Genomic DNA, 72,089 nt, shown 5'->3' on the forward strand with positions numbered 1-72,089 from the left:
GGTTTGAAATTAGCCACTTAGCTACTTTTTCGATAATGGTTTAATCCAGCCTTCTCATTCTCTCGCGAAAGAGGAAGTCAAATTGACCGAAAAGAATTAAGTTAATTGTATGACAAGGAAGTAAGGAAAATATAATAAAGTACTGTAGAATTTCAAGCTTTTATTACAAATAATGGACCATAATCCAGAAATAATTTCAGGCGATTTAGTATATATTTCATAGCATTCATTTTTTTAGGTATTTTAATCACTCAGCTCACAACCAGACTACAACCTTGAAATTTTCGATCAAGTGAGTTCCATTTGGAACTTTGCAATATAGATCAGCAATTTAGCCTTAAAGGGACCCGAGGTCGACCTGCGACTGGCAGAATGTGTGAGTGGATTTCAGCGACTGGATTTGCTGGATTTACTGGACCTAAATAGTGTAGTTGCCACCAATTTCCAGCAGTCTTTCATGTTCAAAAATTGGATCCGAAACAGATTCACGATTGTCAAGATGATCACAAAGTATTAGGTGGGATAGACGCACCTGTGCTTGAGATCTCAGGGTAAATTAGATACAGGTCCCTATACTCTCAAAGTGTATTGAATTTCACCATAAAGATACCAAAACAAGATTCCCCGATTGAAATCTGTGGTTAATTTGTTGTTAATTATGTATCACGTAATGCATAGAATGTCTATTAGAACTCTCTAATAATGAAGGCGATTAAAACCAGGTGATAATATTTCCCGCAATTAGCTATTGTAAATCGTGAGGTTATTTTGTTTTATGTTTCGTGGATTGAAGAACATTTCCGTTTTGAGAAAGTAGAGAATAAAACACATTGCTTCTTACAATCGTAGTCTACCCTCAGATTTGAGGCTGGCTGGAAAAGGTATGTTGCCTGCAGGTCGACAGATTCATTTCTTCTGTCGTTTCAAGACTAGGCTATATAAGTCACGAAAAGCCGTCTTTTCCCATTCCTCGGATTTAATATACGGATGGAATATAGGATATTGGATATCTAACTTTCCGATCTGACCCTCAAGGTATCGATATCCCATTTTTTTATACGTCCGTGCTAGTTCAAGGTGGCATTTCACAAGGTCTACAACACCTGAACAAGAGAAATACTTGACATTGTTAAGAGATGCTGGAACTACTCTTCTTCAATCATAAACTTTAACTCAAGATTTTCTTTAAAACGGTGCCAGATCCTGATTGAAGCTGCAGCTTTCATTGAAATATTACATAAATTACAAATTCAAATTGACAGCGGAATTCCATTGAAACTGCAATTAGGCACGTGCGCTCTTCGAATGTGATGCTAATATAAAACGTGATATAATTTGTGTTACATCATTAGAATTTTAATTTAATTTTAATGGTTTGCCAAGTTTTCAACTTAAGAAGATGGTGGAACGCCTTATCTTTTAACACTCATCACGAACGTATCTTTTCGAATTACAGGTATTTGCAATTTTGGCTCATAGACCATGATATCAATTATCTCACCCCAATCTTATTCAGGTGCAATTCTGGTTACTCCATATTTTTTTTTCTTCAAGTGACTCCATCACTTGCCATCCATGATCTGACAAAATTGTTATGCATCTCTTGTTCTGGATATTCAATATTCAACCAATCCGATGGTCTGTTCAATAAAACATGTTCTTACTATACGCAAGGAATTTCAGGGATATTGAGCTTTAACTGTGTTTTCAGTATGTTAGCATTGGTTATGAAAACTATTGATGCCATTGGTTCGAAATTCCCCAGAAAACGATTCAGAACCTTGTCAATAATATGAGATCATGGATAGCCTAATAAGATAAAAAAAAACATGAAACGGAATATTCAGATTCACAGTTTAATCAGATTGATCCCATCTTTGTTTACAATAAGACTGGATGATGGTTGAAATTATTGTCCTGCTGTGAGGGATATTTTTAACATGTTTGAACAATCTCAATTTATATGGACGTTGAAGCGAAACTGTCGCATGTCTTAGTGATTGTAATTGGTCAAGTAATGTAGGTTAAGCCAAATTGATAGTTAATACTTCCATTTTAAGATTACTGGTCACGATCTTTAGTCCTGTAATTCAAGTCTGTCTGACAACCTGATTGATAATTCCTAGCTTGTATTTACAGAAATATTCGAACCTGACTGTGTAATGCAAACTTTACAAGAGTTCGTCATCTGTTCGAGACTAGAAAGGGCATCTGATCGAAAATAAGCAATCATCAACGATCTTGCCATCTGAATTGGTACGGAATAACTTTTCTAATTACAACGAGTTTAACAAGTCATTATATTCGGAAATGAATAAGTTATCTGTTCGACATTAAACATGTAATGTTTGGTACTCAATAATCATCTGTTTGCTACTGAATATGTCATCCTGTTCACAAAGGAAAAGTCAACTGTTCGGCACTGAACATGTCATTTGTTTCATACTGAACATGTCACCCTATTTGGCACTGAAGAAGTCAGACTGTTCAGTACTGAGTAAGTCGTCCTGTTCGGCACTGAACAATTCGCCCTGTTCAGCGCTGGGCAAGTCAGCTTCCCTGCGTAGAACAAGACAGATTAACCACACAGAACAAGTCATCTGTTCGGGACTGAACAAGTCATCTGTTCGGCAATGAACAAGTCATTCTGTTCGGCACTGAATATGTAATCTATTTCGCACTGAACAAGCCATTTCTTCAACACTAGAAGTAAATAAGTCCTCTGTTTGAAATGACATGTTTCCTGAAAATATCAATACAAGAATATGTGCGCGGCAGTAGATTGCATTTCACTGTCATTGAAGAGCGGAGGTAATTTTTATCTTCTAGCATGTAATAAGACAAACGACGTGGAAGGAAATTGTAATTTATATACAAGATATAAAGAGCAATCTGTTTAAATAGTATACGGTTTTATATTTATAATGATATATCCAATATAAACATTGTAAATACCAGAGAAATGTTAAAGGTCGATAAACCAAACATAAACCGTTTTCTCTGATTTATTTTGACTGAAAACAACCACCAGCAGGTGCGTTAAGATTATTTGTTATTGTATAGACAACGTAATGGACGATTAATGATATCTTATCTTGAGGGTAGATCTATAGGATGTCGTTTGGTCAAGACTGGATTGTGTAGGATTCAATAAGCTGTCTTTTAATTGCCTCGTAGTTTTTTCGACTGTAGACCCTATGGGGTTCACTTTCTCAGTACACAATCGGACAAAATTAATGAGGTAGCCATTTCTGCGTAGTTAACTGCATCTGCCATGGGGTCCAGCAGAAAAGATTCGTTGCCTCATGAAAATGTCTATATGAGCGTTCAAACAAATGTTTTAGAAAGATTTTATAATGAAGTGAAGCCTAATAAAGAATAGCAGTGATACTCTGATTTTAATCAATCACGATTCTTCGTCATTAAAACCAGGCGTCAATCTTTATTAACCCAGTACCATGAAATCCAGCAATTAGTTTGTCACAAAACAAATCAGCATAGCGAAATTGATAATGCCTATAATCTACATTACATCTCTACAAACCATACTCTATTCTTTATGATAATTTTCTATCAAGATAAACAGCTGTGAAAATGTTAAAATGAAAACGATTAGCATTAAATTTAGATACTGTATCAGTATAAAAAGAGTTTAAACTGTTGTGGGATGTTGAGTAGTATGAAAAATTCATATATTTTCTCAATGATGAAGATACGGGGGTCTGGCAAAGAAAAGTGCAAGTTATTCTAGTCTCTGGCGCCCAGACTTCTGTCTACGTCGAGGCATCATATCACTAAGACCGCTACACTTCGTTTTGTGGCCGTGGAAATGAGATTGGTGGCATTTAAATCTGACCAATCAGATCGGTAGAACGGAAACGAGGTGATTTAAACAAAACACAACATCGCTTTGCCGCCGCTCGTTTGAAGAGATACATGATGTCATTTTGTTAATGGGTATGTTAGTTAGGCATCCTTTTCGAAAAGTTCGTACATATAGCCTAGCTTAAAGTGTCCATTTGCAAAACAAAACATTAAAATAGCTGCATGCAAGCATGTTGGTTGGCGGGTTGAAAATCACGTGACAACATGAATATTTATTATTCGATGATGAATATGAGATTTACCTGGAAAAAGGAAACACAGAGGATATCTGTAATGTTGAACATACGTTAATAAATAACAAATCTGAACTGATATTGAAGAATTTTTAAAACTGTATGAATGTATCGCTGGTGTTTCTCTACTACAAATTAGAAAAAAAATTATGTAACAAAATATAGTATGAATCGTTTTAAGAAAGATTGCACGCAGACTGCGTGATATATATTATCATGAATGAATATTTAAATTTTAGCAGCATGTTTACAGTAGTTTATGTTCACGATAACCTACAGAATGAATAATATTGATAAATGCCTGGAACAGTGCCATAATTCCTGCAGAATTATCAGATGATAAGACTCGTTTACTGACAGACACAATCTATAATACACTGTTAAATAGCTTCTCCACAACATATTATATTGTAAGGTGTATTTTATTCAAATTAAATCGCCTAATGTCGTTATGTATGCGTCTTTTAGTGTTGACAGCTCTGTTGTTGTTGTTGTTGACGATGGTGATACATCGAAACCACTAACACAAGCAATGACAACATCGATGAGCTTTCAGATGATAGAATGCAGAATATTCGGACATGTTTTTGGCGTTCTTAAAAGTTCTCAATCTGTTTACTTTTTATGTCCACACAGCTAACCATCAGAAAACTTTCAAATGCAAGGGAAGTAAGTTTCGAAGATTTCAGTTCGAGTAAAACTAGACTTCCGATGTGGGTTCAAAGAGGTTTTTAAACGTTTTATGTATATTGGGAACAAAGATAGCACCGAATTGCACTTTTCCAAGTTTTTGTTAGATGTCTATGATACTTATAAATGCTTAACATGACGTCACTATCAAAGCGATGGTTACATCAGAAAACGCTTGGTTTTAGTAGATTTGTAAGCATCTGACTGGTTCAAATTGATGATATCAGTGTTCCCGACCAGACACATATAAGAGGTTTCGAAAACCTCTCTACCATCCCTATAAGACCACGACAGATAACTGTTCTAAGTACTGCCTCCTTGTAAAATGTAGTGGTTGTCAAACGGAAGTAATATGATTATATCTTCTCGTGATATGATTGGAAAGACGAGTTAGAAATTGATAAGTTATAGAAATATCACCCAAGTCATTGGAAGTTGGAAATTATTTCAAGTATTTATGATAGACACATAGGGAAATGAATTTAATTGGATTTTATTTTCTGTGCCTCGCGGGTTTTTAGCAGTTGAGAAGGTCATGGAAAGCAATTGCAATCACTGAGTGCACAAAATATAGGGGGAAACGCACTTTGAAAAGAAGAAAGAAACAAGTAATGACATATTTTTTATACAAGGAAAGAACATGGGTTCACGAGAACTCTATCTACTAGCTGATCCATGTCCAAACCTCATGGCATTGATCTCTTCAGAATTTGACAGTAACAACGAGGGAAAATGCCATTAGAACGTTGGAACGTCCAGTTATTCGACGTAACGTCAAGATTCCACCTCTCTTATCAGGTGTAGGCCTACTACTGTCCGTCTTTGGCCTATTGAAATCTTAGCCATGTCGACTCTTTCAACGTATGCCGGATTGCCAAACCACATCATAGGGATGCTTTAAATTTCCGGAAGTGTGAAAATGCCCTCTCGAGACCGCAAAGGTCTTTCTTAGTGAAGTCTTTGGACTTGGATTCAAGAGCTTCAAAATAATAGGTTCAGAATGATCTCGGAGGACCATCTTCAGCAGAGTCATCGTCCTCATGATGTGTAATATGTGAACTTTTATAAGAGATGAAAGGTGATTGAACTAAAGGTTGTCATGTAAATGTAATACCATCGCGAGATGCAACAAACCGGAAGCGATCCAAATCTACTAATGTCACCGCACTGTTAACTTTCTACACAAAAAGCCTTCACCACCGGAAACAATGACATTTAAATTCAACTTTTTAATGATTTAATTTCATTTAACTGGCATAAAACTAATAAATCTGGCTTTAACAGGGTTAATAGAGATTCTTATTTAATAAGAGATTTTTTCATAAGACGTTTTTTATTATTAAAAGGTAACAGAAGAGTAATGTACAAAGTATTTTATTCAAAATTCACAGTTCGACAGGAAGAACTTCAGCCATGTCTTAACAATTTGAATACCACTCGACTGATCACTTAATGAATCTTTGACAATTATTCCTTTACAGACAAGCAAACTCAGTTTTTTCCCAGCGTTATCATTAAATTTTTATGTCTATTGTATGTAAGTAACTTTATTTTAGAGTTGGTGACGTCACAAAATCGGTGTCGTATGGTGAGAAAAATGGTGAAAAAATATCCAATATTTCCATGAGTATCCATGAGTTATGGAGGTTATCTGTACGAAAATATGTTAATAACGACCTAAAAGTGACGACGGCGAAATAGACGCCAGCTACTCACTCTAAAAGTTAAGGTGGGAAAAGTCGATGTACGGTGTCCGGTGCGGTGTATGGGTGTTGTATGATCGATATAGTAGAACAAGTGAGTTCACGAGGTACTGGTCCGGACACGATTAGCTTCTACTATTTTCTACTGTATCGATTATCCCGCACCGTACACCGTACCGGACACCGTACATCGTCTACTCCCACCTTAATATTTAGAGTGAGAAGCTGGCGTCTATTTCGCCGTCGTCACTTCCAGATCGTTATTAACATATGTACATTGTGTATTCGCACCTTAATACGGAAAGCTAAAATTGAGTTCTCTTAGTTGTTAATACAAATATTTAGACGACTACATCCCTTTAAGTCAATCTGTTTGTCATACATCAGCTTGAATGTTTTCTTGATGTATGGCGAAACACGAAACATGAAAAGTTCACTAAAAACATCAGAAATAATGAAAGTGTGTGAAGTCTTGATTAGATTCGTTTACTGGTTGGTTTCTGGTATTTGAAATGACCACAACTACAAGGTACCCTGGGGTGTTTCTTCTTCATTAGTTCTATTATATTTTAATACGATCGAGACTTCTTATACTACGACAAGGAAAAGTTGACAGTGTGTATAACTTTTGTACTGAAATCTTTCAGATATTGCTAACCATAGGAAAATACATCCTCTTCTCTTCCATGTGATTGCTTTCTTGCCAGCCTAAAATCTGTCTCACCTATTATGTCTAGTCCAACTGTTTTTAACTTTTATATGTGAGTTTTACCAACAATACATCGACTATAATGTCCATCTTAGACCCCCATTTCGCAAAAATACGGAGCAAAGATTAAGCGGCGGTTTTACTGGCGATACGTGATGTATCACATGGGTCTTATTTTTTAAATTGGCCAAATACTATAAGCACCTGCGATCAACGGGATGTACGCAGATTTAGACCGATTTTAGTCGTTGTTGCGCTCCGATTGACTTAATCCAGCTGATTCAGTACTGCGAATAGCTCTAGTATCCAATGATGTGTGGCTTAATAAAGATGTTAGGTGACGAAAGCAAATAATTCACAGATGCGGAATCGGGTTCACTGTGACACTTATTGTCTGTTTATGGATTTTATATCCTTGAATAATGATTTTTAGAAGCACATTGTCGATTGTAATCAGACAAATAGACTTTATATTGTCCCTAATGTATTTCTTATCATAACGCAAATAAAGCTCTTGTGCACCAGATTCCAATCAGTTATGACTGATGTGTATAAAAGTAGGTTTTTCTGTCTCGTCCTTGGTAATTATTGGCACTAGACAACAACTTGTTTATGTGTCGACAAAACCTCCAGGTGCCATTTTTATTAGCTTAATTACGCACTGATTACGATGTCAATATTTCCTGTTGCGTGCACAGTTAGTACTCGACGTTTGTCTTAGTTGCCTCGACAAGTCATTGTCGACATATATAGCTTCAAGTTACTGTGAGCTGAAAATAAAATGCATAAAATACACAATATTTTAGGTATGTGGACTCTCCGTGAAGAGGTGTCAAGGTGGCAAAGCAAGCATAAAAATATCGTCAGGTGTTAAAGAAGAACATCCTAGAACATCTCTGAATATTCTTTTCAGTCGCGTTTTCTGTGTTTTCAGATTAACTGAAATTACTACACAAAAAGCCCAGTTAGAATATGATAATATAAGAGAGGTTTTTGTAATGTTTTGATGGCACAATATGATATGATAAAACCATAGTTATAATACCATCTACTCTATTTATTTTTCTTAGATAACTTTCTGAAAATTCTTTTTAACATTATATTATAAACATAATACACTGATTTCACAGTAATGTTGAATACACATGAACATTGCACTTGATGCCTTCAGATTTTTCAACTCGGTTTCTCCTTGATGATGAATGATGAATTTCGGAGGGGCTGACATGCGTCTAGTTAGTCGGATGGGACAATACACCGGGACCCCGTGTACTACATGCTGTGCACGTTAACGATCCCACGGCAGTTGGAAATCGAAAAGGAGAAGGCAAAATCTCCCTCATTGCACACTGCATGGCGTTCATAGTGCATAGTCTTCAGTAGCCCAATTAGGTACAGAAGAGTAGGACGTAAAACTCCATCCATTTCATTTTTTTATTTCTTCAAGCTATGGCGACAGATGATCTAGATGTTACCATAAATTGTTATCTTGTCGTTTTTTATTTTTCTTACATAACACTTCTTGCACTTGATGTAATGCCTGCATGAGTTTCATGTGTATCATTTTCAACAACGTTCGTAATAGTGAATTTGATTTAGTTAATCAGGATTCTATTTTTTGTTTCACGTTAGCTTTAATATTTTCAGATTGTACATACATATTAATAAAAAATGATCTGTCATAAAATAAGACTGGTTGTTAATCTCTGTTAGGAGAATTGCCACATCAGTTATCATAATACTAAATCAACCTGGAAGCAATACTGTTTACAGGCTGCAATCATTGATAATGCCTTAACTTGCACAGTGCAGTACATTTGCGAAATGCCCCTCTGCATGTCGCTATCTGTCTTTATACAGATCCCCCCCCCCCCTCTCTCACCAACAAAACAAACAAATCACATACGCCCAACTTTTTCACTTTAAAACCATGACCATTTCTGCCTGGACAAAATTTGACCTTGATCAGATTACTCGAGCATTTAATGTCATTAGGCCTTCGAATAGCATTAGGCCTTATAGGTCTATCATTCTAAGACATCATACGCGTGTATTGCATGACGTCAGAAGACGTAAACGCAAATCCCAATCGAATGAACTACATTTCTCTCCCTGCCACAATACATTGCCTTAGACTACCAGTGCATGTGTATTCAATGAATGATTTCACAGAATTTAAATGGCATTCTTGAAATTTATAGACACTGCTACCTGGATGTATGCCATTTCACAGAAGTTAACTCTACAGGCAATACTGTCTGTTATTCTTTAACGTACAATGTTTTAAAGAGATATCAAGCTGACAATCCCAGTTGCAGAGTGACATTCGGTGATCCGGAAAATATATATGTCGCGTTAGTGGCACCCACAGTAAAGGGAGTAATACAAAGTTCGACATTCGAAAGCAGTTTCTTTCTTGCGATTATAGAAGAAACAGACACGAACATTATTAACCGACATTGATATCACTACGTAAAACAATATCTGTCGATTTTTTTTTATAAACATAAAAAAATAAAATATAAATAAATATTTCCACGTCAAGGGGACAAATTAAGCTACATGGTGGCATCAGGAGTTCAGGTGCATCACTTTTTAGCATGCAATACCACTGTTTTTAGTAACACACCCCCCAATGGACAGTCATTCTTCATGACAGAATGCAATTGATTTACAGACTTCGATCAAGTCGTAACTTAAACTGTAAAATAAAGCCAGATTTATATAAATCGACTTCATTGCCTATCTAAATGTTACAAAAACCCGTAGGCTAAAATACCAAAATGAGTGACAGATGCGTCAGCGACTTAATTTTTTGATGACTTTCACCATTAGTATCATGGAGTTATTGTTGATTCTATATCTCATTATTCTCAACCATAGACACTGATCAAAATATCATTAATGTTGTGTCTAGGTTCGAACGTATGTGACGCCGAAACAGTATATACGCTTCTGGTTGCTTGCTTTGCACGAGGTCACATGACGTCATTCACTTTGTAGTAGGTCGGCGGGCTGACCGCCATTGTTGTAAGAATTTCATGTATAATAAATTTAAGTTTTAATCAACTATGCATCTTTATGGCCATCGCAAACACAACAATTAACAACTAGCTGACTTCTACTAAGCCGAGAAATTAAAACCTGTCTGTATGGATAATTGTATCGACAAAGTTGGATTAAGTTTAAGTCGAAGCTAGGGTGCTAATTAAGCAGTGTCGGGTTAATTGATTTGATGCCACCATGTTTTACAATATAGATTAGTCCCTGACATGTGAAGGAACCATGAAATACATGTACACCAAACGAACAAACACTGTACAGAATTCAGTCAAAATCGTTCACACATCGAATCGTGATTACACTGATTAGTACAAGCAGGATGCTTCCAGATTAGCAATTCCAGATGATAGGTAGATCTATTTGAATGACCGCCGGAGTTTTGGGGTACGTAATTCTAATATGAGAGACATTTTGTCAATTTGTTGGCGAACGGATTGGGCTAAGGGTTTGTTTTAACAATACGCCATGTAGTGTGCAGGCTAAAAAGAGGGCCAATTCTTCTGGCAATATTTTAAATATTCAAGGGTTGTTGTGATGCGCAACAATTAGTAGTTAGTATGCTCAACTTTCGGTTATGAATAGCTGCAAAACTGATCTGAATGCTCTTAATGAGTGCTCTACGATGGATCTCACACCCAGATTTCTCTTTTTTCAGCTGTGTGCAGGAACTGGATGAGTGAGCCGATTAACGATTATATTTCTAGTTTTTACTTAGGCAGTGTTGGCATAAAATATCAAGCAATAATCATGTACAGACATAAGTAATGTAAAAACCATTATTTGTACGTAATGAACTATCTCTCAATGAACGTTCGGAATTTCATTATAAAAAAGATTCCAAAACAACAGTTTACCGATTTCCCTTTTGAGACAGAAAACATCTAATAATAGACTTTTCTTAACTCTTTATAATGAATAAAGAATATTCCAGATGGAGAAAGAAATCAAATGTATGTAAATGAGTTTACAAAACATTTACACTGCGAATCATTTTCTGTAAAAAATTACGGCCAATAGGCTGGCAGCTAGATTGCCAGAGGTAAGGCCGTTCAAACTATACATAATATTCTATTTCTAAATGTCACCAGATCGTCAACATTTCAGTACCAAAAGATGCCCAGTTGGCACTGACTCGGGGCTCGACCTGGTCAGATCTGGCCAAGTACAGAAAGCGAGTTGTCTGATCAAGTTGCCAGGTGTCGCATGCAGTACCTGTAAAAGGATAAAAGGGAACACTGATAGCATCCATTTGCTCCATTCCAATTTTCAATCAGACGTCTGTGACTCTTGCAATTCCACTAAAACTAAGTCCACATTTTAAGTGCAATTACATGAACAACAGATTGGAAATTGGAATGCTATAACTGTCCCCAATACAAATAGAAGTTGGAAAACCTCTTTGTAATCCCTTTTAAGCACTAAATTCCAGAAATATCAATACATGTATGTATGATAAAAAAAAAACTTTGAAACACATTTTGTGCGTAGAACTATGTGCTGGAGCAGATGAAAATAATTGCCAACTGCAGTCAAATTATCAGTTTATTTTTGTAACACAACATTTTGGTCATATTACGTATTATTATAGTGACAATAATGACATAATAAGATCATATAATACGGGGATCAAATTCGGTCATTTTATAATTGCAAATAGTTTCCGTTTTTTCATTTCCAAATACAACAACAATGTGCAGGAATGAGTAAGAATTTTTAACATTCCCCTCCTATATCGTATTATGTTATCATGGCAAGGCGACATTTTGGACATCGTAACGCAAATGAACAAAATTCCATATCATGAGCCACGCGGACCCTTCACAATAACGACCTCATGGTACGACTTTCTAGGTTTCAGTAGAGATTAGAAATTCTGAAGTATTAGAAAAAGAGATGTTAATAACTGCATTTTAACCAGATTGGCATCATAACCAATTGTCAAGGAATGTAACAGGCATAGTGTAGCGAGGTTAACAATGCCAATCAACAACAGAAGCGGTTAATCATGAAAAAACGATAAAATAAGGAGGATGATTTATCATACAAATTGTGTCATTAAACAAGTTGTTTTTTGGTTTTACGATCATTCTCTAACCAATATGTCATTCACTGGTAATGTCATTAAGGAAGAAAACATATGAAAGAAAATAGAAATGCAAATAGATGAGTTCATGTCTTGAGAGTTCTCGAAAACAGATTAATTAAAGTTTAAAGGGATTGTATCTGTAAAGAGAACCTCTATCGTTTTTCTCTGCTCATCCGGAACACCTGATGTCACTAGTCATCGCCGTTTAATTAAATTGACCAGACTTTCGTTTCGTATTTTTCTATTAGCTTTTATTTCAAATATTGCCACTTAGTTGGGTCTAACGACAGCCCTTTTAAACGTTCGTCAAATTAACCTTATGACCTAATAAACACCGCGTCACAAAATGCTAGCGCTGGAGTGAAATTTGATATTTATTTAAAATTTGGTTAAAGCAGACATCATCGAATTACGTCAAAATGTTAATTTGACGAACGTTTAAGAGTGCCGTCGTTAGACCCTACCTGAAGTGGTTATATTAAACATAAAGATAATTAAAACGGAACGAAAGCTTGGTCTAATTTTAATTAGACTGTGAACCTCGATTACGAAAGATTATCATTTTAGCATATCCTCCTTGAACTAAAGGATATGATTATAATTCCAGTTCTACAAATCAAAACATCTCATTTATTGTTATTCGAAGAAACGAAATCTAGCTATGATAGAAAAACGTTCAAGGCCATCATATTATTAACGTCACTGGGTTTCTACAAATAAAGCTTTGGTCATTGCCTTTATTGCACAACTAATGGCTTCTTACTTTGAGCTATTTGCTTCCTGGTGATGATTTCTTTTATTCATGTTGTGAAAACAAAGCTGTTGCCCTTTGATATTGGTGACTTTTCATCTTTCCAATTCAAACCATTTCACTCATTATTTAATCAGAATTTCGCAATTTGTAAAAGGTATATTTTTACAACATATTATTGGATTTTTTTAAAATCATAATTCCTCATACACAAAGTCAGCTTGTGACGGCGCCAGCCTAACGAGACAAGGGGTACAGATAGGGGGCGAGCTGACTCAATGGGGGACAACTGTCAAAGCTAAATTCAAGCCTCTCATGGAGCGCCTGCGAGGGTTATCCCTAGAAAAACCTAAACATATTTTGGGGCAAAAACGTATAAAAATCATATTTTTCAATGTTTGAAAAATAAGGTAGAGGTGTAATTGGGAGAGGAAATCATTTTTCTGTTGTTCAACATCTGAACATATGAATCGGTTTATATCGATATATTGCCGTCCTCTTTACATTGAGATGCATGTCGCGTCGCCATGTGTATATCGATTTTCCCTTGTACCAGATGTATAAAGAAATATATTTACATGTGTATATCACGATACGTTATAGGCATATACCGATATGCGCATTGTATCCCATGTGTATATCAAGATGCAACTGCATCAATAATATCATATCCTCAGATGAATATCGTGATAGGATATTACCCTTCACCACAATTATGCACTATCTGTTATATGCACCAATTGAATTCATCGTAATTTTCTATTTCCAGGAACATTTTTCGCCTCATGGACAGCATTATGTGGTTGTGATACCAGAATGGGTAAACCTGTAAAAGCTTGGGCATTCAATCTACTAGCAGCACTTCTTCAAATGATCTCGTTTATTGTTATTGTTGGATGGGTATGGAGTATCATTTGGGGAATGAATTTCGTCCAACTAGCATGTAAGTTAATTATATCATGAGCAGTGCCGTTTCTAGGAAATACTTGTTGAGGGGGGCCACAAAATTTTCTACGGGCCACCGGCTATTCTTTCACTGTGTCAATTGTTAAAAATTCCTTTCTTCTCTCTGTAGAAACGCAACTGATTATGAGTCCAATAGACTAGTTTTTTTTATTTCAATTTAAAAAAGTATTGTGTTTCGTTTGGATTTAAAGGCAGGCTATGTTCAACCTTATTTAAACCACTCGAAAAGCTTCTCTTGATAGGGGATATAGTCGTCTAAATATTTGGTTCGGTGGTTCAAGGAACATAATTTCAGTTGTAGCGCTATAATTTTTCAAAATGACTGCATAAGGCCAAAAGTATCTATATTAAATTCGAATAGTAGGTAGTAGGTATACAAAATCAAATGTTAAAACAAATTTGATTTCTATTGATAGTATCAGCAGGAGAGCCTCAGAGAACACCGTATTATGTCAGAAGACAGAGCAGTGTTGAAGGGCGGTGATTGTGTTCTGGAATTTATAATGGTGGTGTGTCTCTGGAACATGTGCTTTAAAACACATCGTATTGGTGGATGGATGAATGTGTCAGACAAATGGAATTGTGCTCTTTGTGAACTTGTGTCTTGAATCATATCAATAATGGATCAAATGGTCTTCCATATTGAACGTGGGTATTCAAGAAAAATATTACAGATATCTGATGAAAGATTAAGACAAATTCGCCTTCGTACAATATATTTTGCAAAGGTTAGACAGGGGTTATTTAACGTCCCTACTTATATTGACGGAGTTCCTTACAATGTGTTTCGTTAAACGGACTGTAATAATCGCGGAATTTTGATTTTCATGTGTATTATGTTTTGTGTTATCATGGAATTTGGAGTTATATAACTGTTTAGCATCATATGGGAATCATCATACTGTGTATTCGGTGGTGAATTCAGGTTTTGCTTACAAATTATTGTTCACTTAAATTTTGTGTATGTGGAACTCGAAGTAATTAAAGAAGGCTATTATTTGCCTTGCCCCAATCTTTGTCTATACTTTTATCGAGTCGAGACTGGTTATCACTGTTCTTGTTGCTCACATGCAATGAAAATCCAAAAAAACTAAGGCATTTAAGGATTTTTAGCCGATTTCCATTTGAGTATGGAATGGAATCAGACAGAAGAGTTAAATCGCCGTTAGAAGGTTTCGTGTTGAAACCTGAAAATATCACTAACTGCTAATATCCAGGCACTGTGTCAAGAGTATTTAACTATGAGTTTCCTAATGGCAGTATTTAATGTTGACATTTAGCATACTGGTGGTGTTGTTTTGTGTTCAAGGATAATGATGGGTTTTTAATAGTCGAGGCAGAATCGTTTATCATCATCCAGCTTTTGTACTAGAACAATTGTCCATTGATAAGAGAACATTCACACCAAAACCATGACACGATGTGCATTTATATGGGAAATTACTTCTACCGATTAGTAGGAATGTTGCTTTATTATAATGAATCTAAAAACTGTATTTATGATTTTATTGTGCCCATTATCAATGCATCATTACTATTCTTTAAATATTTTTTTCGAACAATTATGTGAAATTAATAAAAATCACATGATCGAAAGTGTTAATCTTTATAGGATTTGACTTATAGCTCAAAATGTAGCTTATTTTTCATTTGATTCATACACACATAAGACAAGTACAGTCAGTTAGAGGAAGAGAATGAAAATCAACAGGTGCTATCAAAGACCTGCTGGAGTTCAATTTTAACTGTGCGTAAGACTGTTCGGAATTGAATCCAAAGTCATGCTCTATTACAATTTAACAAAAGTGCATTTGTTTAGGCTTTCGTCACCTCTAGGCCATATTTAACATTTTCACAGACCATTTATGATCTACGTCGACCAATTGTGGCCTGGAAGTGACAACATTCGACTCTAACCTTTCATGCAAGGGATGTAGACAAATTTTGAAAAGGAACACAAATAGTTGAAATTGAGCTCAGTGGATAAAGCAATTGCATAGACTATAGCTCTACAAAATGAAACTATAACTGATTCGTATAAGTTCAGTTCACAATTTGAAACAAAGGACGAGCTACCAAGTATAAATTATATCAATGTATATCTGTGGGTGTAAATAATTATCTAATGTTTATTATTTATTCATGTACTGTGGTCCTTTGTCAATTCAAATAAAACAAAGTGTGTGATCATAATCCCTTTTGTTCGTCACTACTTGATTATTGGTGTAATGTATTTTTCAAAAAATGTTTTTATCTTTAGACATTACTTGATGGATGGAAGAAAAAAGGAATGAAAATTTAAGCCTTTTATGCATCTGATTGGACTAACAGACTGACAATGCCATGATGTATGCAATGGGGGGAATTTTTTCAGATCAATAGTATTGAAGATCTTTAATTTGCATATAACAGAGACAAAAGTTTATTTTTGATGTAAAATGTATTAAATTATCAGATCTATTTACATAGTAAAACAAAACAAAACAAACACTGAAACATGCTTCAAAATTTTGTCAGTATTCAGTCCAAATCACTTCATATCTTGCCAATTCATTGAATTAAGTTTTTTTTTGTAAAACTTTCCCTCAGACACAGATTTCATAATTCATAATAAATTAGGTCTAAAATAGAATTTGGATAAAGGCATTTTGAAAAAGAAAGTGCCTCTTATACAATATATCACAATTAAAACCGATATTGGCCTTTCTTTCAGTTTTAACCATATGACTCTATATGTTATATTTGGTTGACTGCCTGTGAAGCCCTTCATTCCAAGAATATTCAAGTGAAAAGCGAAAATGAAATCTTAAAAAATTGCCAATGAAAATGAAATATTAAATATGAAATATTGAAAATGATCAGATATTTAATCTTCATTCTCTTCTTCTTCTCTAATAACTGGAACACCTGAAAATACAATTTTAAGCTTCAGTTAGCTTCCGAGACAGTATATAAGTGACTTCAGATATATTTTTTTAATATTGGTATAGGCAACCAAAATCTCAAATACATGTATTGATTTTTTTTTTAATTTTTCACGGCAAGAGTTTTTCCTTTTTTGATATATCACAAATTCTGACAAAGGATTGATTTATAAAAAATGAAATGGTGTTTTATATCTTACTTTTCTACACCTTATTTTGCTAATGAAGACTGGCAATACTAGCATTGCTATGCAGTGTGCCTTGCAGGAAATTTTGCCAGAGCAGCATCATTTGCCTACTTATATTTCTTTCCACTTGTCAAGGGATCTTTAACGTGCAAACTGCAAAGTCTGAAGCAGGGACTTGATCTATTACCTATTCCAAAAGCTTGACACATTTTTCATGTCATCCCCTCTGAACTGCATCTGAAGATATATCTTGGCCTATGAACCCTGGACCTTAAGGTAAACTAGTAAGTAACCAAAATCACTGAACCATGCAGTCCCTGTATTAATAAAAGCAAGTGGGAAAACTTCATGAACAAGGATTTACAATGGTTACTTACCATCTAATTTCTTCAATTTGGGAAGTTTTTTTGCTGCCAGATCTCTCCAGTCTCCATCGGCTGAATGTTTCTCTTCCAATGGATTACCTTTAAAACGATATTAAATACTGTATAAAATAATACAACCTTTGAACATTTTGAAATTTCGCCGATATTTAGAAATAGATTAGAAAATGCCATTATTTTTTTTCTAGCGACTGTAAACAATGTGCATTATCTTATTTTTTTTTTTGATTTCACTCCTCAAAATACATTAGAAAGTCATTACTGCTGAGTAAAAGACATTTTAATTGTTTTATAACACAGTAACAATTACACTTATTCTGTAGTTGAATTCTACTTACCAACAAACAATAAATCAATTAAACAGGGTAAATCTGCCTAGAATTATAATAAAAAGATGATAAAAAAAAAAATTGAAGTTTGTGGGCTAGAATTTGATAAAGTTTTGATGCAGGAGAAGGAACTACTTTTTTAAAACACAGTAATGAGTGGTTTTCTTTTAACTTGAACATTCATTCTAATATGTAAATATTTCTTGTTTTATCTTCTTTGATTTTTGTTCTGCGCATGTCCATAGCCAAATGGGCAGTCCTATAAAGAGATTTGGGTAGTAAAAACCGGGTTTGCCTGTTCACATATCAACAAAGAGTGTAAGTTGGTTTTAGATGCTCAGGAGACAAGCTTAAACGATGCCTAGGAAAAACCCTTCACCATTTGACATATGAGCTGAAATTTGGAAAAAAAAACTTACTAATTTCTGGAACTCTCCCCAATCTTTCACAGCATTGTTAGACATGTATAAAATCTGAAATAGAAATGAAATAAATATTTTGTCTATCTGGATTCTTAGAGTAAGATGTTTGCTGGAGATTTCTAGCTCTTGTGATTATTAATCAGTTTAATTAAAATTAGAACAAACTTTCGTCCAGTTATTTATTAGCTATTAATTTTAATTTTGCCACTTCAGTTAGGGTCTAACAACGGCCCTCTTGAACATTCATCAAATTTTTGCCCTTTCCAACGCTGGGATTTTGTGTCGCGAACAAATGGTGCATTCCGAGAAGCATTTGACACTGAATGCACCTTTTGTCTGCATTACAATGACAAGAAATTTGATTGGGCGGCGGTGTCATCAAACTGACAAAAGCTCAAGAGGGCTGTCGTTAGACTTTTACTGAAGTGACTATATAAAAAATAATAGTTAATAAAAAAAAAAACAAAACGAAAGTTTGGTTTAATTTTAATCAATTTTTAACAAAGTCACACTTTAAAACAATTAATAACAATAAAATTTAATCAGGTTTTTGTATCTAATTATTATATAATGATAAAAAAAACATATCAGTTGAAACCTACCTTAATTTTCTTTAATACATTAATGCCCTTTAATTTTTCTATCAAGTTGTAAGAAATCCATAATTCTTCTAATGTATCACCTACTGCTTCCTGAAAATAACATAATGTGTAACATAATATACAATATATAAATATTCTATTGGGACATCACTGAATTATAACAATATTCTATTGGGACATCACTGAATTATTACAATATTCTATTGGGACATCACTGAATTATTACAATATTCTATTGGGACATCACTGAATTATTACAATATTCTATTGGGACATCACTGAATTATAACAATATTCTATTGGGACATCACTGAATTATTACAATATTCTATTGGGACATCACTGAATTATTACAATATTCTATTGGGACATCACTGAATTATTACAATATTTTATTGTGACATCACTGAATTATTACAATATTCTATTGGGACATCACTGAATTATTACAATATTTTAATGTGACATCACTGAATTATTACAATATTCAATTACGACATCACTGAATTATTACAATATTCTAATGTGACATCACTGAATTATTACAACATTCAATTACGACATCACTGAATTATTACAATATTCAATTACGACATCACTGAATTATTACAATATTTTATTGTGACATCACTGAATTATTACAATATTTTATTGTGACATCACTGAATTATTACAATATTCTAATGTGACATCTTTGAATTATTACAACATTCAATTACGACATCACTGAATTATTACAATATTTTATTGTGACATCACTGAATTATTACAATATTTTATTGTGACATCACTGAATTATTACAATATTTTATTGTGACATCACTGAATTATTATAATATTCAATTGCGACATCACTGATTAATTACAATGTGCAATGGTCACTTTTATTGACTTTTAACAATACCTAATTGTGACATTACTAAATTATAACAACATTCAACATTCCTGCATTTTCACGTGTTAGACCAACAGTTTTATTTATATCTTAAAAAATAACTTACCAAACCTGTTAAACTTTTGATGTTATTTCTGCCAAGGGACAAAACTCGTAAATGTTCTGCAAATAAGAATAAGAATAATACATACATGTCGTTTTTAGCCCACAAATATTTAGGTTTGACTCGATCCTTATTTTTAGATAATTATGTTAATGTAAACTATGATAATGACAATTTCAATATAAAATCAAACAAAAACAATTCCTAGTGAATATTAACAAAATATAAAAAATTAATGAAAATAACAAAATATTCCCATTGTTAGTGCTCAATACATCAATTGTAGAGCCATAAAGAAATATTAAAACAGAATTTTCTAAGAAATTAATTAAATTCATTCAAAATTAAATTTTAAAAAACAAGTCTAATACTTACTCAAGCCATTTAAATTGGCAATTTTTTCTATGGAATTGGTAGATAAAGACAACACCCTACAAAACATAAAGACTCATTAACAAAATTCCTGCATTCAGCATTCAAAAAAGGAAAAAATACATAGTTTTCAAGATGTCACAACCTGTCAATTCTGGATTTTCAGAGTTATATCCAAGTTTTCTATATTTTATCTTGGTTTCAAAGTAGAAGTTTGAGATGTATATTTACTTTAAATAAATAATAAATAAATATAGTCTACTTACTCGCACTGTGCTAAAGTAGATAGGGATGCGTCCATTTTTTCAACAGGTGGAATCTGACCAAATAATTTGACTTCTTTTGATTCTGAAGCTTTAGCTCCATTTTTCTCTTCCTATAAAAAAACAACATCAAAACTCTTCTGCCTATAATCTGATTAGTGTGTTATAAAACTTAAAATTGGATTAAAATACAAAAGTTATTAATGGTTGTTTACAATTTAAAAAATAAAATCAAGATCTTGAGATAATCATACTATGTTGTACACAAAACTTACCCATTTAGCAAGGGCTTCTTTAATTGTGGTTCCTTTAGACTAAAATGATAAAAAGATAGTTACAACACATCATTTATAAATCATTCACTCCAATAATAAACCTACTACTACTAGACTGAAGTGTAGCAGCACATCAGTTTTGGTGAATATGCCAACAAGATTAACAAATTCTAAAACACCTTCCAACTAGGCTACTCTCTGACAAACCATAAACGTACTCGGAACGAATTTATATTTTCTCAAATCACAGACTCAATGAGTCAAATAGGCCTAGGTCTAAATCAGATCAATTCAAACAGGCCTACAATTTCAAGAAATGTAGGCTAAGGTTTGGAAAATGTGATCCAGTAACGTAGCCATCATGGTAGGAGAGCAACACATTTTCGTTCAGACAGCAGCTTACAGTCACAGATTTTCTAGGGATAGCCTAATAGCCTAATATTTAATATAAGTAAGTAGGCCAAATATACCAAAAAAAAAATCTCATTCAAATAAAAATGACAGTTAACAAGCCATATATTACCATTTTCAACTAGGTCGAATGCAATATTACTTCCAAGTACGCAGACAATAGAAATATTTGGGTCATCAATTATTAGCAGAATGTCACGTTTCAGTAAATGCAGAAGAAAAAATATCAATATTTACCAACCATTTTGACGCTGTAATCTCGTTACCTAGTAACGTAAACTGCGGAACAAAAATGAAGTCTCAACTTTCCAGTCGAAAGAAATGAATCATGAAAATATACAACTTGACAATCGAAACGAAATACATTCATTAATACATTCGCGCATGAAATATTAAAAAAAAATTAATCTGTCAGATAATTTTTTTTTATGAAATCAGAAGATTCTTATTACTAAAGGTAATATAAACAATAAAGCAAATTATTGTCATTTTTTTAAAACCAAATAATCTGAGCCGTAGTAGTCCCGCAGGAACTCAATAGGAACATCATGGCTTCCAAAATTTTTAGTTTTTCTCTTACTCTCCGGCAAATCGGCTTGAGAAAGGTAATTTAATATTAAAAGTAATGCAAATGCCATCCGTTATCGATAATAAACTAATTGATTACTTTTCAAAAGCATGGTTAACAAATTGCAAATATTTTATTAGGGTTAGGCTGAAACAAGGTCACAAGGAGACTAGGCCTAAGGAGCAAGTAAAAAAAAAAAAAAAAAAAAAAAAAAAATTGGCACTGTATTCCTAATTTTTGAATTTCCCTTTCAGATTGTAAATAGTCAGTCATTGGTACAATGTGCTAAATGTTTGAACTCAAGATTGTTATTCTCTCCAGTTTATTCTTCTGCAAAGCAAGTACTCCTATTCTCGTTTTCTTCTTTCTAGCCAAAATTGTTTCTTGATTACATTGTTTAGACAAGATTAATGTGCGTTGAAATTGATCAAATATGCACTTCAAGCACAGAACAACATATTCATATTAAAGTCCATCAATGTCAACACCCAAGTTTTGTTTATGCCATTTTCCTGAAGGCCATCAGCGATTTGATTGCCTGTTAAGTTGTCATAGTCAAAGTAATGAACTTTCAACACGATTGACATCCAGTAGCTCTTTGCGTAAGACTTGAGTTTATCTATAGTTATTTTTGTTTCCTTTTAGTAGTTGTTCATGAAGAAAAGTTCTCATCTTCATATCTTTCTTTCATTTCAGTAACTTTAGTACTACAGTTAACAGATATAGAGCACAATCATTAACCAAGAATACAAATGATTATGTAAGACAAATTATTTAATTACAGAAAATTCTTTAGTTCAGCACAATGCACACATGTTTGCTAATAGTGCTGGCACACAAAGATACAAAAATCTCCAGTCGATTGTTTTCCATTATGTCGATAATCATGTGGGGATCATGCAATTGAAAGTAAACTGAATCTGAATCTGATCGGATGATGACACTCTGTCTTGCAGGCGATAAAACAATCAGTGACAAATTTCAAACTGGTTTGATATTATAAATCCTGTCTTGTTATGGATGCCCAGACACATGTGAAATTTTACTCAAGATTTGATTCAGGGACGAAAATCAGTGACAAGGACTGTTTTTTGTGCCTATACCATAACCTTGTAGAACATAAATTGCAATTTTATTTCAATCATCATTCATGTAAAAGGTCTGTATTTCATTGAATGAAGCCATTTCTTTTAGGACACTTTTGGAATGCTTAAGGCATAGCTATGACATGCTTGTAAGAAAGGAAAATATCTAGGGCTGTGTTTTCTTTATCACACTGGATCTTCTGGAAAAAAACGATTTCTCTTCATGTCTTCGTAAAAGGTAATTAGTTGATTTAAATTGATAACTTATTTTATTCCAGGAAATACAAAATCCAGACCAATTAGATATTTTATATAAGAGTATTTTACTGGAATTAAAATGTCATGATACTGGAGTTATAAGAAGTTATCAGAAATTCACAGAGATGGTTGCCAAAGAATTAGACATTGAAATTTCTAAGATGTGAGTTTTATTCCAGAACATTTTGATTGATTATGTTGAGCAAATAGGGACTGGGTTCCAATCTTGCAAGTCTGTGACTGTAAATGGGTACGGATAATCAGGGAATGATCAATGCCAAGGGTTTGGCCAAGGACCTGCTGGTAGAAAGGATCCTTAATTGTGAACTTAAGTTGTAAGATGTATAATTGTTTGTTTCTTTTCTTTTCTTTTTTCTTAAGAAATTTCTCAGCAGGATGATTTAACCTTAAAGACAAGTTTTGGCTTAAAACTGACATAATTACCATCACTTAATTACAATTAATGAGGTTGATCCAATTTTTTCCTGTTAGTGATGCATATTGGATGTACTGACCTGACAAAGGGTCTAATCATTTAGATTGGACAATAAATAGTACAAGGACTGTGCACATAAAAAAGCAATTTCTAACATTGTTTACCCCATATCTTTCAGATATACACCTAAAAGGGACATAACCCGCTATGCTGTTTTAAAATCAGTTCATGTTTTTAAGAAACACAAAGTTCTGTATGAAGCTCGAACCCATTATAAAATGATAGAGGTAGGCCTTCCTTACATTGTTTGAAAATATTTGGCAATTTATCAAGGTGTTTGTGATACATTCAGACCAGAAGTGGGTGTGGTTGGTCAGACAGAAGAGTTTGTCAGATATCCATATCAGAAGTGTTAGAATTGTTATTGAGTCTGTCAGATATGATACTTCCATGATAGTCAGATGTCTGACGCTTCTAAGTGATTGTCAGACATCTGTATCGTCAATGTGATTGTCAGTTATCTAAAAGGCTACTGTAATGTTGTCAGACATATGTTCCTAGAAGTGCTTGTCAGATATCAACAATGATTGGTTCAATAGGAGGCACTGACACAGAATTAAAGTTATGAACTTAGTGCATAAGTCATATTTAGTCATTTAAGTCTATATGCAGCCTAATTAATCAGAAAATTTCGAAAGTTTGGACACAAACTATAAAGATTTTGCTTAGTGTTGGCTCTGTCTTTATCACCTAACCCTTTGTTACTATGCCATTTCTGTACATTTTGAATTCACTGAAATATTCAACCATGGTTACTTAAAATCTTTTCAGTTGAAACACCTGACTGAATCAACAGCTGAAACTTTCCTAGAATATTTACAGAGAAATTTACCAGAAGGAGTAGCTATGAAAATTACTAAAGTATGTCATTATATTTTTATTAGTATTTATCAGGCAGGAACAATAATTTGTTGTAATGGAAACAAAATAATGTTTTGGTCCCTCCAATAACTGTCATTACTTGAATTAAATATTTAAAGATTGATTCTAAAACCTTGAAATGTTTGGTTGTCTCTTCCATAAATAAGGTGCACAGCCTTTGAAAATTTTTTTTTGCTGATTTTGAATTCTGTTATTTTTTCAGACCAGATTAGAGAGAATGCCAGAACATATTTTACAAGATCAATTGAAACGAGAATCTGAATCTAGAAAAGATCACATGGTGTTAGAGAATGTTGCAAGAACTGTTGAAGCAAGTCATGGAAATGACGATTTGACTCGATCAAGTCTGGATTCAGATCAGACTTCTGAGTCAGAAAGTGCAGAAAATGAAAGTGAAAAGACATTGGAAAGTGCTCCGGAGAGCGACATAGAAACTGCTAATGAAAGTAACGTAGATGATGAAAAGGAGAAAACTGAGTCTGTGGAATCAGACAAAGATGATTCTGATTCAGACTCTGATTCAGATTCCGACTCAAGCTCTAGCTCGGACTCTGACTCAGACTCAAGCTCAGATTCAGATAGTGACTCAGAGACAACAGAAAAGAAAGAAGAAGGAGATCATTCTGCAGATGATAAAACCTCCTGATCGAGTTTGACTCTGTGTGACTCATTGTTATAGTTAGTTTTTGTTAATGATTTGTAAGTTCAGCTGTTCAAATTCATTTTATTCTATCATTCATTTTGTTATTGTTTGTTATAAAAAATATTGAAGAAATAAAACATAAAACACCCATATATCATGTTTTGAATTTTCTTGTCACTTCACTTGTAATGATGAGTAACACTGCCTTGAGTTAGTGCTTTCCGTTTTAAACAAATGGTGGTTGTTGGTTCTAATCTCAGTCAGTTTTTGCTGACTTTGCTTTTTATTCCAGTCTACTCAGTTATAAATGTGTAGGCCTGCTAATAATCATAGAGGTCAACACCAAAAGGTTTGGCCAAACATACGCTGCTAGTCTTTGTAGACCACTGTAAAATGGTTGTCTCTTATATTTGGGTTTTTATGTCTAAACATTCACCTATCATCTAACTCTTGACCTAGCGACATAAGTTCCCCATTTAAGGATTTTGTTATTGCTTGACAAAAAGTTTACAGCATTTAACAGTTGTCTGAAATGTAGTAGCTCCCCTTATTCTATTTGTCGCTAGTAGGTGTCACTTACAGTCTTTTTGATTCGATTAGCCAGACTGATCGATACTATTAAAAATTATATTCATTACGTTAACTGGATAATCAAGACAACTTACATGGTAAGATGAAGTCATTTCTTTGTATTTTTTCAACTTTTATGGTATTTATTAAGATAAATAGATTTTTAGTAGACTGTTAAATAACAACAAAATGCATGAATATTTCGTTCAAGTATTTCCTCAGAAGGAACATTGGTTTTGAATCCAGTTAAACAGATTTCTTCTGTAATAGAAAGTCTATTGCTCTCGAGATTCTATCTGTACTTAATCTGCTCAAATCTTTTTGCTATTTTTTTGCAATTTTTTTGCATGTATTGGGAGCTTTGTCAATTGGCTGTATTATTTGATATAATAAATCGCATTTCTCCCCGGCTGACTGTAACCAAATTGAGAACTTGCAGAAGTGCCCAGACAAGAACAGAATGACTGTCCAGGAGATTACCGATTATAACACTAACAGTCTGAAACAGATCAGGTCAACATCACTGTCATCAGGAAGCATTTTCTAAGCTAATATTAATGTTACCCTCTTACTACCATTTTTACTGAATGAATTTTGGCAATGATATGCATTGAAATATCAATTAAAAAATACTTAGAGAGTCTTGGATTGCCTTTGGGTTGATGAAAAGTGTGTATTTCAAATTTAAAATCACTGAACCCTATATTTCTATGAACCCGAATAAAGTGATAGACGTGTTAGCCAACTTTTTAAGTCGATGAGATGACATGTTGAGAGAGAAGTCTTAAGCCAAAAGCCTAAGATCCTCCGAATGAGATACCGTTAATAATACTTATGTTTGAATTTTAGCAGTCCATTAGAATACATCAAAGTAAAAATTCCACAAGAAATACAACAATGTTATTTATTTTTATTTTGTCTGCAGAGATATTAAGATGTCGGTGACTAAGTTATTTGTTGGAAACCTGCCTGAAACAGTGAGAAAGGGTGATTTAACAGCTCTGTTTGAGAAGGAAGGACAAGTTGTAGAATGTGATGTGGTCAAAGATTATGGGTTTGTTGTGAGTAGTTCAATATTATGCTTAAACTTAATAATTGGTATTGACATATATAAATGTTGATGGAATATAATAGGTCTATTTATCTTAAAATTTACTTCAACTGCATAATGGTACTGAAAAAATTTAAACTTGCACTGCATTGTATTGTTGGTTTAATAGCAGAAGAACCATCAGTTTGATTCAAATCCTGAAAAGTGATACAGTATAAAAAGGTTATATTCTATATTTTTAATTTCAGCACTATGCAACTGAAGAAGAGGCCCATAGTGCAGTAGAAAATTTAAATGGTTTTCTTTTCTGTGGTTCCAAGTTACGTGTGGAGGTATCTAAAAGTAGAGTGCGGCCCAAGCCTGGTATGGGTGGTAAAGGAGAGTGTTTTAGATGTGGTAGAGAAGGTCATTGGTAGGTTGAATTGTAGGAGAAGCATAAGTATTTAGTTAAGCACCAGATTAGATTTGTTATTCGCTTTAATTAACGAATTAACTTTGTTCAGAGCTTTGAATTGTGATTGGATCTTTGACATTTTGACCAATATCTACATGTTATGGATCAAGCAATTCTTTTATGTAAATCATAAAAAGGTAAGACTACTTATGGATTATACTAATAAATTGATTTTTGTTTTTCAGGTCTAAAGATTGTCCCAAGGGATCGTAAGTATTGATTATAATTCATGAAATTACATTTTGAAACTAGAGCAAATATTGAAATAGTGAATAGCCCTTCATAAAAATTAAATTCTGCATAATAATAATTAGTACCCGATGTAAATTTGTTTGCGTCTGTGTCTCTTGGACATGAATATTACTCAACATGGCTGTTAGGATAAGGCAGAAAAGTCCGGACCAAAAATTAAAGTGGATTAAATTTTGACCATACTTGAGGTCAAATTATGTAGATTGTGAATCTTAACATCAATGGCAGAATAAGATCAGCTATTAAGAAATATTTGAGTGAAAGAAATTGTATTTTTAGATCCAGACCAAGGCCAAGACAACCGGAGTACAGAGATTCATATAGAGAAGATATGTATGACCCTTATTACAGAGACCCTTATTATCGTCCACCCCCACCCCCAGAGAGATACAGACCCTATGGTGATCCATACGACAGACGACCACTCCCTCCCCCAAGAGACTTGTACAGAGAAAGAGATCCCTATGTAAGACCATTACCAGAATATTATGCTTCGAGAAGAGCAGCTGCAGTAGCACCACCACCAAGGTTAGTGTACTAATCGATTTTATTGTCCCTATATAAACATAAAAGTTTTAGAAAAAGCAACCTTACACTTCCTTTAAAGAAGCTACATGGTCAAAGGTTATAGTATTTATTAGGTGCAATATGCCTGAATAAGTATATTTGTTTAAATGTTGTTAGGTTATTGATAAAATAATCGGTGATAATTGTGGACTATCTTGATTTCAGAGATCCATATTATGATCCCTATTATGACAGAAGAGGGTAAGTCGTAAAAAATATGTCTCTTGTGTAACAATTTGTTTGATAACTGAATGTATATTATTACCACGCTTCATTGATATGAGATGCGCGACCGCTGTCGCTTCATCAGTATGGTGTTTGTTTGATATTCGCTTCATTTTATACGCTATACGATTTGTCGTCTGATATTTAACCTCAATGTCCAGAGATACAAAAGGAAGACTTTCATCATTTGTAGCTTTTTCTAATATATTGAAATGTGTTAATAATGAACGCTGTATTTTTTTTTTCTGCGTATAGTTATGGAGCACCTCCTGCTCGTGAAGCCGATCTTCGAGGGCGCGGAGCACCGTACTGATGAAAAACGCTGAAACAGATAGTTGAACGCTTCCGCGAAATGAGAGTATTTTGAAAGATGACGCTTCACCAGAAAAAAATGGAATCATGTGAACTTTTTAAAAACTTGTGTAGAAAATGAACTCGCTTTTTATTCTGATATTCGTGGGATCATGGTGTTCAATTATTTATAAGAAAGAATTTTTCATTTTTATCATGTTATATTCCTATTAGATCATTAAATTATGATACTCAAATCATCTAAATACAGTGTTTTATTTGAGTTTCCCTGCTTCTTAAAAAGTAATCATCTTGGTCCTTATTCTTGAATTAAATTAGATATAACACAATCATCTGATTGGTTTGCGAAACAAGATTTAAAATAAATTTCTAGAACTGACCAATCAGAAAAAGAAATACTAAGAATAATTTTCCATGGGTTTCTGTGAGAAAGGGCCCAAATTTTTTTAAGTCTAAAATGTGCCATAGATGACTGAAATCATGATCTATCAGATTGTTGATAAAACGGGCTAAACAGAGTAACATTGCACTTGATCCTAATAATTTTACTCTTCTGATATGTAAATTTTGTTTAAGCTGGTGAAAAATAATACAAAAGGTAGGGTTGGAGTTTCCTTAGACCACTGTAATTTGTATATGTCCACAAAACAATGGGTTGAATTGTGAGAACATATGTTGAATTGGTAATTTTGCAATCAATATTATTGATTGGAATAGCTGAGATTTGGAACTGCTTTCTACTTTGGGTAGGGCTAGAGATTCTCGGAACCTTTGATCTTCCAACTCTGTAAATGGATGTTTGATTTGAGCTCTTCGACCTTTTTTCAGGTTGTAGAATTTTTAAGTCCAGTAGGCTACTCTATTAAACATTTTGATCCATATAAAAATTTTTATTGAAATATTGTTATGTATGTGATTTCATTATTTCAGTTCCGTTACATGATAAATGAAAGATCAATGTAATGGTTCTTAATGGAATTACCTCCAGAAAGATGATGATACTAGTTTCTTCTGAAAACTGGTACCAGCTAGTACTTCTATAAGCTCATCACTATGGGAAGTGGTTGATGGAACGCATCTTGAAGTTCACAAGAGAAATGCAATTTCTGAAATAAACTGTAATCTTATTTTTTAGTTATTACCATTGTCTTTGCCCAACAACTCTGACAGAGTCTGTATCTTCCTACAGTGGAAATTTTACACCATATATCATGTCTGAAGAATTGGGTATGACCACAGTTATCAGGCTACCCTGATGATATATAATATTTTCTGAATCCATGTCTTGTATCAAGGGACTGTGTTAACTCAGTGAGACTCCAAAATTTCCCTCATTGCATACTGTATGACATTAACTACATTTACTTCAAAAGCCATATTGGGTACAAAAAACGTAAAACTCATTTCCAATTCTATTCAAATTCTAAGGGAGATTAACAATATGCAATAATAGCAGATTAATGGAAAATTTCAGACACGATATGCAATATGCATAAGTTGTCGGTACGGGAGATTTCATAGGTTTCATGCTGCAGAACATTCTTCTCAGGAAATAAAACAATATAACATTAATTCTGCATGTTGGGATTCATAAGATTAGTCTTGCAAGGAATAAATTCAATAAAAAAAAAACAACCAGTTAGTTCTGATATATATATAATATATTAATATACAAAATATGTACAACATTATTTAAAATAAGCCTTCAGTAACAATAACAAATTTTATTTCAAGTGTAAAATATAGAATATGAAATGAAAGTATGCTTTATACATTGCTGTTGGTTCATATCTCTTCAGAAATACCATATTTCAATATGATTTCTTACCATGAATTCTCAGATTGTTAACTTGGTACACACAGAAAATTGCCTCAAAATATGAGTAAAAAGCAACGCCAAAATCAGATATCAACTAATTCTGAAACAGTACACAGTTCTAGCAAATGAATGTTCCGAGATTCTTTACCTAAATCAGTGGACCTTAAAATCAGATGTCACTAAACTAAATCACTATTGCAATGGTCCTTGTTTACCAATAGTAGCTTTTGAGATTGTGTCACCATAAAATACTTATATAGTGTCACCTACTGAAGAAATATGAACCAATCATATGAAAGGACATCCTTACAATGTCAAGCTACTACAACCTTGGCATATACCTTGACTCCAATAGCCAACTTAACTTTCTTGTATCACTGAAGTTATTTGATTAGATAGTACCATAGCAAATACAAAGAGTCTGTCAATACCAAGCTATAATGTTTAGTGTTTTTGTCAATGGCTGACCTACGATCCAATCATATCACTGGATTTATTGATTCAAAATAAACTGCTATTGAAGTCCAGGTAGCTTAAGGTTGCAACAGCTCGACATTGTGAAGAAGATGAAAGGATGAGGTGGGAATTTGACAAATATAAAATAGATCCTAAAAGTTAAAATACAAAGAGTGAGCTTGATAAAAGAAAATTATGCACCTCTGAATTAATAAAATATATACTATACAGAAAACAAATACTACAAATATTTCTTTAATAATAATCAAAAGGCAGGCTTGTAACCATTAACATTCCTTTTGAAGATATTCTCAAACTGGCAGTCTGCACCATTGTACTTTGTACCGTTTGAAATATTTATATAATCATTTAAAACTGAATATTGTTAAAATTTTGAAAATCAGTTTTATAAAACAAGAATTACTTCTGGTGCACACTCCCCCTTTAATTATAACTTAAAGAGATTGTAAAAAGGTTTTCAAAATTTTTTTATTGAGGACAGTGATAGCATCAATTTGCACCATTCCAATTTTCAATCAGACATCTGTGGTTCCTGCAATTCCACAAAAACTAACCTCGAAGGGTCTTACGTGATACAAGCATATTTTACGATTAGTGATGTCATCAAGCACATATTTTTATACCCAATACCCAAACGTCTGATTGAAAATTTGAATAGTGAAAATCTATGCTATCAGTGTCCAATACATATAAAAAATTTTGAAAACCTCTCTAAAATCCCTTTTAGTTATTTTGTTCTAATGATAACTTAGAAAATCACACAGAATGAAAATTCAGACTTGCACAACAAAAACAACTGTTGAAGAAACTATCAATACTAATTTTTTTTAAGAGTTACGAATTACGTCAATTTTCATGATCACAGCACCATCTTCTTAAAAAAGATATTTTTTAAAATTTTGTAGGCAGATAATGCAAGATAATTCCATTTTTAAAACCATGATTAATGCCTAAAATCAAATTTCAAATTGTAAACATGGCACGAGATAAAAGACAATAGACAAAATTACACATTAAAAATTTTAAAAGTTGAATAAAGAAACAATTTTAATAACTAACAAAACTAGTTACTGTGTATTGTCTACAGTTGGACTGATAGTCACAAAAATTTCCTGCAGACTTAAAGTATAAACCAGACATTTTGACATGATAATGACAAGGAAGAACTGAATATTGCAAATATAAGAGGAAGTTTGAAACAAATTTAAAAGTATGTTAGTCCCTACTGAAAATTAGCAATGGCACACAGCTTGCAGAGAAGGAAATTTTACCATGATAGCTGCACCAATTTGTTGATTCTCAAACAAAAGGTTAAAGCGCTCGAAAAAATTTGGAAAAAAAATGTTAGTTTTGTGTCCTATTGGAAGTATCTCTTGAAAATCATGAAATCTAGAAACAAGGGTTCAGTTGCACAAAAAATACTATGGTTGTAAGCTTGATATACCTCAATATCAAATTCCACAATTTTACAAATTCTTATTGTAGGAATTTTTGAGAAACTTGGCCACAGGGTCTCAGGCTGCCAAGCGGCACAAGCTGCTTGCAGGTCTGGTGCCATTTTATGTTTTAAGTCAAAAGCAATGGCACATATCAAATAACAAGGACGGAGGGAAAGGCTAGCTAAAATATGAGCATCAACAAAAATCATAACAAACAAACAATGTTATTCTTAACAATTCAGACTTCTCACATCTAAAGTGCACCAAAAACTAATATCTACTTACTAACAAGGCTTGTTGAAAAGTGCAACTCTATGCTACTAAGCCACTGTTATAAATTTGTCTATCATGACTTTTCTAATATGGATATATCACAATATAAATTAGAATCTTTATGAATATGTTTTTAGTTTTTACTGCCTAAAATTAAAGCTTGAAGCATTTTATATATGACATTTTAACTTCAGCTTTTAGCTTTAAATCTTCAATAAAAAATTGTAAGCTACAACACAAATATTGAAAAAATATCACCCAATAAAGAATGATTGAAAAATGAAATGATTTTATAAATGATGATTTGAATGATGATTTCATTAGTAATGAATGATGATTTAAATAATTGAATCCCAATGATTATTTCATTAATTCATTAAATGATGTATGATAATTTTCAAGGAGTCGCCACTAAAATCGTCTATTTCTATAGCTGCCTTAATAAAAAAAAATATTACACATCTTACAAATAGTTGTCTGTCTTATTCTCCACAGGAAAAGAATAGAAATGGTTTATTTGAGCACACTTTTTGAACTAAGTACATTATGTCATAGGTCACTTTTTTCCTAAATTCTGTAGAGCAATTTCACAAGAACACATATCCATTTTCGTTTGCTCAAAAACTGATGGCACAAGTGTCTTTTTTTTTTGTTAGATGTTACTGAACATTACACATGACATCTCAGTAGCTCAGAGCTTTGTTGAGCTTCCTTGGCTTTTCATGAACTAACAGGCACTTTCCAAGTAAATACACAAGACACAATCAAACCTTTCATCTTGGGACGCACATTGTGTTCCCTTTATAGAACAGTCCTCAAGCTAATTTATCCCACTTTGGAAAAACACGCACTGCTGGTATAATTATTCCGTCTGAACATTGTGCTTTCCTTTTCCCTAGCATAATTTGCCTTAGTGCACTGAATTTTGATTAGGAAGCCTTAGATAGGCGAAAAATTTGGCCAACACAGCAGTTAAGGACTTAATCCAACAAAAGCATCTGAAAATGCACAATAGTTCCTGATTTTCTTGAAAAATGTCATATCAAGGAAATTTGTCAGGTTCTACCATTGCTGCCACTTTTATCATTTCAACAGTTTTTGATTTAGTTTTTTCAGTTTCAGCTACTTTATGACTTTTCATGTGTGCGCTTCTGCTTTTCACTTTACTAAATATTCTACAAAATAAAAACAAAATACTCTAATTACATTCGCCAGAAATACTTGCCAAATGGTCATGTAATCCAAATATTTTACTTCATGATATACTTTGATTTCAGACAACAATTGGTTAGATAAACTGTGACACAGAATAATTATGAGGGGTCTTTACTTCATGTCAAACAAATTGTGGTTGTGGGTTCTACTTCCCTTGTGTAGTATGAAAGAAACATCGAGAAAGGGTCAATGCCTAGAGGTGTGTCTGAAAACAAGCTCTGGTAGAAAGAATTGTTTGAATATGGTTGCTTATTTATTTTTCGAACTTACCTGTCACATAATTTACAAGGGAATATTTCTTCACCAAGATCATTTAAAACTGGAGATGGTTTACCGGGTGATGATCTGGGTTTAGGACGTGGTTGTCTGGGTTTCACAGGTTTAGTAGCACCACCAACTGAGTTAGAATCACCTGATTTATTAACACTGGAACTATGCATTCTTCGATGACCACTTAAAGCTGGCTTGGAGTTAAATGTCTAAAAATTAAAATAAAGAATGTTTTCAAAACAATTTAGGAATTTTTAAAGGATTCAAAAAAATGTCTCAACACAAAGGATAATTGTTGAAAAATAAAGTTGATGTTAAGGAAAAGAACATTTTTCAGTGCTGGCAGCAGGAACCTTTGGAATTCTGCATCCTGGAAAATTCATTTAAAAGATCTAGTGTGTAGGGTCTACAGAATAATCAAGGTTGAGCTCGCAGGCATTTCTTTCTCTGTGAAGAGTAAAAGGAAATCGAGAGATCTGAGATGAAAGGTTTCAACCCTGGCCACCTGTATTAACGCCACTCAAGTAGTCAATAAAGGTACCTGATCAATTTACACTCAAACAATGGTATATTTAGAACATGATACTTACAGCACGACAGTTAGGATGATCACATGTAAATGTGGTAGGTTGTGGTGATGGTACCGTTAATATAGGTATATTACCAGGACTGGTACTGGATGTATAGTTAGTATTATTAACTACACTTTCTATAGTACTGGTGTAGGTACTGAATGTACTAGCAACACTACTATTTTCAATACCTGTATCACTATTTCTAGATACCTCCTAAAATAATAACAGAAACACTTGATGTCACTTAACAACCATGTTTGTCAACAAAGCTTCCATTTTGGAGAGTCCACATAACTATGGTAGACTTATATTTTGCTTGTTACTTCTTTAACTACCTCAAAATAATGTAGAATGCTCGATTTATGGACACAAATATCCTTGCTCATCTATAATGATAATATATTTTTTGAGGTATGCAATTAAGAGTCAATTTTTCAAGAATAACAGTTGTAATAACCCGTCACTGAACACACTACTAAGCCACTATCTATATGCGTTTCTAAAAATCCTTTCTTACCATAGGTTCTTCTGTTTTATCAGAAACACTACTCTCAGATCCTGATTCACCAGTTAAATTTGAAGTGGATGAAACAGTGTTTTGATTATCAGTTGGTCTTGATCGTAAGTTATACAAATCTTCTTGTTCTCTTTTACGTCTAATAATACGTAGTCGTTTATAATCTTCGGGACAAACTTTCTTCCATAAATAATAAAACTGAACACACTGTTTAACATTCTTACTTCCCACCTAGAGTGAAAATCGGAATTAATACGAGAGTATCAAAATTATCCTGTCCAACTAGCTAATGGAATTCAGACATTTCATATCAAATTTTACTTATTGGCTAATTAATTTATAGTTTGATTAACTTTTTGAGTTTTGACAGTGACTTCTAAAAACAGTAGAATATATATAATCCTGTGGGATATTGAACCTTGTTCACCCAATTCCAACCCACCAATAAACATCTTGTGAATGATAAAAATTTCCAACCTGTTTCGAAACATTAAAGAAATCTTTATCAAATTTATTTAATCCTTTATGGAAATTTTCTATTTCTTCTGTTGACCAACTATCTGATTCTGTAAATAAGATTGATGTAGTGATTAAGGTCATTTTGTCAAAACAGAATAGCCTGGCATTTTGCACCTGAACAGATTGACAAATGGTTTGACATAACAAAATGAATGGCCTTGCTCTTTTCTGATGAATACTTAGGTTTCAATAGCATATTAGAAAATAAGACAATTTTATGGATAGATTTAATACTTTCAACATCGCCCCTTTATTTCACTAACATGACTTCACCCTTGCCTTTCTTCTTCTTGTTATTATTATATATAGTTATGTTTAATTTATTGTTTGTATCATTATATTCCTGATGACAGTGTGAGATTCACATTGAAACGTTGAAAGTAATAAATATTATAGAGGTATCTATCCATAAAATTGTCTTGGGGTATGTCTTTAAGTGTCAAACATTTTAGATTTCAATAACACCTTTTAATAATGTACATGAATACCTATAGATATATATACTGTCTTCAGATTAACAGTGTAGTCAGTCTTACCTTGATAATTATAAGTTAATAAGGTGTGGTAACTGGGTAACTTTGGTGGTTCTTCCATCAGCATCAATATTGCATTCTATAAATAAACATTAGGTTCAAGGCAAAATATGTGGATCTTAAGTAATTAATCACAAATCATACACATAATTACTGTTACTAAATAAGTCAAACATCTTGGTTTTCGTTTCAAGAGCTACTTACTGATTTCGTCTCTTTTGTACGACAGAAGTGATGTCATCGAATCTCATAGTATGGGCTCTGGCATCAGAATTTTCAAATCCATAGCACCTATTAAATCACCTATTAGCAACTCCACTTCAATTATGCCTAATTACACTTCTGATTGTACAAAGATCTCATATTTTGATCACCCAGGACAACACATGGTCTAAAGTCCAAAGATTCTTTTCTTTTCTCTGAACAATCAACCTTAAATGTCAGAAAATAAAGTAAACACCAACCTGTATATTGCCCTTGGCCATATATAATAGATGTAAAGCATATTCTACATTAAAACCATTTCCTTTTACTGCAGCACAACACGCGAAATCTTGGTAATATTGCACTATAAATGTGAAAATAATTTCTTTATAAAATCATCATGAAATACACCCTGCAATTTGCAGAAAAGTTAAGAAATATGAGGGGTAGTATATTATGAGAATAATATGATTCTACATTGCTAACATAAAAGACTGTAAAATTTTTAATAATGACAGAAATAATAGGCCATGATTTCCATTGTTTACAGATATTGACTATGATAAGTTCAAGGACCAACCTTCATCGTCAGTATTGTCTGCCATAGCAAATGGTTCCCACATCACATCTTCTCTAGATATAGATCTCAAAGCATTTTTCATATTTGCTGAAATAAAGATAGCAACAAAATAAAGTTCCATTTAGCTGTAAATTATTGTAGTCTGAAGTATGTACTTGGAGTTGTCTCCCTTGGAAGAATAGTACAAAAACCTGAGGTAACCAGTTGCAGATTGAAAACATGGACATCATTCTTTTGCAACAGAGGTTTAGTAGGGCTTTGAGTCACATCTTTTAGCAATGGAAAGAAAGAAAGCAAAGAAATTTTGCTCAGAAAAAATCCAAAATTGTTTCATGAGTTGATACTTACGGTTAAACTGAGGTAAAACAGCTTGAAATTGAGTCCCTACATTAATATGTCTGAAATATAAATGATTGCATTTCAAATAAGCATATTGTATTTCTCTAATTTTATTGTTGCTTCACATAACGTTCTCTGAAATGAGCTTATCTTGATGAAGATGATAATAAAGAACATACGGTTTGGTATCTGTTTCTGGTGGTGGAGTTGTATCTTCTGATTCTAAATCTTCTGTTTCTTCTTCAACTTCTGGTTTACTTATACTACCTACAAATTACAACCTCATTCATGTCCAATGTGTGATTGACTTTTTGACACATGACAAAGCATCATAAACTCAGCTCTTCCAATGGGGTGGTAATTCCGGGACAAATTTAAGCATGTGGCAAAATTTTCTGTATTACATCGAGCTCGCACATTGTTTGGATAATCCATCCTTGCAGCAATTAAAACTTTTTTCTAATCAAACCAATGATGATGTTTCTGACAACAGACTATTGATTGTCTAAAAATAATAAATAAAAATAGACTTACTTTTACGAGGCAGAAGTCTAGGTGTAATAGGAGCAGAACGTGGAGTGAATGGTCGCGCACTTTGAATTGAACAAAATAATCCTGAACTCCTTCTATTTGGACTCAACATGGGAGGTGGGGTATAGGGCGGAGGTGTATGTCCATGACCTGGTCCTTTTAACTCACTTCCATCCCAGAGTCGTGGAGATCGCAAACGACTTTGAAAACTGTTTAAATGAGGTGGTATGAACAGAGGTGCTGGACGATGTTTACGTTTAAATTTCACGGGACTCGCAAGAATTCCTGGATTCCTGAACACACTGGCACCAGCAGATTTTGAGAACACATCATCAGCATGACTTTTAGATCGTCCAATCACAGTTTCACTGTGTCTCTCGCGATATAAAGAATCCTCAGTCTGACTCCTAGGTCTCATAAAACTATGATCAATACTCTTTGAACGCATTAATTTAGAACGAATATGATCATCACCTGATTTACTACGCATACGCACACGTCCACTTGGGGGGGAGAATTCTGTCAAAGTTCTAGGTTTCGCAAATTTGTCACTTTGTGGACCTTTTGTTAATAACATAGTTAAATTAGCGTGGCTATGTTGAGGAGAAATAGTTCGTTCAGAATCAGCAGATAATCTTCGCCGCACTTCAGAATGAGAAGCAGATATTGGTCTAAAGTTTTGAGATTTTAATAGTTCATTTCGTAGCACTGAGTCACCAGAACTTGATACACATGGTACAACTTTGGGATGGGACTCCATCAAATCTCTTTGGATACTGTCTATTGTACTTTGAGATGAATCAACTGGATGGGACATTGACAGCTGATGTAACGTAGGTTGTATGTTGGAAAGTTTCCCTTCTTGTGGCATAGCTTCTGACACGGACCCAAACATGCCCACATCTTGACGTTGAGTTGGCTGTGGAAGATGAACATCATTTCCAGAAATGAAAGGCGATGTGGCATTAGGATCTAATTGTCTCTGATTGTATGATACACTGACAGATGATGGATTACTGGAAGGCAATGTCATTCCTTGGGACTGCAGACCTAATAATGTCTGAGAAATCTGGTTCAGATCCATATTCTCAATTTGAGCATTTTGCTGTTCCTGCAGCCGTTGCCGAGCCAGTTCATCTTGCTCTCTCTGTTGTTGCTGCCCTATGTCTATATTTTGTATTCCCTGCAACCCCAATGATTGCTGCTGTAACAAGGCCCTATTTTGTTCGGCTAGCATCTGTTGCTGTTGTTGTTGCATTTCATATTGTGCCTGTACCTGAGTTTCAACCATTTGATTTGAAGAATCTTCTGATTTGCTTGCTTGTTGTTGTTGTTGTTCTTGAAGTTGTCTTTGTTGCAGCAAATGGTGTTCTTGAATCAGTTGTTGTATATGGTTGGGTTGTAACTGTTGTACAGTCTCAAGTTGTTGTGGATTGAGCTGAGAGGTCAATGATGGTGGCAGTTGGATGCTTTGTTGTATGAGATTAGGCACAGCTGCTAATGTCAGCTGTTGTAATTGTTGTTGAACTAGCTGTTGTTGTACTGGATCTAATTGATGTATAGGAAGTATCTGATCAGGAGTAACACCATGTACTTGTAGCAAGGCTGGATGTGGAATTGTTCTCAGTTCTGCTTGTTGTCCTTCATTTCCAGAATTAACCGTCTGACTTTGCTGGAAAAAAAATCAACGACATATAGCAACCAGAGAATCTGAAACAGCCCATCTAATTCTATATTGGAAATGAAATTTATATCATCCAGTAAGAAACAGTTTAAATTTAATTTGGGGTTGCAATTCTAATATTTTAACTGAGGAATATGAAAACTAGGCAACTTGCTGAACATCAACAAAAAAGATTATGAAAATCCAAAATCAACGTGTAGAGGCCTTGTTTTCAGCTCTCGAAATGTGATTTTTGTAGTGTCCTAAAATCCTAAATCATGATATGTGCCACCAATTGTCGCACAGATTCCATAATAACTAACCTGTAAATTTTGAGCAGCCAAAGATTGTTGCTGTTCAGATGCCTGCACCTGCTGTTGTTGTTGCTGTTGCTGAAGGGCATGAATCTGAAGTTGATGTTGTAAAATTGGATGTTGTTGACGAACAAAGTTACTAGACTGTTCAGAAGCTAGCTGCTGTGGTTGTTGAGCTGGAACACTAACTGGTTGAACAGAAGCTGGCTGGGCTACTGACTGGCCAGTTGATGAATATTGAGGTGATTTCAATATCTGAAGACCTTGATTTACTAATGATGGCAATATATTTTGGACTTGTGATGGATGAGCTGTTGATTGATGGCTACTGGGGAGACGAGGTGGTGGTTGTTTTACTATTTTAGTCTTTGGTTTGGAAGACTTTTTGGTATCATCTTTATCACCTTTTTCCTGAAAACAAAAGATTCATAATAATAATATTTGGTGATTTGCTTTTACAAGCAATATCTAAATGATCTGTCTCTGTCTCTTTGTTGAAAAATGTCAAAATCTATCCATAATTGACTAATACCAAGAGTATACCAAGAGTTCATGGACCATGTAGATGACAAACAAACTTTCTGATGCCTTTGTAGACAAATGATGTTATTACTTCCATACTAGTTTTCTAAAACATACTTTTTTCATATATCCACCATGTAATCTCATATGGCCATTTAAAGCAGGTATATTCTTAAACTTTTTCTCACAAATTGTACAAGATACAGGGGGCTTTACAACGTCTTCACTGTAACAAAAAAATTTATTGTTGCAAAAAATCATATAGCAAAACTGTAGATTTTCCATAAGGCAAGGTGGCTGGTTTAGCACTGTTGGATCAGTATTCAATTTAAAAAAACAAAAGAGCAGTATGAACATTCTTGATACTAATCTGACAGACGATTATCTTGAGGGCAAGCAAAAGATTTTCTGTTCTGTAAATGGGTAGCAGAGACAAGATTAAATTCCTCCATTCCAACTTTCTGAACAAATTCCTAACCATATTTAAATCAAATTTGTCAAAAGGGTGATTGAAAAGTAACAGAGTACTATTCTACAGAAGGAACCAGCACAGGGTGTCAAAGTTACTTATCAAAATTCAAGAAACTGTAAATCACCTGGCTTTGACCATATCAGCAGGTGTAGTATTATTAAACCATAACTGTCTCTGATGGGTGGCAAGATGAGGTGTGGCAGAAGCTGATGTATTAGATGCAGCAGGTACAGGACTAACTGGACTATAACCACCACTACTGGATGACAGTTCTGAATTTCCTGGTGCTGGTCCAGTGAATGGATTACTAACATAATTATATACTGGGTTACGTGCACCTTGCCAACTCTGTTTACTATTTCCACCTTGTGTAGTTGTTGTTGTTTTAGGTGCTGGTTGGCTGACAACTGTTTGCTGTTGTTGTTGTTGTTGTACATTCTGCACTTGATCAAATGGAAAGAATTGTTTTCCTCCTGTTTGTGCAGTGTTTGTATAACTAGGTGAAGGTGAAGGAGTAGTATTACCACTATAACTTGGTGATGATATTTGCAACATCTGTGTGGCCTCCTGCTGAATTAAAATTCAAGAAATTAAGATATATGGTGTACACATAGTCTGTTACACAACTTACATGCCAACTGAAAGATTTTTAATTTAGCCACTACAGTTTACATCTGAAGAAGGCCCTTTACAACATTTGTCTTTTTGATCTAAAGCTTGGATTTTGAGACAGGAACAAAAGGTGCATTCTGAGTAAGCATTAAACACAGTTTAAGTAACAAAATTTTAGTCACTTCTTGAAAGATATTGATTCAACTCAAATTATGATACACAATTAAGGCTACTTCTGTTGATGCTAAAAAGGCTAAAAAAATATTTCCAAAATTACACAGGCATATCATGACTTTTTTTTTTAATATGAAAGGCGAAAGCATTACCTGAAAAGCTCGTTGGTCTGAGGCTCTTGGTTTACCATTTGATTGGCTATTATTAGATATACCAGCAGCATTCATGGAAGCTAAAACACTGGCAGCTATAGCCTCAGGTGTTTGATGATGGTGACCTTCAAGATGACGGCGTAGTGACCTTGCATCACAATAACTCTTCTCACAATTCTCTTCTTGACATTCATAAGGCTTCTTTTCTCTATGTGTCATCAAATGTCCATTTCTGAAATATTCAACATCATTGAGTTCTATTAGATATAAAAACCTTTATTTCGAAGGAAAAGAGTTTGCTCAATATCAATCTTATCAAAATTAGATTAATATATTTTTTCTGATTTTTTTCTGCTTATTTTGATCTCACGAGTTCTCTATAGCAGCCCTGTTCTAATGAATTTATTTATAACCAATCATGTCATGTAGAACATAGTTCTTGATAACTGTACTTTATTTTGGGTTTCGCTTTACTACATGACAAGCTTTGATTGGTTGGAAATAATATCATTAGAACTTTGATCTGGCTAATGAACTCAATAAAATATATTTAATATACGCCAATAATGCGTTTTGACACATTAACATTATCCAGCATATTGAAAAAAAACACTTACAAATGATCTTGTCTTTTAAAACCTTTATGACAAACATTACAGATATATTTCCTCTCTTCACTGTGAGTTAATCTATGTTTAGCTAAAGCACTTGAGTTATTAAAACTTTTACCACACGTTGGACAGACCAGATTTTGTTTCATTGGTGAAAACTGTGTCTTTGGTAAATTTTTTTTGCCTTTTTTATTTCCATTGTTGGTATCCTGAGCTATACCTTGATTTTGTTCATTTAAAACTGAAAAGATAAATAAAATGTTTTCGGAATCCATTTTCAAAGTACCAGTACTAGATTATCATCATTCTCTCAAACTTAAGGAACAAACTTAAAGAACGATCTTGGCGCCTACTGGTACCGATTTAAATAATGTTTGATGCTCCATATTCCTAAAACGTGGTCATAAATATCTAATAAGCTGCAGGCAATTCATGAAAACATCCAATTTAAACCATTTTTAAAAAGTTATAAATTATGGAATTGACATAAATTACCGCAAAAAATCCAATACTTTTGAAACTTTTTGAATAAGCTCTTGCAGAACAAAAAATTAATAATCGCTCAATTTTCTGCTCAGATGGTTTGAAGTGTCAATTAGGCTCAAATGAAAGCTATAAGATCATGATTTGGCATTAAATGAAGCAAAAGTGACTTACTATTACTCTCTTGATTAGAGTCAGCAATTCCACCCTCATCTACAATCAAGCCTGTTTCAGCTAATGGTGAAAGTGATAAGGCTTCATTCACATTTCCATCAAATAAATCATACGTATGACTGCCTTGACCCTCAGATAACCGAATATTCTGAGATGGATTACCCATAATACCTTCATCTAATTGTGTATTAGTTGAGTTCATTTCAAAGGCACTTTCATTCAACATTTCACTGTCATTATTATAATTGATAGCACTTAACATGGCGTCCCCACCTCCTCCTGACGTCTGATAACGCAACACTTGAGGACCAGCTTGACTAGTTGAAGCAGGACTTTGCTGTCCATGTTCCTGAAAAGCTGACACTGCTAACATATGTAACGGTGACAATTCCTTCATATCAGTTAATTCCGACCGATCTGAATACACTTTCAATTCATTTTTATTGTCATTAAAACTATTTTCACTCATTTTGGATATTTGAGAATTCAGTCTTATGTCTTTCTCTTCTTTTAAAGCTGACAAGTTAGACAACTCATCGAGACTAAAATGTATTGGAGCAGTAAACGGGAACGACAAAGTAGGATTATTTGAATCAATAAATGTAGAACTTGTAACTGGTAAATCTGATGTGGGTTGAGAAGCAAGTTGTAAACTAAGGCCTTCCATTTTCCTTCTTCTAACTGATAGCTCATCTGTGTCTCCTGTCTCTGACAGCCCTTCTTCCATAGCCTAATTAACTTACACATTCCTTTACTCTCACTAGAAAACCGTCAAATACAACTTCACAACTTTATATTATGCTTATTTCTGACACAACGCCTAAGTCAAGCCAGAGAATTTACATTTTGATAGAATCTGAAATAGGAAATTCAATAGATATTATCTTATCCTTTAAGTTTCAGTTTGACAGAAAAGACACAATGAAAATATTGCAAAGGGTGATGACACATCCCTAGTCTATTGCTAACTGTATTAAACTATGACACAGGTCTAAGTAAAATAATAAAAAATAAATGCTTTGTTGTATCATGTAAGGATCTAATAAAAAGTGAAACAAACATTTGTGTACATTGATTGAAGCATTTCTCTTTACTCAGTTGTCTTGATTAGATTGGTAGCCTACCACTACCACTGATTATTATCAATCCCTAATTTATTAATTCAAATACTAACAATAGCACATGAAAATGTAGTTTTGTGACCCAGGCCAATGCTGTAATGGGAATTTTATTTTTATATCACCTAACTAACAAATATTATACAGGTAGGTAGGTTTAGTATTATGAAAACCTAATCAAAACAGGTGAGATCAATTAACAGGGGAATTAATCTACCAATCAGCTGAGAAAAGCAGACGACATAAGTTCATTATCGCCGTGACAATCTGTTGTATACATAAATGACGATATAATCAACATTATTTTAGCATCACAGTGATGACAGTGGTCAATTTCATACATAAATTTAGCATGATTTGAACTGAATAATAAACGCGATTGCGTGAACGTGTTTATTTCAATTTGCAAATCCGCCAACTTTGGGGAAGCATTTCCACCCACATTTCAGCCGCACTTGCATGATCAATGGTGTCAATACAATTCTAATATATTGTTTTATCGCATTTCCCTACCTTTGATACTAACAAATGTATATTGATTTACATAGCGGCATGTAAATTTGGAATATTTCGGCCTGAAAGTACGGCCATAGATTGTCAAGGCCTAACAACTCCAAATTTTATATCTCCGCATTAACAAAAAGGTCTTGGAATACCCAAAACTAAATTTCTGGATTGCATTGTCAGCTCAATATCTAAGAATAAATTTGAGTGGATGGTTAAAAGTGCAGCTATGAAAGACTTTATAAGGCTTTTAGTGTTCAAAAAGGAGTTTGACATTTCAAACTCGAGCCATTTGCGTAGTAATAAATGTGTTATTCCGGATGGTAAACAGGTTCCCTGAAGTAGTCCATGACGTCATGATTTAAATCAGGCGCATGTCCCAGAAGTGACGTCAGTTCCACGATTGACATGGCGGAAAAGTTACAGCCAAATAATATGCCAGCTTACGATTCTCCACCTGGTAAGTGATTCTTGTGATTAGCCTTAATATACTCTTACAGACAAAATGCTGTTTTGTTGAATTGAAAAAAAAATTAATCTTCTTTTTCGAACCCTCGATTTCTTTAGGACATGGTTTTCTCGATATTGCAAGACTAATCTCCAAACCAAAACGTCGTAAATAATAATAAAAAATAGTTTAAATTGTGTAAGCGAGCATATGTCTATTTATACATAATAAATATTTAAATCTGAGGTAGGATCATAAAGCTCACACAATAACAATGAATTTCATTAACCATTTATTAAGCTCTTCAATATACTAGCCTAATATAAAGATTTTATAGGCAAAGAATTGCAATGAAATTTGAGTTTGTTGGAATTTTCAATTAGAAAAAACAATTCATTATTTATTTTGTTATTCTATTTTTACTGGAAAATTATAAAAGATCTAAAAAAAAAAAAAATTAGCCTGGTAAAGAAATACAAAAAAAATCTATAAATGATATTCATACATCACAGGCCTTAGGAGCTTGTAGCATTAAGAGTATTTTTACATTTTTTATGAAAATGATTTGCTAGTAAAACCTTGACACGATTGTTTTTGGTTGGTAAAGGCTGTAGCACATCTACTCTCTGACTACATTGAGCTTTGAATCGAAATTTTCTTTCATTTCATACATATTCATAATAAATTTTTCAATTGTATAAGCTTACCAATTGTCGTAGAATGTCTGGGGGTCCATCCATAGAAATTTGTCATTCAGTGATTTTACATTTGAAATAGATACCCTTCCCTCCCAGAAAGTTCCTGTGAAAATGACCTACTCTTCGAACTGAAAATTCTCTTCTACAAAATCGTGTTTACAAATAATGAATTTTCCAGTGCCATTAACCCAAAGACAATCTAAAACTCTCAGTGTATTTTGTACCGGTAATTGATATTTCAAGTCATACGCATATGATTGCAAATATTCAAATGTTGTAGTCAGAGAGTAGGCCTACTTGATTGTCACTTTTGACACTGGGATGTTTGACTCTTCAGCACCATATTATGGCAGAATGTCATAAAAAAAAATTCTCGTGTGTATTTAATCATTCATTTGTTTATATAGTGTGACCCTAAAAATTTCACAGACAACAAATTATTATTTTTTAGATGTGTTTTTATTAATCAAGCATTTTTTATATCAATTCTTCAAGATACCGGTACTACAGAAATAAAAATTGTCTCTAACTGATGATTATTATAGTCTAATTTGAAAACTAGTGATATCAGTAGAGATCATACCGTAGATAAACTTATATTGTCTAATTTTTTAAAATCTTTTTCATTTTATTTATATTTGTCTCTACAATATGCCTGCAATAAAACATTCTGGAAGGGTTTCCTGATGCCAGTGATACCCAGATCCAATGGAAAAAATTAATTTATATAAATATTTCCAATCCAACAAAGTTATTACAATCTAGCTAACAATCTGTTTTCAAATCTTATTTCATATCCCAGTTTGAGTGGCAGATCGGATGTGAAAGATCAGAGTTCATTCATGTTATGTTATCTGATTGTGTTAGCCTTTCATTTTTATTTGACTAGTTTGTTGATGTGAACATATTGGATTTTCCTTACCTGTTGCCATAGATATATTCAGTTTGTATTATAATGCTTTCTAAGTGAAAATTAATGAAGGCGTTATAGCAAAGAAATCTTTCCTATTAGCTTGGGATTGGTGAGCTCCTTAATAGGGAGTGTTATGTATTTGTTTTTTATTTAACATTATTTGATTTGGTCATATGAATGCATACAAATAGTTTTTCCACCAGACTGTTGTGTGGATTTGATTTTTAATTTTTGAGCTGCCCGGTCGGTCGAGTCCGGAATATATAGAGCTAAATCAACAGCCCTGGATTCAACCGTCTTGATACTGGTAAATATCTAAACTGTCAAGTATGTGTTTTCCTATTCTTAAAGTATATCTAGGGACTTAAAAAAAAAACTTAAAAAATACCAGTTGCTTTTTCCTGAAAAATGAACTTTTAATTTCATCAGAAAACTTCCTTAAATTTTGACTCTTCAAAACATTTCAAAATGATGCCTTTCTGCCTATCTTATTTATGCATTTTTTCAACACATGAGTAAAAAGTAAGATCAAAGTTAATTCATTGAATAATAAATATTGATTTACTGATGAAAGCATAAAGACAATATACTTATAGTAGAGTCAGACAGTTATTTTAGTATAGTTACCACCTGTTAAACTATATCTTGAAACAAGGTCAAGTAAAGGTTGTTTTATATCTGGTCAATTTGTCTTAGTTGACATATCTGAGAAAGTTTAATTTAGTTATGTGTTCAATTTTAAACTTCATATTATGTTGAATTGACCTCTTAAGATAAAATTGTGCTGATTGCCTGTGGGGGGAATCATGTTGTTCAAAGGTCACTGATATGTAATGGTTGTTCTAGAAATAACTCAGCAAAAAAAAAACTATGCATTTTATCTAGTCTAATGCTCTTTGATTCAGTTAGTTTGCTTATATATGCCTTAGTTGCATAATGGCTGGAAATCTTATCAGCTGTCCTGGTGAGGATTTTGTATCTTAAACACATGCTGTCAGTAGAATATGAGCTCTTGTTGATTATTATTAAATGAATATTATTGACTATAATCTGAAATTTAAGCTGAAGCTTAATCCAATTTATTTAAAGCTTGATTTGAGGTGATAGAAATGATTTGCCATTTCTTAGTGTGTTTTATAATATAAATCAACATGAAACTGAAAGATATTCTTTTTTCCTGATTCTGAACCACTCTGCAATTTGAAAGTATTGATTCATATTGTGATAACATCAGGGGTCTTTGATGTTTAAAGAATCAAGCTTGTTGATTTTTGTTTTCTAAATTCAATGTTCTGTTGGACATAGACATAACTCCATTTCATTTAAATAATTTTTGTGCACTACAAAACATGTCTTACTGGTTGTACCAAGATAAAATTGTCATTGATTTAACTTTGTAAAGAATGTAACAACATCAAGCTGATATACTGGTGCATACAACCAAATATATGGTTCTAATTATAAAGCTTTTCCTTTAAGGTGGGAAATTTTTACAAACTTACAAACTCTGATCTCAATACTTAAAGGTAAAATAACTCATAACATAGACTTGTGTGAAAACATAGTTTGAATCTGTTTTTCATCGAATTTTGACTAAGCTTATAGTTTGAGATACAATGATTGTAAATGTATCAATTGGCATTTCTGTTTCGGCTTGTTGATTTGTTAAACCATCCCACCACTTCATTTAACCTTCAATATAAATTGCACAAATTTTTAACTCCATGACATTGAGTTCATTCAATTTAAAAGTTTTAAGCTTAAACTTCTTACTTGATTTATAATATGTGATTGATAGACGAAAGTTTGTGTTTCATTGAAACCAAAGATTTACCTGTACCAGTAGTCTCATTGGGTGTAACAAATAAAATTTACTTGATTTGTCTTAGAAACATCAATACCGTACTGACAGTAAGCTAACTTATTGATTGTGATTTGATATGATAGAAAAAAAATGAAGTCTAATTAGGAATACTTTGTAATGTATTTACACTGATGGATTGAGTTTATTTGTGTGAAAACACTAGTAATATAACAGAATGCTGGTATCCTGTTTCAAACTTTTGCATTTAAATTTTGCTTAAATAGTAAAATGTAACAACATTTTTTTGGAAAAGAAATGACTTCCTCGTGACCTTTTTACGTGTCATGTTCTACTCATTGAGAAAATATTTTGATTTTGATGTTTGAAAGGAATTGATACAACTTATTCCTCATGATACTGTTAGCCTACTGTTTAAGTGCATAAGCTTACTTTGTGTTTACCTTTAATTTGAAGTTTATTTTGATTTTGAATAGGATGTCCTTGAGTATGTAGACTTTGGAATTGAGATTTGAATCAGTTGAATACAGTATGTGATATGAATGAACTTTGATTGGAATATAGTTAATTGATCAACACTGTAGTCTATAAACACTAATTGTGATCTTGACAATATTATTATTGTGAATTGTGTACAATCCAGTATGTCAGCAAATATAGACCAACTACAGGAAAACAGTAAGTTACTGCTATTGTTGTAGAATGGAATTGGAAAACGTGCTTATGTTTTTCTTTTAGATCTCTGCAAATTAGTACTTTTTCTGGCTATGGCACCTTATGTTTCTTTTGTAGGTTTATTTCTGATCAAACTCTCTAGTATGCCATGGATGAAAGATGTTTGTGCACATGATGAGATGGTTCAAAAATAACACTGAACACTTAGCAGTATATAATAGATTGCTTACTGGTTGAAAAAATTAAAAAATAAGCATATCAGAATTACTAAACGTACTGGATTCTCGATTCTAAATTCTCCATTCTAAGTTCTCCGTGCTTACCGGGGACACTGATAGCATTAATTTGCGCTATTCCAATTTCCAATCAGATGTCTGTGGTTCCTGCAATTCACTTATCACAAAATATGCTTTAATTATCACATAATTTATTAAAGCCCTTACTGATTAGTGATGTCATCTTAGTTCTAATGGAATTGCAGGAATGTCTGAATACAAATTGGAATGCTGCAAATTAGATACTATCAGTGTCCTCGATAATCCCTTTAAGTTCATTGCCCACTCAAACTGATTAAAAATAAAGGGATTGACTCCTGTTTTTTTCAAAAATTGTACTTTGAATGTGTGTGCACAAATATCTTTGCCTTGTACAAATGATTCTGTAGTATGGATTTTTATTTTCATTTCTATTCCTCTATAAAAACAAGCCTACAAATACATTTGGTTATGTTATTATTTCCTCATTCACTGGTTCATCTTATCTGTCAGACCGTGGACTGTAATTCCTGTCAAGATTATTTAGGCTGGTACAATGTACAATTAAACTTTCTGAAAAGTATTTGCATACCTGGTACTGCTTATGCTGCTCTTGTTTTTCCAAAATGTCCAAAATGTGCTTTGATATCTCTAGCCATACATCTATCATTCCTACTTTATTTTGAAAGAAAAAAAGATGTAAAATGTAACAGTTTATGTGTACCTGTACAGTAAGAGTATTTTATTTATGTGTCTTGAGAAAGCAAGCACAAAATTTAGATATTTTATGAATATGGAATATTTAATGATGAATTATTGAATTTATAAAAGAAATATAACTTGCAACCATGAATAAATTTGATGCAATCTCATTATACTTATAACATCTGTGTAACTCTGTTGCTTTGATAGATAATTTGGTGAACTCTAGACCTGTGACAGAATTATTCAGAAGGCAGTTTATGATGGGTATTGCTTTTCGATAAAGACAACTCTTGATAAACAGATCTAAAAATGTTAAATTTTGTGTATTTCCAGTGTCAGCAACAGGAGCACCTTTAAAAGGTCATCCTATACAAATAGTAGTGGCCAATGATGATCATACATTTGAATTAAACGAAGAAGCGTTAGAAGAAGTTTTATTACAGCCTCATATACGAAATAAGAAAGTTGTGGTGGTATCTGTGGCAGGAGCATTTCGTAAAGGGAAATCCTTTCTTTTAGATTTCTTTCTAAGATATCTAAGTGCAGATGTAAGTGTTTTTATCATCTATTTAAGTGCCTATCCTATATTTTAACAACTGATTGTGATTATTTACATTAACAACTGAACTATTTTTAGTTCAACCTCTACTGAAACACTTTTATTCAAATATTCAACTGTCTTGAGATTGAAGACATAATAACAGTTTTATCAAAGAGGTCAATACAAAAAGACATTTTGACTGAATGCCCTGTGATGATTATCTGAAAGTGGATTAAATACACACAATTTTTGGGATGAATAAATTTGTACAATTGTGTGCGCAGGGATTAATAAAAAATTTGAGGCTTCATTTATTGATCTCGCTTGACCGTGTTTCACAACCTGGGGTGTTTTCATCCCCTGGGGTGTGGCCAACTGGTGTAGGAGAAGAATTTGTATTCAGCACCTCACAATCATCACATGCTGAAAATGTGGATGAAACAAATTTTAGTGTGTGAAAGTTCCACATGATTGCACCATGGGTGTGAAATAGGTTGGGAACCACTGCTCTAGAGCTCATGACATAGCTATGTGAGTTGATTCTATTGCCTTCATGTAATCATTTAGCATTTTAGTGCTTCCAATGTGCATAATAGGCCAATAAAATCTGGACAGTTGAATGTAAAATTTAATGACATTTCTACAGAACAGCCATGCATAAGTTGCATTTATAATGACCAATATTGATAAATTAGCTAAGTCAACAGCAGTCTAATAACTAACTAGTACTAGTACTATATTTTATAAGTGTGAATTAAACAGCTGGCCATTCTACCTAATAATACTTTTACTAACCTATACTTATTAATACTGCAGATTGTTTTCATAGACTTGCCAATATATTTGACATTGATTTGTAACATATTTTGACTTTGCCATAATGAATAAAGCTGAAATTTCACACAGAAAAATTGGTTTGCATATTTCTTAAAAAAAAAGATATTTTGATAAGATAGGAAAGAAAGAAAAGGAAAACAAATAAACTGCCCAACCATAGATCATTTTTCAAATGACATTGATCTTTCCCAGATTACTTGTGGTTATTTTAAAATTTCCCAACTGGAATAATGAGGAAAGAAGACAATCTTAGATTTGACAATACTTAGTGGAATAAGCTTAGATATAAATATAATACTGTGGACTCTCACAAAGAGTTAAGAAACCCAATAGCATCAGGTTCTTCACAAGGATAAGCATTCACTGTCTTTCAAGCGATACACCCAACCGTGTATAATTTATATAAAACAGTAAGTTGAAAAATGACCCTGAAAAATCTATTTGAACCCATCAAAATTTAAAAAAAAATTACTTAAGCATCAGTATTAGATCTATTTATTTGAAATGTGTGTTTATAATTTTGTCTGAAGAAGCTATGTTATTGTTCTTTCAAATAACTTTCATTATAAACAAGCTTATGTTTCCTTGCCAACAAGCTATCTTTACCACCAAATTATTTTTTAGTGTTCTCCAGATTGGATGGGTGATGAAAACTCTCCATTAGAAGGATTTTCATGGCGTGGTGGTTCAGAAAGAGATACTACAGGAATATTATTATGGAGTGAGCCGTTTGTTTGTCGCTCAGGTAGTGGGCAAGATGTAAGTCTCAATTTTTTGAGATTCAAACGAAAATATTTCAAATTTGGAAATTTGTTTTGATATAGATCTACCCATGTTTGTTGAACATGTAGTCTGCATTGTAGTGATTACCATTGTATTATAGACTATTGTTGTATTGAAACAGCTTGTAGAAGGTGCAAATCTATTTGTTAATTACTATGCATTCAAAATTGCTATATATTGAATGTCCCTCAATCAGTCGTTTCCAACTTTTAACTTTAAAAATCTACTTTAACGTATAAATTATACTCTTTGTATAAGGCCCAACATTGATATAATAGAAAATTGGAATAATGCAAATAGAAGCCATTAATGACCCTGATGCACAAAAAAAGCCAGAAAAACTCCTTGTACATGTATATATATATAAAAAATTGGGTTTAAAACCGGCTTGTTCATCCTTTTGAATTTTTCTTTTATTATATACTTTTAGTTAGCAGTATTATTAATGGACACACAAGGTGCTTTTGATAGTGAGTCTACAGTTAGAGATTGTGCTACTGTCTTTGCTCTCAGTACTATGTTAAGTTCAGTTCAGGTAATAAACGAACAATTTACTTTATAGTAGTTTAACATTTAAAAGTAATGCTCACCCCTCATATAAATTAAGCTTTATAATGATGCACATTTTAGACTGGTCTCTGGTTGGGATTTGCATCAACCATTCTAAGACTATTTCCTACTTTGATACATCAGTTGATATTTACACAATCAGTGATTTAGAGACCACTCTGGTTACTGGTCATTGGTCAGACAATATAGCTTTTTGAGACATTTGAAGGGGATTTTTTTGATCAGTTTTTGACTATATTTTTCTGCTTTCAGGTTTTTAATTTAACCCAAAATATCCAAGAGGATGACTTACAGCATTTACAAGTAAGTTAAATGAGTTTTGTCTAGTGTTTAACGTCATTATTAGAACATATTATGTCAATATTGTTTATATTAATCATTCGGGCTGTATAGAGGCTACAGAGTTGTCAACAGAGGGGTCCATATGCAAATTCATCATAGAAACACCACTGGACTATAGGCATATTTCTTGTTTTGACACAGTGTTTTCTAATTGATCATTGAATTCTGTTTTGAAATACAGACATGGATAAATTGATGTGCCTTTCTTTATTTAGGTTTTATCTTTAAGGTTAATGTAAATATATCATATACAATAAGATTCAGAATAAATTGTTTTATTTTCAGTTATTTACAGAATATGGTAGATTAGCATTAGAAGCTAATGACAATGTTAGTAAACCATTTCAAGTGAGTAAATGTCTCAGGTATTTCACAGGTTATCTCTGGAGCCTTATACTCAAGAGAAAAAGCATGTATCACATATTTTCTTTTTCTACCTTATACTTTGGTTAATAAAATGGTAATACCTCCTGTCTGATCTTTTATAAATAGATCGATATGAAAATACTACAAATTCTACTGAATTGATAGTCCCTGATTGACACTATACCTTGATTATTCCTAGCTTTACCTTGGTAATTTTCAAACTATTGAGTAATGTTCTTAACTATTATTTTTATCAGAAATTAGAGTTTTTAGTGCGAGATTGGAGTTTTCCATATGAGGCATGTTATGGAGAAGCTGGTGGTAAAAAAATCATGGAAAGAAGATTAACAGTAAGTATTAATGAGATACAGTGGTCTAATTTCAGTTTACCATCTATCTCTTTTTTTTTCTTAATGATATACTTTTTCAAGATTCTAAGTTTACTCAGAATTACTCAGATCTCAGAGGACTGGAAATACTTAGCAAACCATTGAACAACGATATACTAAGCTTCAACGACACACGAAAAGAGATGACCGAAGTGCTCAGATAAAGGGGAGTTAGATTCTCAGCTGATTTTCTAATTTCTGAAATGATACCCTCAAGAATTTCGAAGCATCCTGTTTTGTACTTTTAATAATTTTTTTTTTTTTAATTTCAGGTCTCAAATAAACAGCACCCAGAATTACAACAATTACGAAGACACATCAGATCATGTTTTGATGACATTTCATGTTTTTTATTACCACATCCTGGTCTAAAAGTTGCTACCAATCCACATTTTGATGGAAGATTAAAAGGTAGCATCTGTAAATCAAGACAGTATAATTCTAGTTTCAAGTTTGAAATGAATTTTTTATATTATGTATTCATTAACAAAAAATATCATAGTTGAATATTGTTTTCAAATTTTGTAAAACGTGCTAAAAGATATGAAATTGATATGGCCTTTCTTGTGTATGGTGACAGATTATCAGAACAGAAAATAGTAGAAGCAAATGTCTGGATATCTACTTTCATTTCCTACTGTAAGGATTATCCAGTAGACAGCATTCCTCATTTATTGTGGCTTAACAGTTAGTTTTAGTTCAAGCTTTGCATAATCAGCAATTTATATGCTTTGATTAATTCCATAAACAAGGCAAAGAAATAGCCAACAAACTATGAACAAATGAACTAATTTTCAACATGCTCTCTCCTTTGTGTTACAGATATTGAAGCAGATTTTACAGAACAGTTGCAAATATTAGTGCCTTTATTATTGTCAAAAGAAAACTTAATAGTAAAAGAAATCAACGGTTCACAGATTACATGTCAAGATCTGGTTGAATATTTCAAGGTTTGTTGTTAATTTTCTTTTTATATTGATTAAGTGACGGATTCAATCAAATTTACAAAAACCCAGGTGGGGATACATAGTTGATATTGAGCTATCCTTAAAGGACACATATCTCGTTTTAAAAGGTGATTCTGGTTCATCTACAACTAAATACTAAATATACCTTAGACCCTTTGAAATTTATGAATTCTGGTGATCACTCTCAATTTACTGAATCTTTTACCATACTAATTAGAATATGGAATATGAAGTAAGCATATTAAAGGTGGTAACTTGTGTTTGAATAAATAAATGAAATTTTTTCTATCATATATCAATATGTTATTAAATACCTTCTATATCGCTCTACAGTTGATGTATTGAGCACTATTTTAAAAAATATATTTTGTTATAATTTCAGGCATATATCAATATTTATCAAGGTGAAGAATTACCAGAACCCAAGTCAATGTTACAGGTGAGTCTTAAATCTAATATCAAAGTCATATTTGTATTTCGAATCTTTTCCCTTTAACAGGTAAACCTCATATTATGTGTCTCTTGCAATGTGGAGCTTCATCCAAATATGACTTTTTGACTTCATCCAAATATGACTTTCTGACTTATCCAAATATGACTTTCTGACTTCATCCAAATATGACTGTGACTTCATCCAACTATGAATATGGAGCTCCATCAAACTAAGAATGTGGAGCTTCAACCAAATATGACTCTCTGACTTCATCCAAATATGACTTTCTGACTTCATCCAAATATGACTGTGACTTCATCCAACTATGAATATGGAGCTCCATCAAACTAAGAATGTGGAGCTTCATCCAAATATGACTCTCTGACTTCATCCAAATATGACTGTGACTTCATCCAACTATGTATAACATTATGGAGCTCCATCAAACTATGAATGTGGAGCTCCATCAAACTATGAATATGGAGCTCTATCAAACTGAACAGGGAGCTCCATCAAACTATGAATATGGAGCTCCATCCAACTATGAACAGGGAGCTCCATCAAACTATGAACAGAGAGCTTCATCAAACTATGAATGTGTAGCTCCATCAAACTATGAATGTGGAGCTCCATCAAACTATGAATATGGAGCTCCACCAAACTATGAATGTGGAGCTCCATCAAACTATGAATGTGAAGCTCCATCAAACTATGAATGTGAAGCTCCATCAAACTATGAATGTGAAGCTCCATCAAACTATGAATGTGAAGCTCCATCAAACTATGAAGCTCCATCAAACTATGAATGTGAAGCTCCATCAAACTATGAATGTGGAGCTCCATCAAACTATGAATGTGAAGCTCCATCAAACTATGAATGTGAAGCTCCATCAAACTATGAATGTGAAGCTCCATCAAACTATGAATGTGAAGCTCCATCAAACTTAAAGTATGACTTAAATTAAAAAATTTCAGGCAACAGCTGAAGCAAATAATCTAGCAGCAGTTGCAGCAGCTAAAAATTGTTACACAAAAGAGATGGAAGATGTAAGTATATAAGGCCTAGAAACACTCCTGGTATTATTCCTGTCAATGAAACAGAATGCCAATTAGAAACCTTTGAACCAAATTCTGATAATTCATAATGCAAAGGCAGATTTTCATTAAGTATAAACCATTTAAGGTTATTTGTGATATTCAGAATTAAAATTGAAATTAGATTACATTTTCCATGGTAATCCATCAAGTTCTGTATGACAAGTTCAAGGTTTTGATGTTTCAGAAGATAGATGCTTTTCCTTCTATAGGAGGACTTAATTTCTAATTTAGGTTTGTGGTGGTGATAAACCTTATATTAATCCAGAAATGTTACATCTTGAACATAAAAGAGCCTTTGACAGAGCCATGGAATTATTTGCCTCAACTAAAAAGATGGGAGGAGCTGAATTCAGTGAAGCCTTTTCAACAAAATTAAAAATCGAGATAAAGGAAGCGTTCGATCAGCTAGTGAAACATAATGAAACTAAAAATATCTTCGCTGCAGCTCGAACGCCGGCGGTATTATTCACAGTTATGGTAGTGTCTTATTTATTAGCTGGCTTATTTGGAGTTGTTGGACTTGAATCAGTTGCTAATTTATTAAATTTAATCATGGTTGGTTTTCTTGTGTTAATGGCTACGTGGTTATATGTACGATATTCCGGAGAATATAGACATGTAGCAGTACAGATAGACCAACTTGCCGACCATATTTGGGAAAAAGTGAGTATATAACTAGCTATGAATAAACTCTTTTATAAAGACTTTCCCTGGATACTTTATCATGAACTCTAAATTTTCCTTCATATATTATCAATTTAACAACACACTTAATGTAAATTAAGCCTTTTTCTTATCACATATTTTCAAAGAGCTTTTTGTAAAATTACCCTTATTGCACACTTCACAACACAACCCATCTTCATAAGCAGTAGAACATTAAATTTGACTTCTGAATTGGTTTAAATTGAAAACAATTGAGATCCAAATCACCCATTAATTTTATTTATTTTTCAATTTGCATACACCCATTATTCAATAAATTTTTTTTGTTTTTTTAGGTTTTAGCTCATGTTTATGCAAAAGCTGTACACCAGGGTACACAACATTTACTCAAAACAAAAGTCAAAACAAATTGAAAGTAGATGGTTTGAATAGATAGCGGTAGGATTTCATTAATTGAAGATGGCTTGAGCTGATTCCTGATCCAATTACCATAGCTGATTATGAAAGTGATTTAGCTGTGTTAATCAGTGCGGAAGTGACAATCAGTTTTGTGGACATTCAGTGAAGAAATTTAGTGTCGAGGAAGGAATTGAATTGTGTTGAGAATAAGTGAAATAAATGACAATCAGTTTTGTGGACAAATAGAGTAGGAAAGATGTCATGTGGACAATCAGTGAAGAATGACAATCAGTTGTGAACAAAATTGTAGAAAATGAAAATTGATTATGTGGACAATCAGTTGGAAAAAAAGCAATCAGTTTTGTGGACAATCAGTGGAAAAAAAATAATCAGTTTTGTGGACAATCAGTAGAAAAATGACAAAAAATGATGGACAATCAGTGAAAAAATGACAAAAAATGATGGACAATCAGTGGAAATATAACAATAAATGATGGACAATCAGCCACTAACTCAGATATTAGCTCAAGCCAAACTCAAATGATCATCCCAGTCCAGTGTTTGCCTTATACCACCCTTAACTCAGTGAATTTCTATTTTATACCAATTTCTACCACCTTCAACTATAAATATTGTTAAACTCTATGTCTTTCTGTGGTAATATTATTGTTGTTGTTGAAGTTTTCATGTTTAAATAAAGATTAGGCGCTACCAAAGTCTGTTATGCCTGAAGCATTCGAAAGTACGCTTCTTGCATGGAAATAACACATGCGAATATAGTTCACAGCCATTTTCAATCTCTTACTCGACTTAATAAGTCAAATTTTAAAAAAAATTTATTTCTACCAAGCCTTCAATTCTTATGTAAAGGATTTAAAATGGCTTTCAATGTGATTTAAAGGCTTGGTTGAAAAATTTGACTTAATAATTCAAGGTAGAAATTCAAAATGGTTATGTAAGAACCATACGTCGTTTCGTATTTGCCTGTAAGTGACATCCTAGATAAAAAAAAAAAAACCAGCTAACTTATAGATTGATAAAGATGTGTGGTGTAATAGGCCGATATAAAATAATAGAATATTTTCACTGTTAAAATAGTGCTCAATACATCAATTGTAGAGTTATATAGAAATACCACTGTTAAAATAGTGCTCAATACATCAATTGTAGAGCAATATAGAAATACCGCTATTTAAATAGTGCTCAATACATCAATTGTAGAGCAATATAGAAATACCGCTATTTAAATAGTGCTCAATACATCAATTGTAGAGCAATATAGAAATACCGCTATTTAAATAGTGCTCAATACATCAATTGTAGAGCAGTATAAACTATATAAATGTCACCTTCAAAATCATACTTAAATGTATTTTTTTACAGTTAATCTAGTACTTATTGTTTATTCTTATGACAATTTGTTGAGGTAGAAAAAATTCTAATTCTTAAGCTATTTTATGTATAACTCTGTAACTTATTCTGTATATTATTATACTAAATATAATGATATTATTTATATGATGTTAATTTGAAACTTCATCATACCTAATATGGCTAATTTATTCCATTTTTGCCATAGTTTTTATTCATTTGGGTATCAATGTGTGTTTCTGTCTTGACTGAAATGATGCTGGAAAAAATACTTCACAGTGAAGTTCATATACACAATTTTCCTGTGTTATGATGTCATAATTTATAAATTACATTATAAAAAAAAGTTAAAAAAAAATTCTTTAAAACTGACATTTTTTGCTGATTAAGAAGTTGATTTTGGTGGAATTGTATGTGATTTGGCATGGGCATGTTTTTCTTCTTTGTGTGGCAGCATTTGTTAACTTTAAATTAAAATGTCTTCATTAGAAATTATAAATGATATATGATGGTGTGGGTTAATTATATTTTAAATTATCATCCCAGTGAATAAAATGTAAAATTATTATTTTTTGTGTGTGTATGTGTAGGCCCTGAAGGTATCATAGAACCTTAAATGAAAAGTGTGCTGCAAATCAAGCCAAAATGACAACTTTGTTCTTTGCCATTCATAGTATTTGAGTGTATTTTGGCAATCTGTTTCAAAACTTTGATAAAAATTTCACCTGTACTAGGACAGGGTTCAAAATAGATTGGACAATTTGATTAGCAATTACTCACACGAGATTACAGTTTTGGCTAATCAAGTTAAATTTTGATTCACATTTCATCAAAATTCGCTATCTTTTCTAAATGCTCCAGTTATAGACTGCATATAGAATTCGCAAACTGTGGTTTTGATTGGTTAGTCCAAAATAATTTCTCAGATTCTACCAGGAGTGAAGTAACTCATAGAAGGGGATGAAACAAAATGTCTAGTAGGTCGGTAGGGACTAATCATATGATACATCTACAGGCTATAATTTATGTTAAAGATATTTTTATTACATTTAAATTATTTTTTTCTTTTTATTCAATAAAATCCAATGTAAACACATAATGTATAAAAGTAGTAACAGTAAAATGTAGAATTGCATATTAACTGCTTGAATCATTCCTTACAAATATTTATTTAAAAAATATTAAAATATCCTCACTTTAGCAGGCTCTTTTCATATCTGTTGAAGAATTTAGGTGACACAATTGCATCTAATGTGTTCAAATGAATGTCTTCATCAGCTTTATTAGAATTACATAGTTGGAACACTGCAAGTAGATTTTTATTACTTAGGCATTATTCTTTAAGGGCATTCCATTTTATTTAAACCTACTATTATCAAAAGTTTTAAGGATATATAATATTATTTTCCTATGCTTGTATTATATTTGTATAGTTTACTAATAGCTTGGTAAGTTCGTTTTAAGTTCCTCCATTCATTGTTAGGCTTGATTCCGTGGAAATTTTTACCTGATTGATTACTCTAGAGCTACCTCAATATTGTGATTCCAAAACTGCATTTAGATCATCGATTTCCTCAAAAAACTGATGGATCCATCTGAAAAATCCAAGACCATTTTCATTAGCCTCAAGTGCAGAACAGAAAGATGTAAAACTCCATTCATTTCATTTCTTTAAGAAAATTTTTTTGATTTTTATCAGGTAGGGCCGACATATAAAGAAGCCAAAAGTTATTCATATCTCTCAAGGATATGCAATGCCTATTTACAGTAGCAATCCGATTTTATGTTCTGACGACCGTGCTTACTAATTGTTAAAGATGATTAATTATTTATGAATAATGTACAGTTCATTTGTTTATTTGTGAATAATTTGTTAACAGATAATATCAACTATGCAATATTTGTGTTTATATAATTTGTTTGTTTATTTGTGCATCATAGCTTTCTTGACAATATGTCATTATTCTAAAGCACGACGTAGATTTTTTTTGAAATGAACACATTTCTCAAAATATCTTGCAAGAAGTTATGCTAGCTTTGGACTTTGGAAATCGGTAGCTGAAACTGAAATGGAGTACAGTATCCGATATTTCTGTTTCACTTGGCAAAGACGGGAAATGTCATACAGTGTGCAATGAGAGAAATTTTGTCAGGATTTGCCTTCTTTTTCGATTTTCAAATGTCAAGGGATCCTCAGTAAAAATAGTCTGTAGAAAATAGCCTTTATTGTCAGACTCAATTGATAAGATATTTTTTTCTTTCTTGTGAGCCCCTCCAATCTTAATGTTTTTTCTAGAATCAGGCGGCTCTTGATGTCCTTATAGTCATCGCCTATTCAACACGTCGGAAACTATTGCATATATACCGTGATAGACTTCGCATTTGGGACAGGGTATTAATATCCATGTTATGCGATTTTCAAATCGGCCAATCACACGCTTACATGTTGTCGTTTTTACGTCTTGTTTTGTAATTATGAACGCACGAACTCGCGAATGAGATTGAAATATGAGGAGTACGAACAATCCCTTAGGAAAAAGGTTTGTTTTATTGGTTAAAATTCGCTGCCTTCAACGAAGCTATTTGGATAAAGTTAGTCAAGGCACCATTTATTTATTGATAAGGGCGTAGTTTAAAAGACGTTGTTGATGTATCTGAGAATAAAAGCAAAGTTGTTTTTGATTGTTTTGTATAGACGTTTTACATTAACTTGTGAATAACCTTATTAATAATAAAATAAGTGTTTCCCTTACGTCTTGTTTTTTATTATTAGTAAAGGCATTAATATATCTCTGGATAATAAGACTCCTAATAGGCCTAGCCAATATTGTTTATTTTGATGCGGTATAATTATTTTGTATCCATTTATATTCCGGTAGAAATGTACAGTATAATGCCATAACGCACAAGTCGTTTTGATCCGAATAAGAGTCTAATCTCCCGTCGGACCATATTTTCTCGCGATAGAATGTAACAGTAGAATGTTCAGTTGCTTTATCAACGATGTACGGCAATTATTTACCATTGGTATATCCCAGTCGAAAATCAAGAAATACTTGCCGAGTGTTACTATCCTTTAAGTGTGAACGCCTCCTGTTTTATTGTTAAATTTCAAAATATGATTTTTGTACGTTTTTGCCCCAAAAACGTGTCAAAATGCACAGAATGAATTTAATTTTCCGAAATTTTCTTGAGAGAACAGAACCCCCTCAGACGCTCCACGCTTGTGACTATGATGCCTTTACAGAGATGCCGCATTTTAAATTCAGCCTCGGCAGTTGATAATGAAGATCGTATCATGAAATGGTTGGGTCGAGTAGCCCACTCGAAGCACTTGCACTTTTATTTTTATCTTTATAATGCACAATTCTTAAGTTTGTTAATGAGGTATTGATGGTATCGTTTGAGAAGAGGACGAACAGTAAGAATCTGAAAAAAAACTCCAACGAACTGTACGAGAATGCGCCACTCTACGATAACTCTTTATGCATTGCTTCCGGTTTGGAATTTTTGTGTCTGGGTGACAATTATCGTTTTTGTCGACATTTCGGAGGCGGGGTCTCCCGACTTATGTTTGAGATACCGTAAGTTTCTACGCCTTAATCAGAACTAATAACAAAATTTTGATTTTTTTTGTATAAGATCCACAGGGACAAGCCACTTAGTCTACTTCACACTATTTTTAATAGTTCCAATCTGATCACATTGTCACCTCGTTAACTGTTAAGTCAAATAACAGCTATTCACGATTCTTTATCCAAATTCTAAACCTTCTAATATTGAATCTTGTAATATTGTAAAGAATTTTTTCCAAGATGTTTTCATTGACCGAGTGAATTCGTTACCCAATTTTCTGTCTATTGCATACACTATTCCTTCTCCCGCTGTCTGTAATAAAAATATCAGTAACATTTCATAGTCACATTAAGCAAAATTAGAAAGAGATCGAGACAACTCTTAAGAGGACTGTGAAAAAAAATTATGTAAAAATCTGGGACACTGAGACCATTAATTTTCATTATTCCAGTGTTCAACCAGATGTCTGTGGTTCCTGCAATTCCACTAAAACTAAGTGTTTGTTGACGTCACTAATCGCTACATGCTTTATACATTAAAGGAACCTTCGCGATTAATGACGTCATAAAACGAATGACATATAAATCTAACCGGAAGTTTAGAAAAAAAATATACCCTTCGTATAACCTTCAGAACTGAAGATGTAGCAAATGGGGAGACGCTGCGAAAATCCCAAAACGTAAATTGATGGAAATAAACTGGAGTTGGAGATGCTACTTTGTGCCCCAGAGTGAACAAAATGAAGACGAACAATTTATAAAAGAAATTGCAAATGACAATGACTAGCCTAATCATTCCTTTACAGAGATGCTGCATTTTGAATTCAGCCTCGGCAGTTGATAATGACAATGACTAGCCTAATCATGCCTTTTCCCAAAAGTCGAAAAATCTTGAACGAACTGATTGTAAGAAAAAACGGCGTTGGTTTTGCTTTACTTGTTTCTTTCACGCACCTTAATATATGTAGGTGTCGCACCATACATCCTATGTTTTCTGCCCAAATCTTTCAAAAACAGGAGAACTTCTTCAATTTCTCTCATCTCTTCAACGGCTATTCTTATCGTTTCACAGAATAGGCCAACGTGGCACCGAAATCTGTAGTTTTCTTTGAGAGATTCCTGGTTGTCGTCCATGTCAATAAAATGAAATAGTCTTTTGGTGTCTGGGTGTTTCCTGAAAATACTATATGTTGAAAGGAAATGAAATGGAGTTGATCGAGAAAGTGATGATGGACAGCATTTTATTGTGTGCAATGAGGGAAATATATCTGGCAGCGACATTAGCCTACCCCTTGAAGAATTACATGTCGACAAATATTTAGCTGGTCGGCCAGAAACTTAATCCTATCTGAATATTGCATCAGTTACAGGGAAACCGTATGTCAAAAATCAAAAAGTACCGAATCGACCCAGACCGTGTTACAGTGGTGCTTCTAGGGAGAGTAATGCCCTCCACCCCCTCTCCCCGTCCCTTGAAAAAGAAAGCTGACCCCTTCTTCCAAATTCCAAATGTACAGGGGAATAACTGTCTGTGAGTCCCATACCACCAACCACAACGTCCTCCACCCCCTCACACTTGACAACTATGTGGCCGCTACTCGGTTCCTCACCCCTAGTAACACCACTCTAGTGGGTGGAGCGCCGATGAATTATGCCTTTGCACCGCATGCTATCCCATCGCTAAAAAAATCCTTCAGCGCCCATACAAATACATAATCAAACAACTTACTAGAAGAAAATATGGTAGCCACTTTCTACCATATCCTCTGACATGAAATACTTCCATGATAATTTGATATCGTGTTTTTCCTCTTCGGTAAGATACTGTTTGTGGGTTGAAACATGGGTACTTTTTGAACTACCACAACCCATTTTGGTTTGGTATATCTCCTGACTTGTATGAAATCACTTAAATCATGTTAGGCAGTCTAAACTTCCAAAATAACAATAACATTTTATTATCGAATCTTAGCTGAAATATACATTAATATACTGTGTTATTGTTTATGTCGTGTATTACGACCCGGATTAAGATTAGTAGCCTAAATACAAAGAATTAAAAGCTGTAACACGGCATAGTTATTGTTTAGGTTCGTTTCAGGTCAAATCCCAAAACACTGACTATATTATTACTATACATGTATTACAAATAATCTTATTGTAGTGCACAAGAGTTTATTGCCATTTCCTTTCAAAATATTTGTAGCGGAAATATCACTGAACACATAGAATAAAAAAGGCCTCTAGTAAGCAAATTTCTTAATTACGATTCTGTTGTTGGCTGGTGTAAAGACAGAAAACTAGACTCTGTTTTGTGGGGATACTTTAGATTAACCCAAACCCAGGTATATTTGGAAAGATGGATATTTTTGTAGTTCCATCATACCATCATAATCCCTAAACCCATTAACTGCGGTTCCATCAAATATTTTTTCTCGCCGGCCATTTAAAACTGCCAAAAACAAAAGATTACAGTAATTATGCTGTACATTTTGTCCTGAAAAAAGCAGCCTCATGAAAAGCCCCTCTGATGTTTATAAGCGGTTATAACATGGATGAATATAAAAAGTCTTTCTTCTACTTTTACTTTTAATATATCGAGGCAAACTTTCACATAAACACAATGCTTCTTCAGGCTTAAAACTACATAAATAGAAAAATATTTTTTGGGAGGTTGATTTTGGTCTTGAATATATGTAAATAAATATGTAAAGTACTAGAAATGTACAAAAAGCGAATAATTTCTTTACTCCTCACTTTTTCTTTATATGTCTTTTCTATATATCACAGAGTATGTTAAAATGACGAGTCGTCATTTTAACATCCAAACGCGGATAAATATAGATACACATGGATTTGAAGATTTCGACGGTGAGCTGTGAACAGTATTACTGATTGGCTTGGTATGATCCAAAAGAATGGCACATCTGTCCCTTTAACAACAGAATAAAAAAAGGAAAGCAATAAGTGTCAAATCACAGTTATCCAGATATCTAACAGATTATAGAAAAAATCTTAAACTTACCTATATATAATAAAATAATTCATTCAAAGGCACGCTAATATAATAACATGAGTAGTATATAGGTAAGGTCTTTGACAACAAGGGGTATAATGTCATATTGTGTTATAAAGGGCCAAGCAAGGCGAACGAAACTAACAAACGAAATAATGAACTGTGATGGGCTACGTAGTTTGGTCTCATGAACATGAGCATCACCATGCAGTGTGTTTTGAAGGAAGTTTTGCCAGAATTGCGAACAAGGCCTACATCTTTTCCGATTTTAAAATCCATCGAGGAAACTTTAACGTGTGCAAATTGTGACACACCATAAAATGTCGATTTAATGTTCAATTTACAAATGTCAGCCTTTTTTGTAAAAAAAAAAAACATTTCTGCAAAATTTCCTTGCGCGTAACAAATCCTGTTTTATGAACCCGGGAACAGTACTGTTGTGTGATAAAAACTGTTAATATGTTTAAGTGGAAATCGCTCTTTAATTAAGGTGTGTATGTTGAACATCTGATTGTATTGTATACTATACCATAGTAGGCTATCAATTCATAAAATACATTACTATTATAAAAGACTTCTTCAATTATCAAAGCATGTATATCAAGCCATTAATTTTTAATTGATTGACGTAAAGCGAAAATCTTAACCACCATTATTGTCAAATAATGACTCGTCAAAGGAAACACTTCGTCTACTTTATGTCTAGTTAGAATTAAATGAGACTCTCGTCACTTCGGACTTTTTGGTGAAATAATCATTCAGATCATCCTGAAAATCGATAGGGATCATAATGAAATTGACCCACAATAAAAGCAAAAGAAGGTATATAGAAATGTTGCCCGTAGGGTGAGCACGAATTGCACAATACAGTTAGTAGAGTGAAAACGCTAGGTCGCACACGATATTTCGGTGAAAAATTATCAGATCATCACGAAAACGATAATGACATTGACCTACGAATTAAAATCGAAAGAATTCGTAAAGAATTGTAGCCTGTAGAGTGAGTACGAGCCAAATGTGAACGGATCGACGGACTGCCAGGGTGATTACAACATACGCCAAAAATATATTTGTGGGCGTATAAAAACTACTTCAAATAATAAAAAGAATATAAAACAAGTGGTTATCGAGTATATCAAGGGATGTCACCAATCTGCGTGAAGTCATACCAAAAATCTAATTTGTGCAAGATACTTTTCATTTAAACAAACACACAAAATTTAATCAAATTCTGACATAATATATCATTATAAATAATCACACCAAATTTTATTTAAATGAGATAAAAACTGTAGTATCTGTTGTGTTCACAAACAAATATTTACGCGTTTTTCCTAAGTCAAGGGCAATAACTCAAAAACCGTTCATCAAAAGTTCGTCAAATTCGAACTTGACCAAGATCTCATGAATATAATCACACCAAATTTCATTAAAATCAGATAAAAACTGTAGTATCTGTTGTGTTCAAAAAGTCATAAATAAAAGTCAAGGGCAATAACTCAAAAACCGTTCATCAAAAGTTCGTCAAATTCGAACTTGACCAAGATCTCATGAATATAAGTCACACTGAATTTCATTAAAATCCGATAAAAACGCTGAAATCTATAGAGTTCACAAGTCAATTGTTGATTGATGGACAGGGTCGACGACAATATAAGACCACATTTAATGTGGGTGTATAAAATGAACATGGGGAATGACGTCATTATCGGGAGTTTCCTTTACAGAAACTAAACCTCTTTTGAATCCTTTTGATCTTGATTGACGTCCATCCATTGATTGAAATCAGCCTAGCTTGTAGTATTCCTTGATACCATTTTCTCTGACCACAAAGGGACATTTCTATAATTAATATTTAAGTAGATCTTAAAGGGATGTAAGTGTGAAGACAGATAAAAGTATAGAATTTCAATATGGAGTCCGATTACGGTCGTTTACCATTTTCGAGAAAAATATAGCAAAAGGTGGGGAGTCGTCAAAGTCAGAAGGCAAGGGAAAGGACAAGAAAAAAAGAAAATAGGGTGGAAGAGAACAATTTTCTACGACTTCTAAACATAACTGTGCGCCAGTCGAGAGTAGAAAATAGCCACTAACGGCTTCCATAGTTCGATACTGATGTATTTGCGAGTCAAGGATAATCAACAAAAGCTAATCACCAGTGCATTCCATGGGGATTATCTTTGTTCATAATGTTTCACTTCATAAATCATGCGTCAGATTCCTGTGGTGTGATCAGAAAAATAAAAACTGGTTTGCCCAAAGTTTTCCTACGAATGTTACCTGTATATTTCTTTGTTTTCGGGTTGTTGCTTGATATATTGTTGGCGAGACATAACTACTAACTACAAACTACATGTCTCATGAGGCAAATTTTTATATGAATAGAAATAGACAATGTAGTTCGTGCACTGAGGTAGACATGTTTTACTTGAATGGCTTTGCGTTCTTTACTGTTTTTATGATTCTTACTAATTTTTCATACAAAAGTCTGAAACTTTTTTCATCGACATTTCGTTACTACTATTAAACCTAGTAATCATGTTAGTAAATGTAATGTTTTTTTTTAGAAAATCACACAGGCTATAGAGTCTATGCTACGCCTACCCCACAGCCATTTTGGGCAAATCGAAGTTCTACGCTGAGCCTTTTTCTTTTCTTTTAGTATATCACTTCTATTATCAAGATAAAGATATCTTTACATTACTAGTCTTAGTAGACCTAGTAGGGTACTAATAGATCCACAAACTTTAGTCTTTAAATGCTATAAATATATAACACAAGAACCGGAAATTCTTCTTTATCAAACTTAGCAAACATTGCCCGTATTTAACAACTTCTTTCTCTTCTTCGTAAGAGTCGTATGAACTTCCGTTCTGGTTTTGGAATTATTCAAGCTCTTAAAAATTAACAATTGCATTCGTTGCAAGGTGTCCACGTCTTTACGGAAATTGCAAATTGTCGTCGTAGTTGAGTGCGTTGAAATTTGAACTGAATGATAGAGTCTTTATCTTATTTTATGTTGGTTGTACAGCGACATCTGTCGTCATAATCATCACCTTCAAATATATTCGACATATATTTGGAGAAATGATTTGCACGATTTGTTAAGCGAGATTTTGTAAGTGAACATTTGTTGATAGAGTTTTGTGTTTGAGACGTTTTTCATTTAAAGATATATTGAGCTAGATTTGTATTTGTAGATTTGTATTTGAGGATATTTTTGGCAAGAATTCTATTAATTCAAAAATTGGAAAACCGAATGTGTATCGAAAAATGTTCAATTTCAGTACACATTATGATTTTTGTATGCAATGGTCAATTTTCAATGACAAATGTTGAATTAAGCGTGAAAATTAAGAGATGAGAATTTAGAATAAAGAATGAAGACACAGCAATGAAGAACATTGAATATAAAGCCTTCCATACGCGAAACCCAAACAGGCTCTCAGTCTAAGCGTTTTTTGAAGTCACTAACCGTGAAGAGCTTTATATTGTGGTAAGACACATTTTCTTTTAGTGACGTCATCATACTCTTAGTATTAGTGGAAATGCAGGAATCACAGACGTCTGATTGTCCCCGATACACAAACCTCTTTAAAACCCGTTTTCATTAAAGGGATACTACGTCTTAGAATAAACATAAAATTTAAAAATTTAAACTTGACCAATAGGATCATATATTCATCAATAGATATACCTGGTGTCATAAATAACATAACAGGATCCTTATATAATCCGATAAATCTAAAATACTTAATAAAATGTAATTAACTAGTGAATAACTCTTAATATTATGATTAAGCGTTTTTCAATTATGACTTAGTTTTTTGAATTTTCCAATTTTCTAGATTTTACTTGGATTTTGTTGTAACTTTATTACACTAAGTAAGTTTACTGATGAATATATACTATATTGATCATTTTTGAGAATTAAATTTTTATGTTCATTCTGAGACGTAGTATCACTTTAAATTAAAAAACATAATTTAGTCCTCAGACGAATAACAGCAGCACCGTTTTGTGCTCAGCAACGAAAAAGGGTAAATTGTACTTTATACTTCTTTTCAATTTCCAATTGTCAAGTGATCTTATAACTTGTAACTTAGGAACCAAGACGGATAACCAAAGCAAAAACTGAGCTCGGTTATTGTCATTGTTAAGATCTTAAAGAAAGAAGGTTTATGCTCAATATCGTCAAAGTAACAAATGACGCTCCCATAGAGACTCATATATCGAACTATAGTTAATCAAATAAATTATTAAATGAAGTATTCATTAATGTTGTTTATATAACATAAATACGTTGTTAATACGATAGACAGGTTTAAACTTCAGACATCATATGTATTCTTCAGAATGAAAATTTGATGCCTGTTTCGTCGGCAGGTGGAGTAACGGAAACTAAATATCAAACACATGTATTAAGGTCATTGAATTTTGAATCGTAATATGACTGCTTTGATTTGCAGATAGCTGAAATCAAGCTCAGTTGGTTGGGAAGGTAAAATATTTATCTGTATTTAACCTTGTAAAACGACCTCTTTTAAATGTACTTACAGGATTTGTTCATGTGTTCATATTTACAAAACAAAACGTAAAAACAACCACGTGTTGATTGGCCAGTGTGAATATCGCGCGACATATTTAATATTTATCATCCGGTCTCAAACGGTCTACCGCTAGCGCTGTGCATACAGATTCAAATTAAACTCTTAAAGTGTGACAGTGTAGTTTTGGGCGTGTTCAGAAGTTATGGACCGACAACGATAATTCCTTTGTGAGACGATGTCCCTAATAAATTATCTATTTTGTTTTATGAAATCCAAGCGAAATCAAACTTCCTTTAGTACATGTACATCGGAAGGCTGTAGAACGGAAAGCAAAATAAATGCTAATCGATCATAGTTCTAGAACATATTTCAACCAACAGGAACAGAGAAAGCAGTGTTTTTATATGGAATTAATATCTCCGCCGAGATACGGTCGGGAAAATTTCCAGTAATTTCAAACGTTTGTTAGCCTACACGATTCAACGGAATAGTGAAGTCGGTGTTTTTTTTTGTGAGTGCGGAATTCGAAACATCATTTATCATTGTTAAAATGTGTTTTGAGGTGATGTTTGTACTCTATATTAGTAATATGACGTTACCTTCTGTATCTCAGTCTACAACAACTCAAACTCGACTAGAATGTAATCATTTAGCATTTAATCAAGGGAAGAAATCTTATTTTTATAACAATGTTAATAAAACCTGTATAATTTATCCTAATAAAATACATTGGATAGAATCACTGGTTCCACATTCTGGATTTGAATATTTTGTTGAAGACGGTAAGTGAACTTGATGGGTATAACTCCCTGGAAGCTACGATTACATGTGGTAACTCAAATTCAAGCTAAAACTCAACTCAAACACAAACCGTGAATACATAAAAGGAGGAGAGGAAAGTCCCCCAAAGCAAAAAAAATCGCTCAACCGTTGCGCTTACGGGGTGTTGAGTTTGAGGCCTAAAGTAAGAAGAAAATTGGATTTTCTTAAGATTCGGATAGGATTTGCTCTGGTCTGCTTTCCATTGGGTATGCGTTTGAGTTTGAGTTTGCGTACACTTTTAGAATTAGGATCGTCTATAGCCTACCCGACACTTGCACGATTTCTGTTATTATGAAAATTCACTTTACCTTTATAGCGCTAACACTGCGCAAACTTGGCGCAAACACCGCCAACGTGGTGTCAAAGCGTGAACAGTGCGCAAACAATACTTAACCTATTCGTAAACAGGTTATGCTATTGTGTGTCAATGTGTGCCAATACGGCTATTTTTGGACGTGCATTGGGTATACTTTGCGTGTAAAGTGTGCGAACAGGTCGCAAATACTACGCTCCAATGCTCCCAATTACAAAGCAACAAAATTGCACGACCAATATAGCGCGACAAATCGATTTGAGTTGCTATACGAAACTATTATCAGTTACCAGAACTGAACACGAACTTAGTTGAGCGCCGTGTAACAGATGTTGCTTAAAAGCAAATGGTCACCAACTATTAGAATTTATTAAATCTTGGTTTGTATATCATCTAGGTCCTGAATGTGGACCTCCTCCAGTCCCAAAAGGTCACCAATTATTAGAAGTCATTGAATCCCCTGGTAATTATACAGCAAGATATAAATGTGGTCAATATTACGTTCATCGTCAAATAGGCGAAACACGATGTATTGGTGATTCAGACTGGACGGAAACACCATGCAAGGGTAAGCATACTACAAACAAACTTAATGAAAGATTATCACCAATTTCCCTATATAGAAGGTCTGAATTAAATGGCTCAATTTATAGGCTAGAATCAGATCACGAACAAAGTTAGCTGCCATGTAAAAGGTGTAACTTTTTTATACTAGAAACACACGACGTTTCGTCTTAGTAAATCGAAAGTAGTGTCTTAATTATTTTTTTAAAATTCCCAACGAAAGAGTATTTTCAATGCCTATACAACATGCAAAACGACAAATTGT

General features: G+C 33.3%; 7 protein-coding genes across 7 annotated transcripts in view; 4 read left to right on the top strand and 3 right to left on the bottom strand.

Moving 5' to 3' along the window:
• Positions 1-16,487: 16,487 nt before the first annotated feature.
• LOTGIDRAFT_204565 (hypothetical protein) lies at positions 16,488-21,478 on the bottom strand. The gene is made up of 10 exons (XM_009064921.1): positions 21,366-21,478; positions 20,843-20,881; positions 20,571-20,680; positions 20,308-20,363; positions 19,936-19,991; positions 18,935-19,024; positions 18,330-18,383; positions 17,920-17,956; positions 17,576-17,662; positions 16,488-16,993 (listed from the first exon to the last, which is right to left on the bottom strand). The coding sequence occupies exons 1-10, from the start codon at positions 21,366-21,368 to the stop codon at positions 16,953-16,955; spliced, it is 573 nt and encodes a 190-aa protein (XP_009063169.1). The 5' UTR covers positions 21,369-21,478; the 3' UTR covers positions 16,488-16,952.
• A 1,709-nt stretch (positions 21,479-23,187) lies between these two features.
• Positions 23,188-24,774, top strand: LOTGIDRAFT_86941 (hypothetical protein; the record flags this gene model as incomplete). Its single annotated transcript, XM_009064922.1, has 4 exons — positions 23,188-23,327; positions 23,779-23,887; positions 24,432-24,521; positions 24,745-24,774. Coding segments are annotated over 4 exons (369 nt in total), but the record flags the coding sequence as incomplete, so codon positions are not given.
• Positions 24,775-26,690: 1,916 nt separating this feature from the next.
• Positions 26,691-27,222, top strand: LOTGIDRAFT_129619 (hypothetical protein; the record flags this gene model as incomplete). Its single annotated transcript, XM_009064923.1, has 2 exons — positions 26,691-26,816; positions 27,055-27,222. The coding sequence occupies 2 exons, from the start codon at positions 26,691-26,693 to the stop codon at positions 27,220-27,222; spliced, it is 294 nt and encodes a 97-aa protein (XP_009063171.1).
• A 14,714-nt stretch (positions 27,223-41,936) lies between these two features.
• LOTGIDRAFT_100548 (hypothetical protein) lies at positions 41,937-42,543 on the bottom strand (the record flags this gene model as incomplete). The annotated part of the gene is made up of 2 exons (XM_009064924.1): positions 41,937-42,048; positions 42,434-42,543. Coding segments are annotated over 2 exons (222 nt in total), but the record flags the coding sequence as incomplete, so codon positions are not given.
• Positions 42,544-49,231: 6,688 nt separating this feature from the next.
• On the top strand, positions 49,232-58,252 carry LOTGIDRAFT_167448 (hypothetical protein; the record flags this gene model as incomplete). Its single annotated transcript, XM_009064925.1, has 14 exons — positions 49,232-49,265; positions 50,555-50,769; positions 52,224-52,358; positions 52,813-52,917; positions 53,205-53,255; positions 53,580-53,642; positions 53,918-54,010; positions 54,322-54,460; positions 54,872-54,999; positions 55,400-55,456; positions 56,426-56,497; positions 56,780-57,211; positions 57,651-57,652; positions 58,087-58,252. The coding sequence occupies 14 exons, from the start codon at positions 49,232-49,234 to the stop codon at positions 58,250-58,252; spliced, it is 1,692 nt and encodes a 563-aa protein (XP_009063173.1).
• Positions 58,253-62,737: 4,485 nt separating this feature from the next.
• LOTGIDRAFT_167450 (hypothetical protein) lies at positions 62,738-63,693 on the bottom strand (the record flags this gene model as incomplete). The annotated part of the gene is made up of 2 exons (XM_009064926.1): positions 62,738-62,872; positions 63,514-63,693. 2 exons carry the CDS (start codon positions 63,691-63,693, stop codon positions 62,738-62,740), a joined length of 315 nt encoding a protein of 104 aa, XP_009063174.1.
• A 6,982-nt stretch (positions 63,694-70,675) lies between these two features.
• The window catches only part of LOTGIDRAFT_167451 (hypothetical protein), a gene marked incomplete at both ends in the record, with an annotated part of 6,223 nt that continues 4,809 nt past the window's right edge, over positions 70,676-72,089 (top strand). Inside the window, 2 exons of the mRNA XM_009064927.1 lie at positions 70,676-70,907; positions 71,658-71,828. Coding sequence (XP_009063175.1) covers positions 70,676-70,907; positions 71,658-71,828 — 403 coding nt within the window. The remainder of the gene's footprint in view (positions 70,908-71,657; positions 71,829-72,089) is intronic.

The sequence above is a fragment of the Lottia gigantea genome (assembly GCF_000327385.1).
Source record: "Lottia gigantea unplaced genomic scaffold LOTGIsca_66, whole genome shotgun sequence".
Lineage (NCBI taxonomy): Eukaryota > Metazoa > Mollusca > Gastropoda > Lottiidae > Lottia > Lottia gigantea.

What these genes read in the sequence shown, in the direction of transcription:
- LOTGIDRAFT_204565 (XM_009064921.1), bottom strand. An exon ending in AAGAAGCCCTTGCTAAATGG is followed by an intron (nt 20,681 to 20,842) that starts GTAAGTTTTGTG and finishes GTTTTTTTATAG; the next exon opens with GAAGAGAAAAATGGAGCTAA. An exon ending in TGCCAATTTAAATGGCTTGA is followed by an intron (nt 19,992 to 20,307) that starts GTAAGTATTAGA and finishes TCTTATTTGCAG; the next exon opens with AACATTTACGAGTTTTGTCC.